The sequence below is a fragment of the Leuresthes tenuis genome, unplaced genomic scaffold, assembly GCF_036924035.1.
Source record: "Leuresthes tenuis unplaced genomic scaffold, fLeuTen1.0.hap1 SCAF_23, whole genome shotgun sequence".
NCBI classification, from domain to species: Eukaryota; Metazoa; Chordata; class Actinopteri; order Atheriniformes; family Atherinopsidae; genus Leuresthes; species Leuresthes tenuis.
The window spans coordinates 30,428,357-30,500,445 of NW_027325377.1; positions in this window are offsets into that span (position 1 = coordinate 30,428,357).

The window sequence follows — 72,089 nt, forward strand, 5'->3', positions numbered from 1 at the left end:
ACCGTGAAACAGAACATTATCATGGACCACAAACGGAACATTACCGTGAAACAGAAACACAACATTATCGTGGACCAGAAACGGAACATTACCGTGAAACTGAAAAAGAACATTATCGTGGACCAGAAACGGAACATTATCATGGACCAGAGACAGAACATTACCGTGGACCAGAGACAGAACATTACCGTGGACCAGAGACAGAACATTACTGTGGACCAGAGACCGAACTTTACCATGAAACCGAACGTTACCGTGGACCAGAGACTGGACATTACTGTGGACCAGAGACCGAACTTTACCATGAAACCGAACGTTACCGTGGACCAGAGACTGGACATTACCATGGACCAGAGACAGAACATTACCATGAAACAGAACATTATCATGGACCAGAAACGGAACATTACCGTGAAACAGAAACACAACATTATCGTGGACCAGAGACGGAACATTACCGTGAAACCGAACATTATCGTGGACCAGAGATCGAACATTATCGTGGACCAGAGACGGAACATTACCGTGAAACCGAACATTATTGTCGACCAGAAATCGAACATTATCGTGGACCAGAGACAGAACATTACCGTGGACCAGAAACGGAACATTACCGTGAAACCGAAACAGAACATTATCATGGATCAGAGACGGAACATTACCGTGAAACCGAACATTATCGTGGACCAGAGATTAAACATTACCGTGGACCAGAGACAGAACATTACCGCGGACCAGAGACAGAACATTACTGTGGACCAGAGACCGAACTTTACCTTGAAACCGAACATTACCGTGGACCAGAGACAAAACATTACCATGGACCAGAGACAGAACATTACCGTGAAACAGAACATTATCATGGACCAGAAACGGAACATTACCGTGAAACAGAAACAGAACATTATCGTGGACCAGAAACGGAACATTACCGTGAAACTGAAACAGAACATTATCGTGGACCAGAAACGGAACATTATCATGGACCAGAGACAGAACATTACCGTGAAACTGAAACAGAACATTATCGTGGACCAGAAACGGAACATTATCGTGGACCAGAGACAGAACATTATCGTGGACCAGAGACGGAACATTATCGTGGACCAGAGACGGAACATTATCGTGGACCAGAGACAGAACATTACCATGAAATCTAAACAGAACATTATCGTGGACCAGAAACGGAACATTATCGTGGACCAGAAACAAAATATTATCGTGGACCAGAAACGGAACATTACCGTGAAACAGAAACACAACATTATCGTGGACCAGAGACGGAACATTACCGTGAAACCGAACATTATCGTGGACCAGAGACGGAACATTACCGTGAAACAGAAACAAAACATTGCCGTGGACCAGAGACAGAACATTACCGTGAAACGGAAACAGAACATTACCGTGAAACCTAGACCGAACATTATCGTGGACCAGAAACAAAACATTATCGTGGACCAGAAACGGAATATTACCGTGAAACAGAAACACAACATTATCGTGGACCAGAGACGGAACATTACCTTGAAACCGAACATTACCGTGGACCAGAGACAGAACATTAACATGGACCAGAAACAGAACATTACCGTGAAACAGAAACACAACATTTTCTTGGACCAGAGACGGAACATTACCGTGGACCAGAGACAGAACATTACCGTGGACCAGAGACAGAACATTACTGTGGACCAGAGACCGAACTTTACCTTGAAACCGAACGTTACCGTGGACCAGAGACTGGACATTACCATGGACCAGAGACAGAACATTACCATGAAACAGAACATTATCGTGGACCAGAAACGGAATATTACCGTGAAACAGAAACACAAAATTATCGTGGACCAGAAACGGAACATGCCCGTGATACAGAAACAGAACATTATCGTGGACCAGAGACGGAACATTACCGTGAAACCGAACATTATCGTGGACCAGAGATCGAACATTACCTTGGACCAGAGACAGAACATTACCGTGGACCAGAGACAGAACATTACCGTGGACCAGAGACAGAACATTACCATGGACCAGAGACAGAACATTACCGTGAAACATAACATTATCATGGACCAGAAACGGAACATTACCGTGAAACAGAAACACAACATTATTGTGGACCAGAGACGGAACATTACCGTGGACCAGAGACGGAACATTACCGTGAAACCAAAACAGAACATTATCGTGGACCAGAAACGGAACATTACCGTGAAACCGAAACAGAACATTATCGTGGACCAGAGACGGAACATTATCGTGGACCAGAAACAAAACATTATCGTGGACCAGAAACGGAACATTACCGTGAAATAGAAACACGACATTATCGTGGACCAGAGACGGAACATTACCGTGAAACCGAACATTATCGTGGACCAGAGACGGAACATTACCGTGAAACAGAAACAAAACATTGCCGTGGACCAGAGACAGAACATTACCGTGAAACGGAAACAGAACATTACCGTGAAACCTAGACCGAACATTATCGTGAACCAGAAACGGAACATTATCGTGGACCAGAAACAAAACATTATCGTGGGTCAGAAACGGAATATTACCGTGAAACAGAAACACAACATTATCGTGGACCAGAGACGGAACATTACCTTGAAACCCAACATTACCGTGGACCAGAGACAGAACATTAACATGGACCAGAAACAGAACATTACCGTGAAACAGAAACACAACATTTTCGTGGACCAGAGACGGAACATTACCGTGGACCAGAGACAGAACATTACCGTGGACCAGAGACAGAACATTACTGTGGACCAGAGACCGAACTTTACCTTGAAACCGAACGTTACCGTGGACCAGAGACTGGACATTACCATGGACCAGAGACAGAACATTACCATGAAACAGAACATTATCATGGACCAGAAACGGAACATTACCGTGAAACAGAAACACAACATTATCGTGGACCAGAGAAGGAACATTACCGTGGACCAGAGACAGAACATTACCGTGAAACCGAAACAGAATATTATCGTGGACCAGAGACGGAACATTATCGTGAAACCGAACATTATCGTGGACCAGAGATCGAACATTATCGTGGACCAGAGACGGAACATTATCGTGGACCAGAGACGGAACATTATCGTGGACCAGAGACGGAACATTATCGTGGACCAGAGACAGAACATTACCGTGAAAGCTAAACAGAACATTATCGTGGACCAGAAACACAACATTATCGTGGACCAGAAACGGAACATTAGCGTGAAACCGAAACAGAACATTATTGTGGACCTGAAACGGAACATTATCGTGGACCAGAGACATAACATTATCGTGGACCAGAGACGGAATATTATCGTGGACCAGAGACGGAACACTATCGTGGACCAGAGACAGAACATTACCGTGAAACCTAAACAGAACATTATCGTGGACCAGAAACGGAACATTATCGTGGACCAGAAACAAAACATTACCGTGAAACCGAACATTATCGTGGACCAGAGATCGAACATTACCGTGGACCAGAGACAGAACATTACCGTGGACCAGAGATAGAACATTACCGTGGACCAGAGACAGAACATTACCGTGGACCAGAGACAGAACATTACCGTGGACCAGAGACAGAACATTACCATGGACCAGAGACAGAACATTACCGTGAAACATAACATTATCATGGACCAGAAACGGAACATTACCGTGAAACAGAAACACAACATTATTGTGGACCAGAGACGGAACATTACCGTGGACCAGAGACGGAACATTACCGTGAAACCGAAACAGAACATTATCGTGGACCAGAAACGGAACATTACCGTGAAACCGAAACAGAACATTATCGTGGACCAGAGACGGAAAATTACTGTGAAACCGAACATTATCGTGGACCAGAGATCGAACATTACCGTGGACCAGAGACAGAACATTACCGCGGACCATAGACAGAACATTACTGTGGACCAGAGACCGAACTTTACCTTGAAACCGAACATTACCGTGGACCGGAGACAGAACATTATCATGGACCAGAGACAGAACATTACCGTGAAACAGAACATTATCATGGACCAGAAACGGAACATTACCGTGAAACAGAAACACAACATTATCGTGGACCAGAAACGGAACATTACCGTGAAACTGAAAAAGAACATTATCGTGGACCAGAAACGGAACATTATCATGGACCAGAGACAGAACATTACCGTGGACCAGAGACAGAACATTACCGTGGACCAGAGACAGAACATTACTGTGGACCAGAGACCGAACTTTACCATGAAACCGAACGTTACCGTGGACCAGAGACTGGACATTACTGTGGACCAGAGACCGAACTTTACCATGAAACCGAACGTTACCGTGGACCAGAGACTGGACATTACCATGGACCAGAGACAGAACATTACCATGGACCAGAAACGGAACATTATCGTGGACCAGAGACAGAACATTATCGTGGACCAGAGACGGAACATTACCGTGAAACCGAAACACAACATTATCGTGGACCAGAGACGGAACATTACCGTGAAACCGAACATTATCGTGGACCAGAGATCGAACATTATCGTGGACCAGAGACGGAACATTACCGTGAAACCGAACATTATTGTCGACCAGAAATCGAACATTATCGTGGACCAGAGACAGAACATTACCGTGGACCAGAAACGGAACATTACCGTGAAACAGAAACAGAACATTATCATGGATCAGAGACGGAACATTACCGTGAAACCGAACATTATCGTGGACCAGAGATTAAACATTACCGTGGACCAGAGACAGAACATTACCGCGGACCAGAGACAGAACATTACTGTGGACCAGAGACCGAACTTTACCTTTAAACCGAACATTACCGTGGACCAGAGACAAAACATTACCATGGACCAGAGACAGAACATTACCGTGAAACAGAACATTATCATGGACCAGAAACGGAACATTACCGTGAAACAGAAACAGAACATTATCGTGGACCAGAAACGGAACATTATCATGGACCAGAGACAGAACATTACCGTGAAACTGAAACAGAACATTATCGTGGACCAGAAACGGAACATTATCGTGGACCAGAGACAGAACATTATCGTGGACCAGAGACGGAACATTATCGTGGACCAGAGAAGGAACATTATCGTGGACCAGAGACAGAACATTACCATGAAATCTAAACAGAACATTATCGTGGACCAGAAACGGAACATTATCGTGGACCAGAAACAAAACATTATCGTGGACCAGAAACGGAACATTACCGTGAAATAGAAACACAACATTATCGTGGACCAGAGACGGAATATTACCGTGAAACCGAACATTATCGTGGACCAGAGACGGAACATTACCGTGAAACAGAAACAAAACATTGCCGTGGACCAGAGACAGAACATTACCGTGATACGGAAACAGAACATTACCGTGAAACCTAGACCGAACATTATCGTGAACCAGAAACAGAACATTATCGTGGACCAGAAACAAAACATTATCGTGGACCAGAAACGGAATATTACCGTGAAACAGAAACACAACATTATCGTGGACCAGAGACGGAACATTACCTTGAAACCGAACATTACCGTGGACCAGAGACAGAACATTAACATGGACCAGAAACAGAAAATTACCGTGAAACAGAAACACAACATTTTCGTGGACCAGAGACGGAACATTACCGTGGACCAGAGACAGAACATTACCGTGGACCAGAGACAGAACATTACTGTGGACCAGAGACCGAACTTTACCTTGAAACCGAACGTTACCGTGGACCAGAGACTGGACATTACCATGGACCAGAGACAGAACATTACCATGAAACAGAACATTATCATGGACCAGAAACGGAACATTACCGTGAAACAGAAACACAACATTATCGTGGACCAGAGAAGGAACATTACCGTGGACCAGAGACAGAACATTACCGTGAAACCGAAACAGAATATTATCGTGGACCAGAAACGGAACATTACCGTGAAACCGAAACAGAATATTATCGTGGACCAGAGACGGAACATTATCGTGAAACCGAACATTATCGTGGACCAGAGATCGAACATTATCGTGGACCAGAGACGGAACATTATCGTGGACCAGAGACGGAACATTATCGTGGACCAGAGACGGAACATTATCGTGGACCAGAGACAGAACATTACCGTGAAAGCTAAACAGAACATTATCGTGGACCAGAAACGGAACATTATCGTGGACCAGAAACACAACATTATCGTGGACCAGAAACGGAACATTAGCGTGAAACCGAAACAGAACATTATTGTGGACCTGAAACGGAACATTATCGTGGACCAGAGACAGAACATTATCGTGGACCAGAGACGGAATATTATCGTGGACCAGAGACGGAACATTATCGTGGACCAGAGACAGAACATTACCGTGAAACCTAAACAGAACATTATCGTGGACCAGAAACGGAACATTATCGTGGACCAGAAACAAAACATTACCGTGAAACCGAACATTATCGTGGACCAGAGATCGAACATTACCGTGGACCAGAGACAGAACATTACCGTGGAGCAGAGATAGAACATTACCGTGGACCAGAGACAGAACATTACCGTGGACCAGAGACAGAACATTACCGTGGACCAGACACAGAACATTACTGTGGACCAGAGACCGAACTTTACCTTGAAACCGAACATTACCGTGGACCAGAGACAGAACATTACCATGGACCAGGGACAGAACATTACCGTGAAACAGAACATTATCATGGACCAGAAACGGAACATTACCGTGAAACAGAAAAAGAACATTATCGTGGACTAGAAACGGAACATTACCGTGTAACCGAAACAGAACATTACCGTGGACCAGAGACAGAACATTACCGTGAAACCGAAACAGAACATTATCGTGGACCAGAAACGGAACATTACCGTGGACCAGAGACAGAACATTACCGTGGACCATAGACAGAAAATTACCGTGGACCAGAGACAGAACATTACCGTGGACCAGAGACAGAACATTACTGTGGACCAGAGACAGAACTTTACCTTGAAACCGAACGTTACCGTGGACCAGAGACTGGACATTACCATGGACCAGAGACAGAACATTACCATGAAACAGAACATAATCATGGACCAGAAACGGAACATTACCGTGAAACAGAAACACAACATTATCGTGGACCAGAGAAGGAACATTACCGTGAACCAGAGACGGAACATTACCGTGAAACCGAAACAGAATATTATCGTGGACCAGAAACGGAACATTACCTTGAAACCGAAACAGAACATTATCGTGGACCAGAGACGGAACATTATCGTGAAACCGAACATTATCGTGGACCAGAGATCGAACATTACCGTGGACCAGAGACAGAACATTACCGTGGACCAGAGACAGAATATTACCGTGGACCAGAGACAGAACATTACCGTGGACCAGAGACAGAATATTACTGTGGATCAGAGACCGAACTTTACCTTGAAACCGAACATTACCGTGGACCAGAGACAGAACATTAACATGGACCAGAGACAGAACATTACCGTGAAAAAGAACATTATCATGGACCAGAAACAGAACATTACCGTGAAACAGAAACACAACATTTTCGTGGACCAGAGACGGAACATTACCGTGGACCAGAGACAGAACATTACCGTGGACCAGAGACAGAACATTACTGTGGACCAGAGACCGAACTTTACCTTGAAACCGAACGTTACCGTGGACCAGAGACTGGACATTACCATGGACCAGAGACAGAACATTACCATGAAACAGAACATTATCATGGACCAGAAACGGAACATTACCGTGAAACAGAAACACAACATTATCGTGGACCAGAGAAGGAACATTACCATGGACCAGAGACGGAACATTACCGTGAAACCGAAACAGAATATTATCGTGGACCAGAAACGGAACATTACCGTGAAACCGAAACAGAATATTATCGTGGACCAGAAACGGAACATTACCGTGAAACCGAAACAGAATATTATCGTGGACCAGAGACGGAACATTATCGTGAAACCGAACATTATCGTGGACCAGAGATCGAACATTACCGTGGACCAGAGACAGAACATTACCGTGGACCATAGACAGAATATTACCGTGGACCAGAGACCGAACATTACCATGGACCAGAGACAGAACATTACCATGAAAAAGAACATTATCATGGACCAGAAACGGAACATTACCGTGAAACAGAAACACAATATTTTCGTGGACCAGAGACGGAACATTACCGTGGACCAGAGACGGAACATTACGTGAAACCGAAACAGAACATTATCGTGGACCAGAGACAGAACTTTACCGTGAAACCGAACATTATCGTGGACCAGAGATCGAACATTACCGTGGACCAAAGACAGAACATTACCGTGGACCAGAGATAGAACATTACCGTGGACCAGAGACAGAACATTACCGTGGACCAGAGACAGAACATTACCGTGGACCAGAGACAGAACATTACTGTGGACCAGAGACCGAACTTTACCTTGAAACCGAACATTATCGTGGACCAGAGATCGAACATTACCGTGGACCAGAGACAGAATATTACCGTGGACTAAAGACGGAACATTATCGTGGACCAGAGACGGAACATTACCGTGAAACCGAACATTATCGTGGACCAGACACAGAACATTACCGTGGACCAGAGACAGAACATTACCATGAAACCGAAACAGAACATTATCGTGGACCAGAAACGGAACATTAACCTGGACCAGACACAGAACATTACCGTGGACCAGAGACAGAACATTACCGTGGACCAGAGACAGAACATTACCGTGGACCAGAGACAGAACATTACTGTGGACCAGAGACCGAACTTTACCATGAAACCGAACGTTACCGTGGACCAGAGACTGGACATTACCATGGACCAGAGAGAGAACATTACCATGAAACAGAACATTATCATGGACCAGAAACGGAACATTACGGTGAAACAGAAACTCAACATTATCGTGGACCAGAGACGGAACATTACCGTGAAACCGAAAATTATCGTGGACCAGAGATCGAACATTATCGTGGACCAGAGACGGAACATTACCGTGAAACCGAACATTATCGTCGACCAGAAATCGAACATTATCGTGGACCAGAGACAGAACATTACCGTGGACCAGAAACGGAACATTACCGTGAAACCGAAACAGAACATTATCGTTGACCAGAGACGGAACATTACCGTGAAACCGAACATTATCGTGGACAAGAGACAGAACATTACCGCGGACCAGAGACAGAACATTACTGTGGACCAGAGACCGAACTTTACCTTGAAACCGAACATTATCGTGGACCAGAGATCGAACATTACCGTGGACCAGAGACAGAATATTACCGTGGACTAAAGACGGAACATTATCGTGGACCAGAGACGGAACATTACCGTGAAACCGAACATTATCGTGGACCAGACACAGAACATTACCGTGGACCAGAGACAGAACATTACCATGAAACCGAAACAGAACATTATCGTGGACCAGAAACGGAACATTAACCTGGACCAGACACAGAACATTACCGTGGACCAGAGACAGAACATTACCGTGGACCAGAGACAGAACATTACCGTGGACCAGAGACAGAACATTACTGTGGACCAGAGACCGAACTTTACCATGAAACCGAACGTTACCGTGGACCAGAGACTGGACATTACCATGGACCAGAGAGAGAACATTACCATGAAACAGAACATTATCATGGACCAGAAACGGAACATTACGGTGAAACAGAAACTCAACATTATCGTGGACCAGAGACGGAACATTACCGTGAAACCGAAAATTATCGTGGACCAGAGATCGAACATTATCGTGGACCAGAGACGGAACATTACCGTGAAACCGAACATTATCGTCGACCAGAAATCGAACATTATCGTGGACCAGAGACAGAACATTACCGTGGACCAGAAACGGAACATTACCGTGAAACCGAAACAGAACATTATCGTTGACCAGAGACGGAACATTACCGTGAAACCGAACATTATCGTGGACAAGAGACAGAACATTACCGCGGACCAGAGACAGAACATTACTGTGGACCAGAGACCGAACTTTACCTTGAAACCGAACATTACCGTGGACCAGACACAAAACATTATCATGGACAAGAAACTGAACATTACCGTAAAACAGAAACAGAACATTATCGTGGACCAGAAACGGAACATTACCGTGAAAATGAAACAGAACATTATCGTGGACCAGAAACGGAACATTATCGTGGACCAGAAACGGAACATTATCGTGGACCAGAGACAGAACATTATCGTGGACCAGAGACGGAACATTATCGTGGACCAGAGACGGAACATTACCGTGAAACAGAAACAAAACATTACCGTGGACCAGAGACAGAACATTACCATGAAACGGAAACAGAACATTACCGTGAAACCTAGACCGAATATTATCGTGAACCAGAAACGGAAGATTATCGTTGACCAGAAACACAACATTATCGTGGACCAGAGACGTAACATTACCTTGAAACCGAACATTATCGTGGACCAGAAACGGAATATTACCGTGAAACAGAAACACAAAATTATCGTGGACCAGAAACGGAACATGCCCGTGATACAGAAACAGAACATTATCGTGGACCAGAGACGGAACATTACCGTGAAACCGAACATTATCGTGGACCAGAGATCAAACATTACCTTGGACCAGAGACAGAACATTACCGTGGACCAGAGACAGAACATTACCGTGGACCAGAGACAGAACATTACCATGGACCAGAGACAGAACATTACCGTGAAACATAACATTATCATGGACCAGAAACGGAACATTACCGTGAAACAGAAACACAACATTATTGTGGACCAGAGACGGAACATTACCGTGGACCAGAGACGGAACATTACCGTGAAACCGAAACAGAACATTATCGTGGACCAGAAACGGAACATTACCGTGAAACCGAAACAGAACATTATCGTGGACCAGAGACGGAAAATTACTGTGAAACCGAACATTATCGTGGACCAGAGATCGAACATTACCGTGGACCAGAGACAGAACATTACCGCGGACCATAGACAGAACATTACTGTGGACCAGAGACCGAACTTTACCTTGAAACCGAACATTACCGTGGACCGGAGACAGAACATTATCATGGACCAGAGACAGAACATTACCGTGAAACAGAACATTATCATGGACCAGAAACGGAACATTACCGTGAAACAGAAACACAACATTATCGTGGACTAGAAACGGAACATTACCGTGAAACTGAAAAAGAACATTATCGTGGACCAGAAACGGAACATTATCATGGACCAGAGACAGAACATTACCGTGGACCAGAGACAGAACATTACCGTGGACCAGAGACAGAACATTACTGTGGACCAGAGACCGAACTTTACCATGAAACCGAACGTTACCGTGGACCAGAGACTGGACATTACTGTGGACCAGAGACCGAACTTTACCATGAAACCGAACGTTACCGTGGACCAGAGACTGGACATTACCATGGACCAGAGACAGAACATTACCATGAAAAAGAACATTATCATGGACCAGAAACGGAACATTACCGTGAAACAGAAACACAACATTATCGTGGACCAGAGACGGAACATTACCGTGAAACCGAACATTATCGTGGACCAGAGATCGAACATTATCGTGGACCAGAGACGGAACATTACCGTGAAACCGAACATTATTGTCGACCAGAAATCGAACATTATCGTGGACCAGAGACAGAACATTACCGTGGACCAGAAACGGAACATTACCGTGAAACCGAAACAGAACATTATCGTGGATCAGAGACGGAACATTACCGTGAAACCGAACATTATCGTGGACCAGAGATTAAACATTACCGTGGACCAGAGACAGAACATTACCGCGGACCAGAGACAGAACATTACTGTGGACCAGAGACCGAACTTTACCTTGACACCGAACATTACCGTGGACCAGAGACAAAACAATACCATGGACCAGAGACAGAACATTACCGTGAAACAGAACATTATCATGGACCAGAAACGGAACATTACCGTGAAACAGAAACAGAACATTATCGTGGACCAGAAACGGAACATTACCGTGAAACTGAAACAGAACATTATCGTGGACCAGAAACGGAACATTATCATGGACCAGAGACAGAACATTACCGTGAAACTGAAACAGAACATTATCGTGGACCAGAAACGGAACATTATCGTGGACCAGAGACAGAACATTATCGTGGACCAGAGACGGAACATTATCGTGGACCAGAGACGGAACATTATCGTGGACCAGAGACAGAACATTACCGTGAAATCTAAACAGAACATTATCGTGGACCAGAAACGGAACATTATCGTGGACCAGAAACAAAACATTATCGTGGACCAGAAACGGAACATTACCGTGAAACAGAAACACAACATTATCGTGGACCAGAGACGGAACATTACCGTGAAACCGAACATTATCGTGGACCAGAGACGGAACATTACCGTGAAACAGAAACAAAACATTGCCGTGGACCAGAGACAGAACATTACCGTGAAACGGAAACAGAACATTACCGTGAAACCTAGACCGAACATTATCGTGAACCAGAAACGGAACATTATCGTGGCCCAGAAACAAAACATTATCATGGACCAGAAACGGAATATTACCGTGAAACAGAAACACAACATTATCGTGGACCAGAGACGGAACATTACCTTGAAACCAAACATTATCGTGGACCAGAAACGGAATATTACCGTGAAACCGAACATTATCGTGGACCAGAAACGGAATATTACCGTGAAACAGAAACACAAAATTATCGTGGACCAGAAACGGAACATGCCCGTGATACAGAAACAGAACATTATCGTGGACCAGAGACGGAACATTACCGTGAAACCGAACATTATCGTGGACCAGAGATCGAACATTACCGTGGACCAGAGACAGAACATTACCGTGGACCAGAGACAGAACATTACCGTGGACCAGAGACAGAACATTACCATGGACCAGAGACAGAACATTACCGTGAAACAGAACATTATCATGGACCACAAACGGAACATTACCGTGAAACAGAAACACAACATTATTGTGGACCAGAGACGGAACATTACCGTGGACCAGAGACGGAACATTACCGTGAAACCGAAACAGAACATTATCGTGGACCAGAAAGGGAACATTATCGTGGACCAGAGATAGAACATTACCGTGAAACCGAAACAGAACATTACCGTGGACCAGAGATAGAACATTACCGTGGACCAGAGACAGAACATTACCGTGGACCAGAGACAGAACATTACCGTGGACCAGAGACAGAACATTACTGTGGACCAGAGACCGAACTGTACCTTGAAACCGAACATTACCGTGGACCAGAGACAGAACATTACCATGGACCAGGGACAGAACATTACCGTGAAACAGAACATTATCATGGACCAGAAACGGAACATTACCGTGAAACAGAAACAGAACATTATCGTGGACTAGAAACGGAACATTACCGTGAAACCGAAACAGAACATTATCGTGGACCAGAAACGGAACATTACCGTGGACCAGAGACAGAACATTACCTTGAAACCAAAAAAGAACATTATCGTGGACCAGAAAGGGAACATTATCGTGGACCAGAGATAGAACATTACCGTGAAACCGAAACAGAACATTATCGTGGACCAGAAACGGAACATTATCGTGGACCAGAGACAGAACATTATCGTGGACCAGAGACGGAAAATTATCGTGGACCAGAGACGGAACATTATCGTGGACCAGAGACAGAACATTACCGTGAAACCTAAACAGAACATTATCGTGGACCAGAAACGGAACATTATCGTGGACCAGAAACAAAACATTATCGTGGACCAGAAACGGAACATTATCGTGGACCAGAAACAAAACATTATCGTGGACCAGAAACGGAACAATACCGTGAAACAGAAACACAACATTATCGTGGACCAGAGACGGAACATTACCGTGAAACAGAAACAAAACATTACCGTGTACCAGAGACAGATCATTACCGTGAAACGGAAACAGAACATTACCGTGAAACCTAAACAGAACATTATCGTGAACCAGAAACGGAACATTATCGTGGACCGGAAACAAAATATTTTCGTGGACCAGAAACGGAACATTACCGTGAAACAGAAACACAACATTATCGTGGACCAGAGACGGAACATTACCGTGAAACCGAACATTATCGTGGACCAGAGACGGAACATTACCGTGAAACGGAAACAGAACATTACCGTGAAACTGAAACAGAACATTATCGTGGACCAGAAACGGAACATTATCATGGACCAGAGACAGAACATTACAGTGAAACCGAAACAGAACATAATCGTGGACTAGAAACAGAACATTACCGTGAAACAGAAACAGAACATTATCGTGTACCAAAGACGGAACATTATCGTGGACCAGAGACGGAACATTACCGTGAAACCGAACATTATCATGGACCAGACACAGAACATTACCGTGGACCAGAAACACAAAATTATCGTGGACCAGAAACGGAACATTACCGTGATACAGAAACAGAACATTATCGTGGACCAGAGACGGAACATTACCGTGAAACCGAACATTATCGTGGACCAGAAACGGAACATTACCGTGAAACAGAAACACAACATTATCGTGGACCAGAGAAGGAACATTACCGTGGACCAGAGATGGAACATTACCGTGAAACCGAAACAGAATATTATCGTGGACCAGAAACGGAACATTACCGTGAAACCGAAACCGAACATTATCGTGGACCAGAGATCGAACATTACCGTGGACCAGAGACAGAACATTACCGTGGACCAGAGACAGAACATTACTGTGGACCAGAGAGAGAACATTACCGTGGACCAGAGACAGAACATTACCGTGGACCAGAGACAGAACATTACCGTGGACCAGAGACAGAACATTACTGTGGACCAGAGACCGAACTTTACCTTGAAACCGAACATTACCGTGGACCAGAGAAAGAACATTACCATGGACCAGGGACAGAACATTACCGTGAAACAGAACATTATCATGGACCAGAAACGGAACATTACCGTGAAACAGAAACACAAAATTACCGTGGACCAGAAACGGAACATTACCGTGATACAGAAACAGAACATTATCGTGGACCAGAGACGGAACATTACCGTGAATCCGAACATTATCGTGGACCAGAGATCGAACATTACCGTGGACCAGAGACAGAACATTACCGTGGACCAGAGACAGAACATTACCGTGGACCAGAGACAGAACATTACCGTGGACCAGAGACAGAACATTACTGTGGACCAGAGACCGAACTTTACCTTGAAACCGAACATTACCGTGGACCAGAGACAGAACATTACCATGGACCAGAGATCGAACATTACCGTGGACCAGAGACAGAACATTACCGTGGACCAGAGATAGAACATTACCGTGGACCAGAGACAGAACATTACCGTGGACCAGAGACAGAACATTACCGTGGACCAGAGACAGAACATTACTGTGGACCAGAGACCGAACTTTACCTTGAAACCGAACATTACCGTGGACCAGAGACAGAACTTTACCATGGACCAGGGACAGAACATTACCGTGAAACAGAACATTATCATGGACCAGAAACGGAACATTACCGTGAAACAGAAACAGAACATTATCGTGGACCAGAAACGGAACATTACCGTGGACCAGAGACAGAACATTACCTTGAAACCAAAAAAGAACATTATCGTGGACCAGAAAGGGAACATTATCGTGGACCAGAGATAGAACATTACCGTGAAACCGAAACAGAACATTATCGTGGACCAGAAACGGAACATTATCGTGGACCAGAGACAGAACATTATCGTGGACCAGAGACGGAACATTATCGTGGACCAGAGACGGAACATTATCGTGGACCAGAGACAGAACATTACCGTGAAACCTAAACAGAACATTATCGTGGACCAGAAACGGAACATTATCGTGGACCAGAAACAAAACATTATCGTGGACCAGAAATGGAAAATTACCGTGAAACAGAAACACAACATTATCGTGGACCAGAGACGGAACATTACCGTGAAACCGAACATTATCGTGGACCAGAAACGGAACATTACCGTGAAACAGAAAAAGAACATTATCGTGGACTAGAAACGGAACATTACCGTGTAACCGAAACAGAACATTACCGTGGACCAGAGACAGAACATGACCGTGAAACCGAAACACAACATTATCGTGGACCAGAAACGGAACATTACCGTGGACCAGAGACAGAACATTACCGTGGACCATAGACAGAAAATTACCGTGGACCAGAGACAGAACATTACCGTGGACCAGAGACAGAACATTACTGTGGACCAGAGACAGAACTTTACCTTGAAACCGAACGTTACCGTGGACCAGAGACTGGACATTACCATGGACCAGAGACAGAACATTACCATGAAACAGAACATAATCATGGACCAGAAACGGAACATTACCGTGAAACAGAAACACAACATTATCGTGGACCAGAGAAGGAACATTACCGTGAACCAGAGACGGAACATTACCGTGAAACCGAAACAGAATATTATCGTGGACCAGAAACGGAACATTACCTTGAAACCGAAACAGAACATTATCGTGGACCAGAGACGGAACATTATCGTGAAACCGAACATTATCGTGGACCAGAGAAGGAACATTACCGTGGACCAGAGATGGAACATTACCGTGAAACCGAAACAGAATATTATCGTGGACCAGAAACGGAACATTACCGTGAAACCGAAACCGAACATTATCGTGGACCAGAGATCGAACATTACCGTGGACCAGAGACAGAACATTACCGTGGACCAGAGACAGAACATTACTGTGGACCAGAGAGAGAACATTACCGTGGACCAGAGACAGAACATTACCGTGGACCAGAGACAGAACATTACCGTGGACCAGAGACAGAACATTACTGTGGACCAGAGACCGAACTTTACCTTGAAACCGAACATTACCGTGGACCAGAGAAAGAACATTACCATGGACCAGGGACAGAACATTACCGTGAAACAGAACATTATCATGGACCAGAAACGGAACATTACCGTGAAACAGAAACACAAAATTACCGTGGACCAGAAACGGAACATTACCGTGATACAGAAACAGAACATTATCGTGGACCAGAGACGGAACATTACCGTGAATCCGAACATTATCGTGGACCAGAGATCGAACATTACCGTGGACCAGAGACAGAACATTACCGTGGACCAGAGACAGAACATTACCGTGGACCAGAGACAGAACATTACCGTGGACCAGAGACAGAACATTACTGTGGACCAGAGACCGAACTTTACCTTGAAACCGAACATTACCGTGGACCAGAGACAGAACATTACCATGGACCAGAGATCGAACATTACCGTGGACCAGAGACAGAACATTACCGTGGACCAGAGATAGAACATTACCGTGGACCAGAGACAGAACATTACCGTGGACCAGAGACAGAACATTACCGTGGACCAGAGACAGAACATTACTGTGGACCAGAGACCGAACTTTACCTTGAAACCGAACATTACCGTGGACCAGAGACAGAACTTTACCATGGACCAGGGACAGAACATTACCGTGAAACAGAACATTATCATGGACCAGAAACGGAACATTACCGTGAAACAGAAACAGAACATTATCGTGGACCAGAAACGGAACATTACCGTGGACCAGAGACAGAACATTACCTTGAAACCAAAAAAGAACATTATCGTGGACCAGAAAGGGAACATTATCGTGGACCAGAGATAGAACATTACCGTGAAACCGAAACAGAACATTATCGTGGACCAGAAACGGAACATTATCGTGGACCAGAGACAGAACATTATCGTGGACCAGAGACGGAACATTATCGTGGACCAGAGACGGAACATTATCGTGGACCAGAGACAGAACATTACCGTGAAACCTAAACAGAACATTATCGTGGACCAGAAACGGAACATTATCGTGGACCAGAAACAAAACATTATCGTGGACCAGAAATGGAAAATTACCGTGAAACAGAAACACAACATTATCGTGGACCAGAGACGGAACATTACCGTGAAACCGAACATTATCGTGGACCAGAAACGGAACATTACCGTGAAACAGAAAAAGAACATTATCGTGGACTAGAAACGGAACATTACCGTGTAACCGAAACAGAACATTACCGTGGACCAGAGACAGAACATGACCGTGAAACCGAAACACAACATTATCGTGGACCAGAAACGGAACATTACCGTGGACCAGAGACAGAACATTACCGTGGACCATAGACAGAAAATTACCGTGGACCAGAGACAGAACATTACCGTGGACCAGAGACAGAACATTACTGTGGACCAGAGACAGAACTTTACCTTGAAACCGAACGTTACCGTGGACCAGAGACTGGACATTACCATGGACCAGAGACAGAACATTACCATGAAACAGAACATAATCATGGACCAGAAACGGAACATTACCGTGAAACAGAAACACAACATTATCGTGGACCAGAGAAGGAACATTACCGTGAACCAGAGACGGAACATTACCGTGAAACCGAAACAGAATATTATCGTGGACCAGAAACGGAACATTACCTTGAAACCGAAACAGAACATTATCGTGGACCAGAGACGGAACATTATCGTGAAACCGAACATTATCGTGGACCAGAGATCGAACATTACCGTGGACCAGAGACAGAACATTACCGTGGACCAGAGACAGAATATTACCGTGGACCAGAGACAGAACATTACCGTGGACCAGAGACAGAATATTACTGTGGATCAGAGACCGAACTTTACCTTGAAACCGAACATTACCGTGGACCAGAGACAGAACATTAACATGGACCAGAGACAGAACATTACCGTGAAAAAGAACATTATCATGGACCAGAAACAGAACATTACCGTGAAACAGAAACACAACATTATCGTGGACCAGAGAAGGAACATTACCGTGGACCAGAGACGGAACATTACCGTGAAACCGAAACAGAATATTATCGTGGACCAGAAACGGAACATTACCGTGAAACCGAAACAGAATATTATCGTGGACCAGAGACGGAACATTATCGTGAAACCGAACATTATCGTGGACCAGAGATCGAACATTACCGTGGACCAGAGACAGAACATTACCGTGGACCAGAGACAGAATATTACCGTGGACCAGAGACCGAACATTACCATGGACCAGAGACAGAACATTACCATGAAAAAGAACATTATCATGGACCAGAAACGGAACATTACCGTGAAACAGAAACACAACATTTTCGTGGACCAGAGACGGAACATTACCGTGGACCAGAGACGGAACATTACGTGAAACCGAAACAGAACATTATCGTGGACCAGAGACAGAACATTACCGTGAAACCGAACATTATCGTGGACCAGAGATCGAACATTACCGTGGACCAGAGACAAAACATTACCGTGGACCAGAGATAGAACATTACCGTGGACCAGAGACAGAACATTACCGTGGACCAGAGACAGAACATTACCGTGGACCAGAGACAGAACATTACTGTGGACCAGAGACCGAACTTTACCTTGAAACCGAACATTATCGTGGACCAGAGATCGAACATTACCGTGGACCAGAGACAGAATATTACCGTGGACTAAAGACGGAAAATTATCGTGGACCAGAGACGGAACATTACCGTGAAACCGAACATTATCGTGGACCAGACACAGAACATTACCGTGGACCAGAGACAGAACATTACCATGAAACCGAAACAGAACATTATCGTGGACCAGAAACGGAACATTAACCTGGACCAGACACAGAACATTACCGTGGACCAGAGACAGAACATTACCGTGGACCAGAGACAGAACATTACCGTGGACCAGAGACAGAACATTACTGTGGACCAGAGACCGAACTTTACCATGAAACCGAACGTTACCGTGGACCAGAGACTGGACATTACCATGGACCAGAGAGAGAACATTACCATGAAACAGAACATTATCATGGACCAGAAACGGAACATTACCGTGAAACAGAAACACAACATTATCGTGGACCAGAGACGGAACATTACCGTGAAACCGAAAATTATCGTGGACCAGAGATCGAACATTATCGTGGACCAGAGACGGAACATTACCGTGAAACCGAACATTATCGTCGACCAGAAATCGAACATTATCGTGGACCAGAGACAGAACATTACCGTGGACCAGAAACGGAACATTACCGTGAAACCGAAACAGAACATTATCGTTGACCAGAGACGGAACATTACCGTGAAACCGAACATTATCGTGGACCAGAGATCGAACATTACCGTGGACAAGAGACAGAACATTACCGCGGACCAGAGACAGAACATTACTGTGGACCAGAGACCGAACGTTACCTTGAAACCGAACATTACCGTGGACCAGAGACAAAACATTATCATGGACCAGAAACGGAACATTACCGTGAAACAGAAACAGAACATTATCGTGGACCAGAAACGGAACATTACCGTGAAAATGAAACAGAACATTATCGTGGACCAGAAACGGAACATTATCGTGGACCAGAAACGGAACATTATCGTGGACCAGAGACAGAACATTATCGTGGACCAGAGACGGAACATTATCGTGGACCAGAGACGGAACATTACCGTGAAACAGAAACAAAACATTATCGTGGACCAGAGACAGAACATTACCATGAAACGGAAACAGAACATTACCGTGAAACCTAGACCGAATATTATCGTGAACCAGAAACGGAAGATTATCGTTTACCAGAAACACAACATTATCGTGGACCAGAGACGTAACATTACCTTGAAACCGAACATTATCGTGGACCAGAAACGGAATATTACCGTGAAACAGAAACACAAAATTATCGTGGACCAGAAACGGAACATGCCCGTGATACAGAAACAGAACATTATCGTGGACCAGAGACGGAACATTACCGTGAAACCGAACATTATCGTGGACCAGAGATCGAACATTACCTTGGACCAGAGACAGAACATTACCGTGGACCAGAGACAGAACATTACCGTGGACCAGAGACAGAACATTACCATGGACCAGAGACAGAACATTACCGTGAAACATAACATTATCATGGACCAGAAACGGAACATTACCGTGAAACAGAAACACAACATTATTGTGGACCAGAGACGGAACATTACCGTGGACCAGAGACGGAACATTACCGTGAAACCGAAACAGAACATTATCGTGGACCAGAAACGGAACATTACCGTGAAACCGAAACAGAACATTATCGTGGACCAGAGACGGAAAATTACTGTGAAACCGAACATTATCGTGGACCAGAGATCGAACATTACCGTGGACCAGAGACAGAACATTACCGCGGACCATAGACAGAACATTACTGTGGACCAGAGACCGAACTTTACCTTGAAACCGAACATTACCATGGACCGGAGACAGAACATTATCATGGACCAGAGACAGAACATTACCGTGAAACAGAACATTATCATGGACCAGAAACGGAACATTACCGTGAAACAGAAACACAACATTATCGTGGACCAGAAACGGAACATTACCGTGAAACTGAAAAAGAACATTATCGTGGACCAGAAACGGAACATTATCATGGACCAGAGACAGAACATTACCGTGGACCAGAGACAGAACATTACCGTGGACCAGAGACAGAACATTACTGTGGACCAGAGACCGAACTTTACCATGAAACCGAACGTTACCGTGGACCAGAGACTGGACATTACTGTGGACCAGAGACCGAACTTTACCATGAAACCGAACGTTACCGTGGACCAGAGACTGGACATTACCATGGACCAGAGACAGAACATTACCATGAAACAGAACATTATCATGGACCAGAAACGGAACATTACCGTGAAACAGAAACACAACATTATCGTGGACCAGAGACGGAACATTACCGTGAAACCGAACATTATCGTGGACCAGAGATCGAACATTATCGTGGACCAGAGACGGAACATTACCGTGAAACCGAACATTATTGTCGACCAGAAATCGAACATTATCGTGGACCAGAGACAGAACATTACCGTGGACCAGAAACGGAACATTACCGTGAAACCGAAACCGAACATTATCGTGGACCAGAGATCGAACATTACCGTGGACCAGAGACAGAACATTACCGTGGACCAGAGACAGAACATTACTGTGGACCAGAGACCGAACTTTACCTTGAAACCGAACATTACCGTGGACCAGAGACAGAACATTACCATGGACCAGGGACAGAACATTACCGTGAAACAGAACATTATCATGGACCAGAAACGGAACATTACCGTGAAACAGAAACAGAACATTATCGTGGACTAGAAACGGAACATTACCGTGAAACCGAAACAGAACATTATCGTGGACCAGAAACGGAACATTACCGTGGACCAGAGACAGAACATTACCTTGAAACCAAAAAAGAACATTATCGTGGACCAGAAAGGGAACATTATCGTGGACCAGAGATAGAACATTACCGTGAAACCGAAACAGAACATTATCGTGGACCAGAAACGGAACATTATCGTGGACCAGAGACAGAACATTATCGTGGACCAGAGACGGAACATTATCGTGGACCAGAGACGGAACATTATCGTGGACCAGAGACAGAACATTACCGTGAAACCTAAACAGAACATTATCGTGGACCAGAAACGGAACATTATCGTGGACCAGAAACAAAACATTATCGTGGACCAGAAACGGAACATTATCGTGGACCAGAAACAAAACATTATCGTGGACCAGAAACGGAACAATACCGTGAAACAGAAACACAACATTATCGTGGACCAGAGACGGAACATTACCGTGAAACAGAAACAAAACATTACCGTGTACCAGAGACAGATCATTACCGTGAAACGGAAACAGAACATTACCGTGAAACCTAAACAGAACATTATCGTGAACCAGAAACGGAACATTATCGTGGACCGGAAACAAAATATTTTCGTGGACCAGAAACGGAACATTACCGTGAAACAGAAACACAACATTATCGTGGACCAGAGACGGAACATTACCGTGAAACCGAACATTATCGTGGACCAGAGACGGAACATTACCGTGAAACGGAAACAGAACATTACCGTGAAACTGAAACAGAACATTATCGTGGACCAAAAACGGAACATTATCATGGACCAGAGACAGAACATTACAGTGAAACCGAAACAGAACATAATCGTGGACTAGAAACAGAACATTACCGTGAAACAGAAACAGAACATTATCGTGTACCAAAGACGGAACATTACCGTGAAACCGAACATTATCATGGACCAGACACAGAACATTACCGTGGACCAGAGACAGAACATTACCGTGAAACCGAACATTATCGTTGACCAGAAACGGAACATTACCGTGAAACAGAAACACAAAATTATCGTGGACCAGAAACGGAACATTACCGTGATACAGAAACAGAACATTATCGTGGACCAGAGACGGAATATTACCGTGAAACCGAACATTATCGTGGACCAGAAACGGAACATTACCGTGAAACAGAAACACAACATTATCGTGGACCAGAGAAGGAACATTACCGTGGACCAGAGACGGAACATTACCGTGAAACCGAAACAGAATATTATCGTGGACCAGAAACGGAACATTACCGTGAAACCGAAACCGAACATTATCTTGGACCAGAGATCGAACATTACCGTGGACCAGAGACAGAACATTACCGTGGACCAGAGACAGAACATTACCGTGGACCAGAGAGAGAACATTACCGTGGACCAGAGACAGAACATTACCGTGGACCAGAGACAGAACATTACCGTGGACCAGAGACAGAACATTACTGTGGACCAGAGACCGAACTTTACCTTGAAACCGAACATTACCGTGGACCAGAGAAAGAACATTACCATGGACCAGGGACAGAACATTACCGTGAAACAGAACATTATCATGGACCAGAAACGGAACATTACCGTGAAACAGAAACACAAAATTACCGTGGACCAGAAACGGAACATTACCGTGATACAGAAACAGAACATTATCGTGGACCAGAGACGGAACATTACCGTGAATCCGAACATTATCGTGGACCAGAGATCGAACATTACCGTGGACCAGAGACAGAACATTACCGTGGACCAGAGATAGAACATTACCGTGGACCAGAGACAGAACATTACCGTGGACCAGAGACAGAACATTACCGTGGACCAGAGACAGAACATTACTGTGGACCAGAGACCGAACTTTACCTTGAAACCGAACATTACCGTGGACCAGAGACAGAACATTACCATGGACCAGAGATCGAACATTACCGTGGACCAGAGACAGAACATTACCGTGGACCAGAGATAGAACATTACCGTGGACCAGAGACAGAACATTACCGTGGACCAGAGACAGAACATTACCGTGGACCAGAGACAGAACATTACTGTGGACCAGAGACCGAACTTTACCTTGAAACCGAACATTACCGTGGACCAGAGACAGAACATTACCATGGACCAGGGACAGAACATTACCGTGAAACAGAACATTATCATGGACCAGAAACGGAACATTACCGTGAAACAGAAACAGAACATTATCGTGGACTAGAAACGGAACATTACCGTGAAACCGAAACAGAACATTATCGTGGACCAGAAACGGAACATTACCGTGGACCAGAGACAGAACATTACCTTGAAACCAAAAAAGAACATTATCGTGGACCAGAAAGGGAACATTATCGTGGACCAGAGATAGAACATTACCGTGAAACCGAAACAGAACATTATCGTGGACCAGAAACGGAACATTATCGTGGACCAGAGACAGAACATTATCGTGGACCAGAGACGGAACATTATCGTGGACCAGAGACGGAACATTATCGTGGACCAGAGACAGAACATTACCGTGAAACCTAAACAGAACATTATCGTGGACCAGAAACGGAACATTATCGTGGACCAGAAACAAAACATTATCGTGGACCAGAAATGGAAAATTACCGTGAAACAGAAACACAACATTATCGTGGACCAGAGACGGAACATTACCGTGAAACCGAACATTATCGTGGACCAGAAACGGAACATTACCGTGAAACAGAAAAAGAACATTATCGTGGACTAGAAACGGAACATTACCGTGTAACCGAAACAGAACATTACCGTGGACCAGAGACAGAACATGACCGTGAAACCGAAACAGAACATTATCGTGGACCAGAAACGGAACATTACCGTGGACCAGAGACAGAACATTACCGTGGACCATAGACAGAAAATTACCGTGGACCAGAGACAGAACATTACCGTGGACCAGAGACAGAACATTACTGTGGACCAGAGACAGAACTTTACCTTGAAACCGAACGTTACCGTGGACCAGAGACTGGACATTACCATGGACCAGAGACAGAACATTACCATGAAACAGAACATAATCATGGACCAGAAACGGAACATTACCGTGAAACAGAAACACAACAGTATCGTGGACCAGAGAAGGAACATTACCGTGAACCAGAGACGGAACATTACCGTGGACCAGAGACGGAACATTACCGTGAATCCGAACATTATCGTGGACCAGAGATCGAACATTACCGTGGACCAGAGACAGAACATTACCGTGGACCAGAGATAGAACATTACCGTGGACCAGAGACAGAACATTACCGTGGACCAGAGACAGAACATTACCGTGGACCAGAGACAGAACATTACTGTGGACCAGAGACCGAACTTTACCTTGAAACCGAACATTACCGTGGACCAGAGACAGAACATTACCATGGACCAGAGATCGAACATTACCGTGGACCAGAGACAGAACATTACCGTGGACCAGAGACAGAACATTACCGTGGACCAGAGACAGAACATTACCGTGGACCAGAGACAGAACATTACCGTGGACCAGAGACAGAACATTACTGTGGACCAGAGACCGAACTTTACCTTGAAACCGAACATTACCGTGGACCAGAGACAGAACATTACCATGGACCAGGGACAGAACATTACCGTGAAACAGAACATTATCATGGACCAGAAACGGAACATTACCGTGAAACAGAAACAGAACATTATCGTGGACTAGAAACGGAACATTACCGTGAAACCGAAACAGAACATTATCGTGGACCAGAAACGGAACATTACCGTGGACCAGAGACAGAACATTACCTTGAAACAAAAAAAGAACATTATCGTGGACCAGAAAGGGAACCTTATCGTGGACCAGAGATAGAACATTACCGTGAAACCGAAACAGAACATTATCGTGGACCAGAAACGGAACATTATCGTGGACCAGAGACAGAACATTATCGTGGACCAGAGACAGAACATTATCGTGGACCAGAGACGGAACATTATCGTGGACCAGAGACAGAACATTACCGTGAAACCTAAACAGAACATTATCGTGGACCAGAAACGGAACATTATCGTGGACCAGAGACAGAACATTATCGTGGACCAGAGACGGAACATTATCGTGGACCAGAGACGGAACATTATCGTGGACCAGAGACAGAACATTACCGTGAAACCTAAACAGAACATTATCGTGGACCAGAAACGGAACATTATCGTGGACCAGAAACAAAACATTATCGTGGACCAGAAATGGAAAATTACCGTGAAACAGAAACACAACATTATCGTGGACCAGAGACGGAACATTACCGTGAAACCGAACATTATCGTGGACCAGAAACGGAACATTACCGTGAAACAGAAAAAGAACATTATCGTGGACTAGAAACGGAACATTACCGTGTAACCGAAACAGAACATTACCGTGGACCAGAGACAGAACATGACCGTGAAACCGAAACAGAACATTATCGTGGACCAGAAACGGAACATTACCGTGGACCAGAGACAGAACATTACCGTGGACCATAGACAGAAAATTACCGTGGACCAGAGACAGAACATTACCGTGGACCAGAGACAGAACATTACTGTGGACCAGAGACAGAACTTTACCTTGAAACCGAACGTTACCGTGGACCAGAGACTGGACATTACCATGGACCAGAGACAGAACATTACCATGAAACAGAACATAATCATGGACCAGAAACGGAACATTACCGTGAAACAGAAACACAACATTATCGTGGACCAGAGAAGGAACATTACCGTGAACCAGAGACGGAACATTACCGTGAAACCGAAACAGAATATTATCGTGGACCAGAAACGGAACATTACCTTGAAACCGAAACAGAACATTATCGTGGACCAGAGACGGAACATTATCGTGAAACCGAACATTATCGTGGACCAGAGATCGAACATTACCGTGGACCAGAGACAGAACATTACCGTGGACCAGAGACAGAATATTACCGTGGACCAGAGACAGAACATTACCGTGGACCAGAGACAGAATATTACTGTGGATCAGAGACCGAACTTTACCTTGAAACCGAACATTACCGTGGACCAGAGACAGAACATTAACATGGACCAGAGACAGAACATTACCGTGAAAAAGAACATTATCATGGACCAGAAACAGAACATTACCGTGAAACAGAAACACAACATTTTCGTGGACCAGAGACGGAACATTACCGTGGACCAGAGACAGAACATTACCGTGGACCAGAGACAGAACATTACTGTGGACCAGAGACCGAACTTTACCTTGAAACCGAACGTTACCGTGGACCAGAGACTGGACATTACCATGGACCAGAGACAGAACATTACCATGAAACAGAACATTATCATGGACCAGATACGGAACATTACCGTGAAACAGAAACACAACATTATCGTGGACCAGAGAAGGAACATTACCGTGGACCAGAGACGGAAAATTACGTGAAACCGAAACAGAACATTATCGTGGACCAGAGACAGAACTTTACCGTGAAACCGAACATTATCGTGGACCAGAGATCGAACATTACCGTGGACCAGAGACAAAACATTACCGTGGACCAGAGATAGAACATTACCGTGGACCAGAGACAGAACATTACCGTGGACCAGAGACAGAACATTACCGTGGACCAGAGACAGAACATTACTGTGGACCAGAGACCGAACTTTACCTTGAAACCGAACATTATCGTGGACCAGAGATCGAACATTACCGTGGACCAGAGACAGAATATTACCGTGGACTAAAGACGGAACATTATCGTGGACCAGAGACGGAACATTACCGTGAAACCGAACATTATCGTGGACCAGACACAGAACATTACCGTGGACCAGAGACAGAACATTACCGTGGACCAGAGACAGAACATTACCGTGGACCAGAGACAGAACATTACCGTGGACCAGAGACAGAACATTACTGTGGACCAGAGACCGAACTTTACCATGAAACCGAACGTTACCGTGGACCAGAGACTGGACATTACCATGGACCAGAGAGAGAACATTACCATGAAACAGAACATTATCATGGACCAGAAACGGAACATTACCGTGAAACAGAAACACAACATTATCGTGGACCAGAGACGGAACATTACCTTGAAACCGAAAATCATCGTGGACCAGAGATCGAACATTATCGTGGACCAGAGACGGAACATTACCGTGAAACCGAACATTATCGTCGACCAGAAATCGAACATTATCGTGGACCAGAGACAGAACATTAACGTGGACCAGAAACGGAACATTACCGTGAAACCGAAACAGAACATTATCGTTGACTAGAGACGGAACATTACCGTGAAACCGAACATTATCATGGACCAGAGATCGAACATTACCGTGGACAAGAGACAGAACATTACCGCGGACCAGAGACAGAACATTACTGTGGACCAGAGACCGAACTTTACCTTGAAACCGAACATTACCGTGGACCAGAGACAAAACATTATCATGGACCAGAAACGGAACATTACCGTGAAACAGAAACAGAACATTATCGTGGACCAGAAACGGAACATTACCGTGAAAATGAAACAGAACATTATCGTGGACCAGAAACGGAACATTATCGTGGACCAGAAACGGAACATTATCGTGGACCAGAGACAGAACATTATCGTGGACCAGAAACGGAACATTATCGTGGACCAGAGACAGAACATTATCGTGGACCAGAGACGGAACATTATCGTGGACCAGAGACGGAACATTACCGTGAAACAGAAACAAAACATTACCGTGGACCAGAGACAGAACATTACCATGAAACGGAAACAGAACATTACCGTGAAACCTAGACCGAATATTATCGTGAACCAGAAACGGAAGATTATCGTTTACCAGAAACACAACATTATCGTGGACCAGAGACGTAACATTACCTTGAAACCGAACATTATCGTGGACCAGAAACGGAACATGCCCGTGATACAGAAACAGAACATTATCGTGGACCAGAGACGGAACATTACCGTGAAACCGAACATTATCGTGGACCAGAGATCGAACATTACCTTGGACCAGAGACAGAACATTACCGTGGACCAGAGACAGAACATTACCATGGACCAGAGACAGAACATTACCGTGAAACATAACATTATCATGGACCAGAAACGGAACATTACCGTGAAACAGAAACACAACATTATTGTGGACCAGAGACGGAACATTACCGTGGAACAGAGACGGAACATTACCGTGAAACCGAAACAGAACATTATCGTGGACCAGAAACGGAACATTACCGTGAAACCGAAACAGAACATTATCGTGGACCAGAGACGGAAAATTACTGTGAAACCGAACATTATCGTGGACCAGAGATCGAACATTACCGTGGACCAGAGACAGAACATTACCGCGGACCATAGACAGAACATTACTGTGGACCAGAGACCGAACTTTACCTTGAAACCGAACATTACCGTGGACCGGAGACAGAACATTATCATGGACCAGAGACAGAACATTACCGTGAAACAGAACATTATCATTGACCAGAAACGGAACATTACCGTGAAACAGAAACAGAACATTATCGTGGACCAGAAACGGAACATTATCATGGACCAGAGACAGAACATTACCGTGGACCAGAGACAGAACATTACCGTGGACCAGAGACAGAACATTACTGTGGACCAGAGACCGAACTTTACCATGAAACCGAACGTTACCGTGGACCAGAGACTGGACATTACTGTGGACCAGAGACCGAACTTTACCATGAAACCGAACGTTACCGTGGACCAGAGACTGGACATTACCATGGACCAGAGACAGAACATTACCATGAAACAGAACATTATCGTGGACCAGAGACGGAACATTACCGTGAAACCGAACATTATCGTGGACCAGAGATCGAACATTATCATGGACCAGAGACGGAACATTACCGTGAAACCGAACATTATTGTCGACTAGAAATCGAACATTATCGTGGACCAGAGACAGAACATTACCGTGGACCAGAAACGGAACATTACCGTGAAACCGAAACAGAACATTATCGTGGATCAGAGACGGAACATTACCGTGAAACCGAACATTATCGTGGACCAGAGATTAAACATTACCGTGGACCAGAGACAGAACATTACCGCGGACCAGAGACAGAACATTACTGTGGACCAGAGACCGAACTTTACCTTGAAACCGAACATTACCGTGGACCAGAGACAAAACATTACCATGGACCAGAGACAGAACATTACCGTGAAACAGAACATTATCATGGACCAGAAACGGAACATTACCGTGAAACAGAAACAGAACATTATCGTGGACCAGAAACGGAACATTACCGTGAAACTGAAACAGAACATTATCGTGGACCAGAAACGGAACATTATCATGGACCAGAGACAGAACATTACCGTGAAACTGAAACAGAACATTATCGTGGACCAGAAACGGAACATTATCGTGGACCAGAGACAGCACATTACAGTGAAACCGAAACAGAACATTATTGTGGACCAGAAACGGAACATTACCGTGAAACAGAAACAGAACATTATCGTGGACCAAAGACGGAACATTATCGTGGACCAGAGACGGAACATTACAGTGAAACCGAACATTATCGTGGACCAGACACAGAACATTACCGTGGACCAGAGACAGAACATTACCGTGGACCAGAGACAGAACATTACCGTGAAACAGAAACAGAATATTTTCTTGGACCAGAAACGGAACATTACCGTGAAACCGAAACCGAACATTATCGTGGACCAGAGATCGAACATTACCGTGGACCAAAGACAGAACATTACCGTGGACCAGAGACAGAACATTACCGTGGACCAGAGACAGAACATTACCGTGGACCAGAGACAGAACATTACCGTGGACCAGAGACAGAACATTACCGTGGACCAGAGACAGAACATTACCATGGACCAGAGACAGAACATTACCGTGAAAAAGAACATTATCATGGACCAGAAACGGAACATTACCGTGGACCAGAGACGGAACATTACCGTGAAACCGAAACAGAACAATATCGTGGACCAGAGACGGAACATTACCGTGAAACCGAACATTATCGTGAACCAGAGATCGAACATTACCGTGAAACGGAAACAGAACATTACCGTGAAACTGAAACAGAACATTATCGTGGACCAGAAACGGAACATTATCATGGACCAGAGACAGAACATTACAGTGAAACCGAAACAGATCATTATCGTGGACCAGAAACGGAACATTACCGTGAAACAGAAACAGAACATTATCGTGGACCAGAAACGGAACATTACCTTGAAACAGAAACACAACATTATCGTTGACCAGAGACGGAACATTACCGTGAAACGGAACATTATTGTGGACCAGAGACCGAACATTATCGTGGACCAGAGACGGAACATTACCGTGAAACCGAACATTATCGTCGACCAGAAATCGAACATTATCGTGGACCAGAGACAGAACATTATCGTGGACCAGAAACGGAACATTACCGTGAAACAGAAACAGAACATTATAGTGGACCAAAGACGGAACATTATCGTGGACCAGAGATGGAACATTACCGTGAAATCGAACATTATCGTGGACCAGACACAGAACATTACCGTGGACCAGAGACAGAACATTACCGTGAAACCGAATATTATCGTGGACCAGAAACGGAACATTACCGTGAAACAGAAACACAAAATTATCGTGGACCAGAAACGGAACATTACCGTGATACAGAAACAGAACATTATCGTGGACCAGAGACGGAACATTACCGTGAAACCGAACATTATCGTGGACCAGAGATCGAACATTACTGTGGACCAGAGACAAAACATTACCGTGGACCAGAGACAGAACATTACCGTGGACCAGAGACAGAACATTACCGTGGACCAGAGACAGAACATTACTGTGGACCAGAGACCGAACTTTACCTTGAAACCGAACGTTACCGTGGACCAGAGACAGAACATTACCATGAAACAGAACATTATCATGAACCAGAAACGGAACATTACCGTGAAACAGAAACACAACATTATCGTGGACCAGAGAAGGAACATTACCGTGGACCAGAGACGGAACATTACCGTGAAACCGAAACAGAATATTATCGTGGACCAGAAACGGAACATTACCGTGAAACCGAAACAGAACATTATCGTGGACCAGAGATCGAACATTACCGTGGACCAGAGACAGAACTTTACCGTGGACCAGAGACAGAACATTACCGTGGACCAGAGACAGAACATTACCGTGGACCAGAGACACAACATTACCGTGGACCAGAGACAGAACATTACCGTGGACCAGAGACAGAACATTACTGTGGACCAGAGACCGAACTTTACCTTGAAACCGAACATTACCGTGGACCAGAGACAGAACATTACCATGGACCAGAGACAGAACATTACCGTGAAAAAGAACATTACCATGAAACCGAAACAGAACATTATCGTGGACCAGAGACGGAACATTACCGTGAAACCGAACATTATTATGGACCAGAAACGGAACATTACCGTGGACCAGAGACAGAACATTACCTTGAAACCAAAACTGAACATTATCGTGGACCAGAAAGGGAACATTATCGTGGACCAGAGATAGAACATTACCGTGAAACCGAAACAGAACATTATCGTGGACCAGAAACGGAACATTTTCGTGGACCAGAGACGGAACATTATCGTGGACCAGAGACGGAACATTATCGTGGACCAGAGACAGAACATTACCGTGAAACCTAAACAGAACATTATCGTGGACCAGAAACGGAACATTATCGTGGACCAGAAACAAAACATTATCGTGGACCAGAAATGGAACATTACCGTGAAACAGAAACACAAAATTATCGTGGACCAGAAACGGAACATTACCGTGATACAGAAACAGAACATTATCGTGGACCAGAGACGGAACATTACCGTGAAACAGAAACAAAACATTACCGTGGACCGAAGATAGAACATTACCGTGAAACGGAAACAGAACATTACCGTGAAACGGAAACAGAACATTACCGTGAAACTGAAACAGAACATTATCGTGGACCAGAAACGGAACATTATCATGGACCAGAGACAGAACATTACAGTGAAACCGAAACAGAACATTATCGTAGACAAGAAACGGAACATTACCGTGAAACAGAAACAGAACATTATCGTGGACCAAAGACGGAACATTATCGTGGACCAGACACAGAACATTACCGTGGACCAGAGACAGAACATTACCGTGGACCAGAGACAGAACATTACCGTGGACCAGAGACTGAACATTACCGTGGACCAGAGACCGAACTTTACCTTGAAACCGCACATTATCGTGGACCAGAAACGGAACATTACCATGAAACAGAAACACAAAATTATCGTGGACCAGAAACGGAACATTACCGTGATACAGAAACAGAACATTATCGTGGACCAGAGACGGAACATTACCGTCAAACCAAACATTATCGTGGACCAGAGATCGAACATTACCGTGGACCAGAGACAGAACATTACCGTGGACCAGAGACAGAACATTACCGTGGACCAGAGACAGAACATTACCGTGGACCAGAGACAGAACATTACCATGGACCAGAGACAGAACATTACCGTGAAACAGAACATTATCATGGACCAGAAACGGAACATTACCGTGAAACAGAAACAGAACATTATCGTGGACCAGAAACGGAACATTACCGTGAAACTGAAACAGAACATTATCGTGGACCAGAAACGGAACATTATCATGGACCAGAGACAGAACATTACCCTGAAACCGAAACAGAACATTATCGTGGACCAGAAACGGAACATTACCGTGAAACAGAAACACAACATTATCGTGGACCAGAGACGGAACATTACCGTGAAACCGAACATTATCGTGGACCAGAGATCGAACATTATCGTGGACCAGAGACAGAACATTACCGTGGACCAGAAATGGAACTTTACCGTGAAACCGAACATTATCATGGACCAGAGACGGAACATTACCGTGAAACCGAACATTATCGTCGCCCAGAAATCGAACATTATCGTGGACCAGAGACAGAACATTACCGTGGACCAGAAATGGAACATTACCGTTAAACCGAACATTACCATGGACCAGATACGGAACATTACTGTGGACCAGAGACGGAACATTACCGTGGACCAGAACATTACCGTGGACCAGAACATTATCGTGAAACCGAACATTATCGTGAAACCGAACATTATCGTGGACCAGAGACCAAACATTACCGTGAAACCGAACATTACCGTGGACCAGAGACCGAACATTACCTTGAAACCGAACATTACCGTGAACCAGAGACCAAACTTTACCTTGAAACTGAACATTACCGTTTACCAGAGACAGAACATTACCGTGGACCAGAGACAGAATATTACCATGGACCAGAGACAGAACATTACCGTGAAAAAGAACATTATCATGGACCAGAAACGGAACATTACCGTGAAACAGAAACAGAACATTATCGTGGACCAGACACAGAACATTACCATGGACCAGAGACAGGACATTACCGGGAAACCGAAACAGAACATTATCGTGGACCAGAAACGGAAAATTACCGTGAAACCGAACATTATCGTGGACCAGAGATCGAACATTACCGTGGACCAGAGACAGAAAATTACCTTGAAACAGAAACGGAACATTACCGTGGACCAGAGACAGAACATTACCGTGAAACCGAAACAGAACATTATCGTGGACCAGAAACGGAACATTACCGTGAAACAGAAACACAACATTATCGTTGACCAGAGACGGAACATTACCGTGAAACCGAACATTATTGTGGACCAGAGACCGAACATTATCGTGGACCAGAGACGGAACATTACCGTGAAACCGAACATTATCGTCGACCAGAAATCGAACATTATCGTGGACCAGAGACAGAACATTATCGTGGACCAGAAACAGAACATTACCGTGAAACAGAAACAGAACATTATCGTGGACCAAAGACGGAACATTATCGTGGACCAGAGACGGAACATTACCGTGAAATCGAACATTATCGTGGACCAGACACAGAACATTACCGTTGACCAGAGACAGAACATTACCGTGAAACCGAATATTATCGTGGACCAGAAACGGAACATTACCGTGAAACAGAAACACAAAATTATCGTGGACCAGAAACGGAACATTACCGTGATACAGAAACAGAACATTATCGTGGACCAGAGACGGAACATTACCGTGAAACCGAACATTATCGTGGACCAGAGATCGAACATTACCGTGGACCAGAGACAGAACATTACCGTGGACCAGGGACAGAACATTACCGTGGACCAGAGACAGAACATTACCGTGGACCAGAGACAGAATATTACCGTGGACCAGAGACAGAACATTACTGTGGACCAGAGACCGAACTTTACCTTGAAACCGAACGTTACCGTGGACCAGAGACAGAACATTACCATGAAACAGAAAATTATCATGAAACAGAAACGGAACATTACCGTGAAACAGAAACACAACATTATCGTGGACCAGAGAAGGAAAATTACCGTGGACCAGAGACGGAACATTACCGTGAAACCGAAACAGAATATTATCGTGGACCAGAAACGGAACATTACCGTGAAACCGAAACCGAACATTATCGTGGACCAGAGACAGAACATTATCGTGGACCAGAAACAGAACATTACCGTGAAACAGAAACAGAACATTATCGTGGACCAAAGACGGAACATTATCGTGGACCAGAGACGGAACATTACCGTGAAATCGAACATTATCGTGGACCAGACACAGAACATTACCGTTGACCAGAGACAGAACATTACCGTGAAACCGAATATTATCGTGGACCAGAAACGGAACATTACCGTGAAACAGAAACACAAAATTATCGTGGACCAGAAACGGAACATTACCGTGATACAGAAACAGAACATTATCGTGGACCAGAGACGGAACATTACCGTGAAACCGAACATTATCGTGGACCAGAGATCGAACATTACCGTGGACCAGAGACAGAACATTACCGTGGACCAGGGACAGAACATTACCGTGGACCAGAGACAGAACATTACCGTGGACCAGAGACAGAATATTACCGTGGACCAGAGACAGAACATTACTGTGGACCAGAGACCGAACTTTACCTTGAAACCGAACGTTACCGTGGACCAGAGACAGAACATTACCATGAAACAGAACATTATCATGAAACAGAAACGGAACATTACCGTGAAACAGAAACACAACATTATCGTGGACCAGAGAAGGAACATTACCGTGGACCAGAGACGGAACATTACCGTGAAACCGAAACAGAATATTATCGTGGACCAGAAACGGAACATTACCGTGAAACCGAAACCGAACATTATCGTGGACCAGAGATCGAACATTACCGTGGACCAGAGACAGAACATTACCGTGGACCAGAGACAGAACATTACCGTGGACCAGAGACAGAACATTACCGTGGACCAGAGACACAACATTACTGTGGACCAGAGACAGAACATTACCGTGGACCAGAGACAGAACATTACCGTGGACCAGAGACAGAACATTACCATGGACCAGAGACATAACATTACCGTGAAAAAGAACATTATCATGGACCAGAAACGGAACATTACCGTGGACCAGAGACGGAACATTACCATGAAACCGAAACAGAACATTATCGTGGACCAGAGACGGAACATTACCGTGAAACCGAACATTATCGTGGACCAGAGATCGAACATTACCGTGGACCAGAGACAGAACATTACCGTGGACCAGAGATAGAACATTACCGTGGACCAGAGACAGAACATTACCGTGGACCAGAGACAGAACATTACTGTGGACCAGAGACCGAACTTTACCTTGAAACCGAACATTACCGTGGACCAGAGACAGAACATTACCATGGACCAGGGAGAGAACATTACCGTGAAACAGAACATTATCATGGACGAGAAACGGAACATTACCTTGAAACAGAAACAGAAAATTATCGTGGACTAGAAACGGAACATTACCGTGAAACCGAAACAGAACATTATCGTGGACCAGAAACGGAACATTACCGTGGACCAGAGACAGAACATTACCTTGAAACCAAAACAGAACATTATCGTGGACCAGAAAGGGAACATTATCGTGGACCAGAGATAGAACATTACCGTGAAACCGAAACAGAACATTTCCGTGAAACCTAAACAGAACATTATCGTGGACCAGAAACGGAACATTATCGTGGACCAGAAACAAAACATTATCGTGTACCAGAAATGGAACATTACCGTGAAACAGAAACACAACATTATCGTGGACCAGAGACGGAACATTACCGTGAAACCGAACATTATCGTGGACCAGAGACGGAACATTACCGTGAAACAGAAACAAAACATTACCGTGGACCAGAGACAGAACATTAGCGTGAAACGGAAACAGAACATTACCGTGAAACTGAAACAGAACATTATCGTGGACCAGAAACGGAACATTATCATGGACCAGAGACAGAACATTACAGTGAAACCGAAACAGAACATTATCGTGGACCAGAAACGGAACATTATCGTGGACCAAAGACGGAACATTATCGTGGACCAGAGACGGAACATTACAGTGAAACTGAACATTATCGTGGACCAGACACAGAACATTACCGTGGACCAGAGACAGAACATTACCGTGAAACCGAACATTATCGTGGACCAGAAACGGAACATTACCATGGACCAGAGACAGAACATTACCGTGGACCAGAGACAGAACATTACCGTGGACCAGAGACAGAACATTACCGTGGACCAGAGACAGAACATTACCGTGGACCAGAGACAGAACATTACCGTGGACCAGAGACAGAACATTACCGTGGACCAGAGACAGAACATTACTGTGGACCAGAGACCGAACCTTACCTTGAAACCGAACATTACCGTGGACCAGAGACAGAACATTACCATGGACCAGAGACAGAACATTACCGTGAAAAAGAACATTATCATGTACCAGAAACGGAACATTACCGTGGACCAGAGACGGAACATTACCGTAAAACCGAAACAGAACATTATCGTGGACCAGAGACGGAATATTACCGTGAAACCGAACATTATCGTGGACCAGAGATCGAACATTACCATGGACCAGGGACAGAACATTACCGTGAAACAGAACATTATCATGGACCAGAAACGGAACATTACCGTGAAACACAAACAGAACATTATCGTGGACTAGAAACGGAACATTACCGTGAAACCGAAACAGAACATTATCGTGGACCAAAAACGGAACATTACCGTGGACCAGAGACAGAACATTACCTTGAAACCAAAACAGAACATTATCGTGGACCAGAAAGGGAACATTATCGTGGACCAGAGATAGAACATTACCGTGAAACCGAAACAGAACATTATCGTGGACCAGAAACGGAACATTATCGTGGACCAGAGACAGAACATTATCGTGGACCAGAGACGGAACATTATCGTGGACCAGAGACGGAACATTATCGTGGACCAGAGACAGAACATTACCCTGAAACCTAAACAGAACATTATCGTGGACCAGAAACAAAACATTATCGTGGACCAGAAACTGAACATTACCGTGAAACCGAACATTATCGTGGACCAGAGACAGAACATTACCGTGAAACCGAACATTATCGTGGACCAGAGATCGAACATTACCGTGGACCAGAGACAGAACATTACCGTGGACCAGAGACAGAACATTACCGTGGACCAGAGACAGAACATTACCGTGAAACCGAACATTATCGTGGACCAGAAACAGAACATTATCGTGGACCAGAGACGGAACATTACCGTGAAACCGAACATTATCGTGGAACAGAAATCGAACATTATCGTGGACCAGAGACAGAACATTATCGTGGACCAGAAACAGAACATTACCGTGAAAAAGAAAAACAGAACATTATCGTGGACCAAAGACGGAACATTATCGTGGACCAGAGACGGAACATTACCGTGAAATCGAACATTATCGTGGACCAGACACAGAACATTACCGTTGACCAGAGACAGAACATTACCGTGAAACCGAATATTATCGTGGACCAGAAACGGAACATTACCGTGAAACAGAAACACAAAATTATCGTGGACCAGAAACGGAACATTACCGTGATACAGAAACAGAACATTATCGTGGACCAGAGACGGAACATTACCGTGAAACCGAACATTATCGTGGACCAGAGATCGAACATTACCGTGGACCAGAGACAGAACATTACCGTGGACCAGGGACAGAACATTACCGTGGACCAGAGACAGAACATTACCGTGGACCAGAGACAGAATATTACCGTGGACCAGAGACAGAACATTACTGTGGACCAGAGACCGAACTTTACCTTGAAACCGAACGTTACCGTGGACCAGAGACAGAACATTACCATGAAACAGAACATTATCATGAAACAGAAACGGAACATTACCGTGAAACAGAAACACAACATTATCGTGGACCAGAGAAGGAACATTACCGTGGACCAGAGACGGAACATTACCGTGAAACCGAAACAGAATATTATCGTGGACCAGAAACGGAACATTACTGTGAAACCGAAACCGAACATTATCGTGGACCAGAGACAGAACATTATCGTGGACCAGAAACAGAACATTACCGTGAAACAGAAACAGAACATTATCGTGGACCAAAGACGGAACATTATCGTGGACCAGAGACGGAACATTACCGTGAAATCGAACATTATCGTGGACCAGACACAGAACATTACCGTTGACCAGAGACAGAACATTACCGTGAAACCGAATATTATCGTGGACCAGAAACGGAACATTACCGTGAAACAGAAACACAAAATTATCGTGGACCAGAAACGGAACATTACCGTGATACAGAAACAGAACATTATCGTGGACCAGAGACGGAACATTACCGTGAAACCGAACATTATCGTGGACCAGAGATCGAACATTACCGTGGACCAGAGACAGAACATTACCGTGGACCAGGGACAGAACATTACCGTGGACCAGAGACAGAACATTACCGTGGACCAGAGACAGAATATTACCGTGGACCAGAGACAGAACATTACTGTGGACCAGAGACCGAACTTTACCTTGAAACCGAACGTTACCGTGGACCAGAGACAGAACATTACCATGAAACAGAACATTATCATGAAACAGAAACGGAACATTACCGTGAAACAGAAACACAACATTATCGTGGACCAGAGAAGGAACATTACCGTGGACCAGAGACGGAACATTACCGTGAAACCGAAACAGAATATTATCGTGGACCAGAAACGGAACATTACCGTGAAACCGAAACCGAACATTATCGTGGACCAGAGATCGAACATTACCGTGGACCAGAGACAGAACATTACCGTGGACCAGAGACAGAACATTACCGTGGACCAGAGACAGAACATTACCGTGGACCAGAGACACAACATTACCGTGGACCAGAGACAGAACATTACCGTGGACCAGAGACAGAACATTACTGTGGACCAGAGACCGAACTTTACCTTTAAACCGAACATTACCGTGGACCAGAGACAGAACATTACCATGGACCAGAGACAGAACATTACCGTGAAAAAGAACATTATCATGGACCAGAAACGGAACATTACCGTGGACCAGAGACGGAACATTACCATGAAACCGAAACAGAACATTATCGTGGACCAGAGACGGAACATTACCGTGAAACCGAACATTATCGTGGACCAGAGATCGAACATTACCGTGGACCAGAGACAGAACATTACCGTGGACCAGAGATAGAACATTACCGTGGACCAGATACAGAACATTACCGTGGACCAGAGACAGAACATTACCGTGGACCAGAGACAGAACATTACTGTGGACCAGAGACCGAACTTTACCTTGAAACCGAACATTACCGTGGACCAGAGACAGAACATTACCATGGACCAGGGACAGAACATTACCGTGAAACAGAACATTATCATGGACCAGAAACGGAACATTACCGTGAAACAGAAACAGAAAATTATCGTGGACTAGAAACGGAACATTACCGTGAAACCGAAACAGAACATTATCGTGGACCAGAAACGGAACATTACCGTGGACCAGAGACAGAACATTACCTTGAAACCAAAACAGAACATTATCGTGGACCAGAAAGGGAACATTATCGTGGACCAGAGATAGAACATTACCGTGAAACCGAAACAGAACAATATCGTGGACCAGAAACGGAACATTATCGTGGACCAGAAACAAAACATTATCGTGTACCAGAAATGGAACATTACCGTGAAACAGAAACACAACATTATCGTGGACCAGAGACGGAACATTACCGTGAAACCGAACATTATCGTGGACCAGAGACGGAACATTACCGTGAAACAGAAACAAAACATTACCGTGGACCAGAGACAGAACATTACCGTGAAACGGAAACAGAACATTACCGTGAAACTGAAACAGAACATTATCGTGGACCAGAAACGGAACATTATCATGGACCAGAGACAGAACATTACAGTGAAACCGAAACAGAACATTATCGTGGACCAGAAACGGAACATTATCGTGGACCAAAGACGGAACATTATCGTGGACCAGAGACGGAACATTACAGTGAAACTGAACATTATCGTGGACCAGACACAGAACATTACCGTGGACCAGAGACAGAACATTACCGTGAAACCGAACATTATCGTGGACCAGAAACGGAACATTACCGTGAAACAGAAACACAAAATTATCGTGGACCAGAAACGGAACATTACCGTGATACAGAAACAGAACATTATCGTGGACCAGAGACGGAACATTACCGTGAAACCGAACATTATCGTGGACCAGAGATCGAACATTACCGTGGACCAGAGACAGAACATTACCGTGGACCAGAGACAGAACATTACCGTGGACCAGAGACAGAACATTACCGTGGACCAGAGACAGAACATTACCGTGGACCAGAGACGGAACATTACCGTGAAACAGAAACAGAATATTATCTTGGACCAGAAACGGAACATTACCGTGAAACCGAAACCGAACATTATCGTGGACCAGAGACCGAACATTACCGTGGACTAGAAACGGAACATTACCGTGAAACCGAAACAGAACATTATCGTGGACCAGAAACGGAACATTACCGTGGACCAGAGACAGAACATTACCTTGAAACCAAAACAGAACATTATCGTGGACCAGAAAGGGAACATTATCGTGGACCAGAGATAGAACATTACCGTGAAACCGAAACAGAACATTTCCGTGAAACCTAAACAGAACAATATCGTGGACCAGAAACAGAACATTATCGTGGACCAGAAACAAAACATTATCGTGTACCAGAAATGGAACATTACCGTGAAACAGAAACACAACTTTATCGTGGACCAGAGACGGAACATTACCGTGAAACCGAACATTATCGTGGACCAGAGACGGAACATTACCGTGAAACAGAAACAAAACATTACCGTGGACCAGAGACAGAACATTACCGTGAAACGGAAACAGAACATTACCGTGAAACTGAAACAGAACATTATCGTGGACCAGAAACGGAACATTATCATGGACCAGAGACAGAACATTACAGTGAAACCGAAACAGAACATTATCGTGGACCAGAAACGGAACATTATCGTGGACCAAAGACGGAACATTATCGTGGACCAGAGACGGAACATTACAGTGAAACTGAACATTATCGTGGACCAGACACAGAACATTACCGTGGACCAGAGACAGAACATTACCGTGAAACCGAACATTATCATGGACCAGAAACGGAACATTACCGTGAAACAGAAACACAAAATTATCGTGGACCAGAAACGGAACATTACCGTGATACAGAAACAGAACATTATCGTGGACCAGAGACGGAACATTACCGTGAAACCGAACATTATCGTGGACCAGAGATCGAACATTACCGTGGACCAGAGACAGAACATTACCGTGGACCAGAGACACAACATTACCGTGGACCAGAGACAGAACATTACCGTGGACCAGAGACAGAACATTACCGTGGACCAGAGACAGAACATTACTGTGGACCAGAGACAGAACATTACCGTGGACCAGAGACAGAACATTACCGTGGACCAGAGACAGAACATTATCGTGGACCAGAGACGGAACATTACCGTGAAACCGAACATTATCGTGGACCAGAGATCGAACATTACCGTGGACCAGAGACAGAACATTACCGTGGACCAGAGACAGAACATTACCGTGGACCAGAGACAGAATATTACCGTGGACCAGAGACAGAACATTACTGTGGACCAGAGACCGAACTTTACCTTGAAACCGAACGTTACCGTGGACCAGAGACAGAACATTACCATGAAACAGAACATTATCATGAAACAGAAACGGAACATTACCGTGAAACAGAAACACAACATTATCGTGGACCAGAGAAGGAACATTACCGTGGACCAGAGACGGAACATTACCGTGAAACCGAAACAGAATATTATCGTGGACCAGAAACGGAACATTACCGTGAAACCGAAACCGAACATTATCGTGGACCAGAGATCGAACATTACCGTGGACCAGAAACAGAATATTATCTTGGACCAGAAACGGAACATTACCGTGAAACCGAAACCGAACATTATCGTGGACCAGAGACCGAACATTACCGTGGACCAGAGACAGAACATTACTGTGGACCAGAGACAGAACATTACCGTGGACCAGAGACAGAACATTACCGTGGACCAGAGACAGAACATTATCGTGGACCAGAGACGGAACATTACCGTGAAACCGAACATTATCGTGGACCAGAGATCGAACATTACCGTGGACCAGAGACAGAACATTACCGTGGACCAGAGACAGAACATTACCGTGGACCAGAGACAGAATATTACCGTGGACCAGAGACAGAACATTACTGTGGACCAGAGACCGAACTTTACCTTGAAACCGAACGTTACCGTGGACCAGAGACAGAACATTACCATGAAACAGAACATTATCATGAAACAGAAACGGAACATTACCGTGAAACAGAAACACAACATTATCGTGGACCAGAGAAGGAACATTACCGTGGACCAGAGACGGAACATTACCGTGAAACCGAAACAGAATATTATCGTGGACCAGAAACGGAACATTACCGTGAAACCGAAACCGAACATTATCGTGGACCAGAGATCGAACATTACCGTGGACCAGAGACAGAACATTACCGTGGACCAGAGACAGAACATTACCGTGGACCAGAGACAGAACATTACCGTGGACCAGAGACACAACATTACCGTGGACCAGAGACAGAACATTACCGTGGACCAGAGACAGAACATTACTGTGGACCAGAGACCGAACTTTACCTTTAAACCGAACATTACCGTGGACCAGAGACAGAACATTACCATGGACCAGAGACAGAACATTACCGTGAAAAAGAACATTATCATGGACCAGAAACGGAACATTACCGTGGACCAGAGACGGAACATTACCATGAAACCGAAACAGAACATTATCGTGGACCAGAGACGGAACATTACCGTGAAACCGAACATTATCGTGGACCAGAGATCGAACATTACCGTGGACCAGAGACAGAACATTACCGTGGACCAGAGATAGAACATTACCGTGGACCAGATACAGAACATTACCGTGGACCAGAGACAGAACATTACCGTGGACCAGAGACAGAACATTACTGTGGACCAGAGACCGAACTTTACCTTGAAACCGAACATTACCGTGGACCAGAGACAGAACATTACCATGGACCAGGGACAGAACATTACCGTGAAACAGAACATTATCATGGACCAGAAACGGAACATTACCGTGAAACAGAAACAGAAAATTATCGTGGACTAGAAACGGAACATTACCGTGAAACCGAAACAGAACATTATCGTGGACCAGAAACGGAACATTACCGTGGACCAGAGACAGAACATTACCTTGAAACCAAAACAGAACATTATCGTGGACCAGAAAGGGAACATTATCGTGGACCAGAGATAGAACATTACCGTGAAACCGAAACAGAACAATATCGTGGACCAGAAACGGAACATTATCGTGGACCAGAAACAAAACATTATCGTGTACCAGAAATGGAACATTACCGTGAAACAGAAACACAACATTATCGTGGACCAGAGACGGAACATTACCGTGAAACCGAACATTATCGTGGACCAGAGACGGAACATTACCGTGAAACAGAAACAAAACATTACCGTGGACCAGAGACAGAACATTACCGTGAAACGGAAACAGAACATTACCGTGAAACTGAAACAGAACATTATCGTGGACCAGAAACGGAACATTATCATGGACCAGAGACAGAACATTACAGTGAAACCGAAACAGAACATTATCGTGGACCAGAAACGGAACATTATCGTGGACCAAAGACGGAACATTATCGTGGACCAGAGACGGAACATTACAGTGAAACTGAACATTATCGTGGACCAGACACAGAACATTACCGTGGACCAGAGACAGAACATTACCGTGAAACCGAACATTATCGTGGACCAGAAACGGAACATTACCGTGAAACAGAAACACAAAATTATCGTGGACCAGAAACGGAACATTACCGTGATACAGAAACAGAACATTATCGTGGACCAGAGACGGAACATTACCGTGAAACCGAACATTATCGTGGACCAGAGATCGAACATTACCGTGGACCAGAGACAGAACATTACCGTGGACCAGAGACAGAACATTACCGTGGACCAGAGACAGAACATTACCGTGGACCAGAGACAGAACATTACCGTGGACCAGAGACGGAACATTACCGTGAAACAGAAACAGAATATTATCTTGGACCAGAAACGGAACATTACCATGAAACCGAAACCGAACATTATCGTGGACCAGAGACCGAACATTACCGTGGACTAGAAACGGAACATTACCGTGAAACCGAAACAGAACATTATCGTGGACCAGAAACGGAACATTACCGTGGACCAGAGACAGAACATTACCTTGAAACCAAAACAGAACATTATCGTGGACCAGAAAGGGAACATTATCGTGGACCAGAGATAGAACATTACCGTGAAACCGAAACAGAACATTTCCGTGAAACCTAAACAGAACAATATCGTGGACCAGAAACAGAACATTATCGTGGACCAGAAACAAAACATTATCGTGTACCAGAAATGGAACATTACCGTGAAACAGAAACACAACTTTATCGTGGACCAGAGACGGAACATTACCGTGAAACCGAACATTATCGTGGACCAGAGACGGAACATTACCGTGAAACAGAAACAAAACATTACCGTGGACCAGAGACAGAACATTACCGTGAAACGGAAACAGAACATTACCGTGAAACTGAAACAGAACATTATCGTGGACCAGAAACGGAACATTATCATGGACCAGAGACAGAACATTACAGTGAAACCGAAACAGAACATTATCGTGGACCAGAAACGGAACATTATCGTGGACCAAAGACGGAACATTATCGTGGACCAGAGACGGAACATTACAGTGAAACTGAACATTATCGTGGACCAGACACAGAACATTACCGTGGACCAGAGACAGAACATTACCGTGAAACCGAACATTATCATGGACCAGAAACGGAACATTACCGTGAAACAGAAACACAAAATTATCGTGGACCAGAAACGGAACATTACCGTGATACAGAAACAGAACATTATCGTGGACCAGAGACGGAACATTACCGTAAAACCGAACATTATCGTGGACCAGAGATCGAACATTACCGTGGACCAGAGACAGAACATTACCGTGGACCAGAGACAGAACATTACCGTGGACCAGAGACAGAACATTACCGTGGACCAGAGACAGAACATTACCGTGGACCAGAGACGGAACATTACCGTGAAACAGAAACAGAATATTATCTTGGACCAGAAACGGAACATTACCGTGAAACCGAAACCGAACATTATCGTGGACCAGAGACCGAACATTACCGTGGACCAGAGACAGAACATTACCGTGGACCAGAGACAGAACATTACTGTGGACCAGAGACAGAACATTACCGTGGACCAGAGACAGAACATTACCGTGGACCAGAGACAGAACATTACCGTGGACCAGAGACAGAACATTACTGTGGACCAGAGATCGAACATTATCGTGGACCAGAGACGGAACATTACCGTGAAACCGAACATTATTGTCGACCAGAAATCGAACATTATCGTGGACCAGAGACAGAACATTACCGTGGACCAGAAACGGAACATTACCGTGAAACCGAAACAGAACATTATCGTGGATCAGAGACGGAACATTACCGTGAAACCGAACATTATCGTGGACCAGAGATTAAACATTACCGTGGACCAGAGACAGAACATTACCGCGGACCAGAGACAGAACATTACTGTGGACCAGAGACCGAACTTTACCTTGAAACCGAACATTACCGTGGACCAGAGACAAAACATTACCATGGACCAGAGACAGAACATTACCGTGAAACAGAACATTATCATGGACCAGAAACGGAACATTACCGTGAAACAGAAACGGAACATTATCGTGGACCAGAAACGGAACATTACCGTGAAACTGAAACAGAACATTATCGTGGACCAGAAACGGAACATTATCATGGACCAGAGACAGAACATTACCGTGAAACTGAAACAGAACATTATCGTGATACAGAAACAGAACATTATCGTGGACCAGAGACGGAACATTACCGTGAAACCGAACATTATCGTGGACCAGAGACGGAACATTACCGTGAAACAGAAACAAAACATTGCCGTGGACCAGAGACAGAACATTACCGTGAAACGGAAACAGAACATTACCGTGAAACCTAGACTGAACATTATCGTGAACCAGAAACGGAACATTATCGTGGACCAGAAACAAAACATTATCGTGGACCAGAAACGGAATATTACCGTGAAACAGAAACACAACATTATCGTGGACCAGAGACGGAACATTACCTTGAAACCGAACATTATCGTGGACCAGAAACGGAATATTACCGTGAAACCGAACATTATCGTGGACCAGAAACGGAATATTACCGTGAAACAGAAACACAAAATTATCGTGGACCAGAAACGGAACATGCCCGTGATACAGAAACAGAACATTATCGTGGACCAGAGACGGAACATTACCGTGAAACCGAACATTATCGTGGACCAGAGATCGAACATTACCGTGGACCAGAGACAGAACATTACCGTGGACCAGAGACAGAACATTACCGTGGACCAGAGACAGAACATTACCGTGAAACAGAACATTATCATGGACCACAAACGGAACATTACCGTGAAACAGAAACACAACATTATTGTGGACCAGAGACGGAACATTACCGTGGACCAGAGACGGAACATTACCGTGAAACCGAAACAGAACATTATCGTGGACCAGAAAGGGAACATTATCGTGGACCAGAGATAGAACATTACCGTGAAACCGAAACAGAACATTACCGTGGACCAGAGATAGAACATTACCGTGGACCAGAGACAGAACATTACCGTGGACCAGAGACAGAACATTACCGTGGACCAGAGACAGAACATTACTGTGGACCAGAGACCGAACTTTACCTTGAAACCGAACATTACCGTGGACCAGAGACAGAACATTACCGTGAAACGGAACATTATCATGGACCAGAAACGGAACATTACCGTGAAACAGAAACAGAACATTATCGTGGACTAGAAACGGAACATTACCGTGAAACCGAAACAGAACATTATCGTGGACCAGAAACGGAACATTACCGTGGACCAGAGACAGAACTGTACCTTGAAACCAAAAAAGAACATTATCGTGGACCAGAAAGGGAACATTATCGTGGACCAGAGATAGAACATTACCGTGAAACCGAAACAGAACATTATCGTGGACCAGAAACGGAACATTATCGTGGACCAGAGACAGAACATTATCGTGGACCAGAGACGGAACATTATCGTGGACCAGAGACGGAACATTATCGTGGACCAGAGACAGAACATTACCGTGAAACCTAAACAGAACATTATCGTGGACCAGAAACGGAACATTATCGTGGACCAGAAACAAAACATTATCGTGGACCAGAAACGGAACATTATCGTGGACCAGAAACAAAACATTATCGTGGACCAGAAACGGAACAATACCGTGAAACAGAAACACAAAATTATCGTGGACCAGAGACGGAACATTACCGTGAAACAGAAACAAAACATTACCGTGTACCAGAGACAGATCATTACCGTGAAACGGAAACAGAACATTACCGTGAAACCTAAACAGAACATTATCGTGAACCAGAAACGGAACATTATCGTGGACCGGAAACAAAATATTTTCGTGGACCAGAAACGGAACATTACCGTGAAACAGAAACACAACATTATCGTGGACCAGAGACGGAACATTACCGTGAAACCGAACATTATCGTGGACCAGAGACGGAACATTACCGTGAAACGGAAACAGAACATTACCGTGAAACTGAAACAGAACATTATCGTGGACCAGAAACGGAACATTATCATGGACCAGAGACAGAACATTACAGTGAAACCGAAACAGAACATAATCGTGGACTAGAAACAGAACATTACCGTGAAACAGAAACAGAACATTATCGTGTACCAAAGACGGAACATTATCGTGGACCAGAGACGGAACATTACCGTGAAACCGAACATTATCATGGACCAGACACAGAACATTACCGTGGACCAGAGACAGAACATTACCGTGAAACCGAACATTATCGTTGACCAGAAACGGAACATTACCGTGAAACAGAAACACAAAATTATCGTGGACCAGAAACGGAACATTACCGTGATACAGAAACAGAACATTATCGTGGACCAGAGACGGAACATTACCGTGAAACCGAACATTATCGTGGACCAGAAACGGAACATTACCGTGAAACAGAAACACAACATTATCGTGGACCAGAGAAGGAACATTACCGTGGACCAGAGACGGAACATTACCGTGAAACCGAAACAGAATATTATCGTGGACCAGAAACGGAACATTACCGTGAAACCGAAACCGAACATTATCGTGGACCAGAGATCGAACATTACCGTGGACCAGAGACAGAACATTACCGTGGACCAGAGACAGAACATTACCGTGGACCAGAGAGAGAACATTACCGTGGACCAGAGACAGAACATTACCGTGGACCAGAGACAGAACATTACCGTGGACCAGAGACAGAACATTACTGTGGACCAGAGACCGAACTTTACCTTGAAACCGAACATTACCGTGGACCAGAGAAAGAACATTACCATGGACCAGGGACAGAACATTACCGTGAAACAGAACATTATCATGGACCAGAAACGGAACATTACCGTGAAACAGAAACACAAAATTACCGTGGACCAGAAACGGAACATTACCGTGATACAGAAACAGAACATTATCGTGGACCAGAGACGGAACATTACCGTGAATCCGAACATTATCGTGGACCAGAGATCGAACATTACCGTGGACCAGAGACAGAACATTACCGTGGACCAGAGATAGAACATTACCGTGGACCAGAGACAGAACATTACCGTGGACCAGAGACAGAACATTACCGTGGACCAGAGACAGAACATTACTGTGGACCAGAGACCGAACTTTACCTTGAAACCGAACATTACCGTGGACCAGAGACAGAACATTACCAGGGACAGAACATTACCGTGAAACAGAACATTATCATGGACCAGAAACGGAACATTACCGTGAAACAGAAACAGAACATTATCGTGGACTAGAAACGGAACATTACCGTGAAACCGAAACAGAACATTATCGTGGACCAGAAACGGAACATTACCGTGGACCAGAGACAGAACATTACCTTGAAACCAAAAAAGAACATTATCGTGGACCAGAAAGGGAACATTATGGTGGACCAGAGATAGAACATTACCGTGAAACCGAAACAGAACATTATCGTGGACCAGAAACGGAACATTATCGTGGACCAGAGACAGAACATTATCGTGGACCAGAGACGGAACATTATCGTGGACCAGAGACGGAACATTATCGTGGACCAGAGACAGAACATTACCGTGAAACCTAAACAGAACATTATCGTGGACCAGAAACGGAACATTATCGTGGACCAGAAACAAAACATTATCGTGGACCAGAAATGGAAAATTACCGTGAAACAGAAACACAACATTATCGTGGACCAGAGACGGAACATTACCGTGAAACCGAACATTATCGTGGACCAGAGACGGAACATTACCGTGAAACAGAAACAAAACATTACCGTGGACCAGAGACAGAACATTACCGTGAAACTGAAACAGAACATTATCGTGGACCAGAAACGGAACATTATCATGGACCAGAGACAGCACATTACAGTGAAACCGAAACAGAACATTATTGTGGACCAGAAACGGAACATTACCGTGAAACAGAAACAGAACATTATCGTGGACCAAAGACGGAACATTATCGTGGACCAGAGACGGAACATTACAGTGAAACCGAACATTATCGTGGACCAGACACAGAACATTACCGTGGACCAGAGACAGAACATTACCGTGGACCAGAGACAGAACATTACCGTGAAACAGAAACAGAATATTTTCTTGGACCAGAAACGGAACATTACCGTGAAACCGAAACCGAACATTATCGTGGACCAGAGATCGAACATTACCGTGGACCAAAGACAGAACATTACCGTGGACCAGAGACAGAACATTACCGTGGACCAGAGACAGAACATTACCGTGGACAAGAGACAGAACATTACCGTGGACCAGAGACAGAACATTACCGTGGACCAGAGACAGAACATTACCATGGACCAGAGACAGAACATTACCGTGAAAAAGAACATTATCATGGACCAGAAACGGAACATTACCGTGGACCAGAGACGGAACATTACCGTGAAACCGAAACAGAACAATATCGTGGACCAGAGACGGAACATTACCGTGAAACCGAACATTATCGTGGACCAGAGATCGAACATTACCGTGAAACGGAAACAGAACATTACCGTGAAACTGAAACAGAACATTATCGTGGACCAGAAACGGAACATTATCATGGACCAGAGACAGAACATTACAGTGAAACCGAAACAGATCATTATCGTGGACCAGAAACGGAACATTACCGTGAAACAGAAACAGAACATTATCGTGGACCAGAAACGGAACATTACCGTGAAACAGAAACACAACATTATCGTTGACCAGAGACGGAACATTACCGTGAAACGGAACATTATTGTGGACCAGAGACCGAACATTATCGTGGACCAGAGACGGAACATTACCGTGAAACCGAACATTATCGTCGACCAGAAATCGAACATTATCGTGGACCAGAGACAGAACATTATCGTGGACCAGAAACGGAACATTACCGTGAAACAGAAACAGAACATTATAGTGGACCAAAGACGGAACATTATCGTGGACCAGAGATGGAACATTAACGTGAAATCGAACATTATCGTGGACCAGACACAGAACATTACCGTGGACCAGAGACAGAACATTACCGTGAAACCGAATATTATCGTGGACCAGAAACGGAACATTACCGTGAAACAGAAACACAAAATTATCATGGACCAGAAACGGAACATTACCGTGATACAGAAACAGAACATTATCGTGGACCAGAGACGGAACATTACCGTGAAACCGAACATTATCGTGGACCAGAGATCGAACATTACTGTGGACCAGAGACAAAACATTACCGTGGACCAGAGACAGAACATTACCGTGGACCAGAGACAGAACATTACCGTGGACCAGAGACAGAACATTACTGTGGACCAGAGACCGAACTTTACCTTGAAACCGAACGTTACCGTGGACCAGAGACAGAACATTACCATGAAACAGAACATTATCATGAACCAGAAACGGAACATTACCGTGAAACAGAAACACAACATTATCGTGGACCAGAGAAGGAACATTACCGTGGACCAGAGACGGAACATTACCGTGAAACCGAAACAGAATATTATCGTGGACCAGAAACGGAACATTACCGTGAAACCGAAACAGAATATTATCGTGGACCAGAAACGGAACATTACCGTGAAACCGAAACCGAACGTTATCGTGGACCAGAGATCGAACATTACCGTGGACCAGAGACAGAACATTACCGTGGACCAGAGACAGAACATTACCGTGGACCAGAGAGAGAACATTACCGTGGACCAGAGACAGAACATTACCGTGGACCAGAGACAGAACATTACCGTGGACCAGAGACAGAACATTACTGTGGACCAGAGACCGAACTTTACCTTGAAACCGAACATTACCGTGGACCAGAGAAAGAACATTACCATGGACCAGGGACAGAACATTACCGTGAAACAGAACATTATCATGGACCAGAAACGGAACATTACCGTGAAACAGAAACACAAAATTACCGTGGACCAGAAACGGAACATTACCGTGATACAGAAACAGAACATTATCGTGGACCAGAGACGGAACATTACCGTGAATCCGAACATTATCGTGGACCAGAGATCGAACATTACCGTGGACCAGAGACAGAACATTACCGTGGACCAGAGATAGAACATTACCGTGGACCAGAGACAGAACATTACCGTGGACCAGAGACAGAACATTACCGTGGACCAGAGACAGAACATTACTGTGGACCAGAGACCGAACTTTACCTTGAAACCGAACATTACCGTGGACCAGAGACAGAACATTACCAGGGACAGAACATTACCGTGAAACAGAACATTATCATGGACCAGAAACGGAACATTACCGTGAAACAGAAACAGAACATTATCGTGGACTAGAAACGGAACATTACCGTGAAACCGAAACAGAACATTATCGTGGACCAGAAACGGAACATTACCGTGGACCAGAGACAGAACATTACCTTGAAACCAAAAAAGAACATTATCGTGGACCAGAAAGGGAACATTATGGTGGACCAGAGATAGAACATTACCGTGAAACCGAAACAGAACATTATCGTGGACCAGAAACGGAACATTATCGTGGACCAGAGACAGAACATTATCGTGGACCAGAGACGGAACATTATCGTGGACCAGAGACGGAACATTATCGTGGACCAGAGACAGAACATTACCGTGAAACCTAAACAGAACATTATCGTGGACCAGAAACGGAACATTATCGTGGACCAGAAACAAAACATTATCGTGGACCAGAAATGGAAAATTACCGTGAAACAGAAACACAACATTATCGTGGACCAGAGACGGAACATTACCGTGAAACCGAACATTATCGTGGACCAGAGACGGAACATTACCGTGAAACAGAAACAAAACATTACCGTGGACCAGAGACAGAACATTACCGTGAAACTGAAACAGAACATTATCGTGGACCAGAAACGGAACATTATCATGGACCAGAGACAGCACATTACAGTGAAACCGAAACAGAACATTATTGTGGACCAGAAACGGAACATTACCGTGAAACAGAAACAGAACATTATCGTGGACCAAAGACGGAACATTATCGTGGACCAGAGACGGAACATTACAGTGAAACCGAACATTATCGTGGACCAGACACAGAACATTACCGTGGACCAGAGACAGAACATTACCGTGGACCAGAGACAGAACATTACCGTGAAACAGAAACAGAATATTTTCTTGGACCAGAAACGGAACATTACCGTGAAACCGAAACCGAACATTATCGTGGACCAGAGATCGAACATTACCGTGGACCAAAGACAGAACATTACCGTGGACCAGAGACAGAACATTACCGTGGACCAGAGACAGAACATTACCGTGGACAAGAGACAGAACATTACCGTGGACCAGAGACAGAACATTACCGTGGACCAGAGACAGAACATTACCATGGACCAGAGACAGAACATTACCGTGAAAAAGAACATTATCATGGACCAGAAACGGAACATTACCGTGGACCAGAGACGGAACATTACCGTGAAACCGAAACAGAACAATATCGTGGACCAGAGACGGAACATTACCGTGAAACCGAACATTATCGTGGACCAGAGATCGAACATTACCGTGAAACGGAAACAGAACATTACCGTGAAACTGAAACAGAACATTATCGTGGACCAGAAACGGAACATTATCATGGACCAGAGACAGAACATTACAGTGAAACCGAAACAGATCATTATCGTGGACCAGAAACGGAACATTACCGTGAAACAGAAACAGAACATTATCGTGGACCAGAAACGGAACATTACCGTGAAACAGAAACACAACATTATCGTTGACCAGAGACGGAACATTACCGTGAAACGGAACATTATTGTGGACCAGAGACCGAACATTATCGTGGACCAGAGACGGAACATTACCGTGAAACCGAACATTATCGTCGACCAGAAATCGAACATTATCGTGGACCAGAGACAGAACATTATCGTGGACCAGAAACGGAACATTACCGTGAAACAGAAACAGAACATTATAGTGGACCAAAGACGGAACATTATCGTGGACCAGAGATGGAACATTAACGTGAAATCGAACATTATCGTGGACCAGACACAGAACATTACCGTGGACCAGAGACAGAACATTACCGTGAAACCGAATATTATCGTGGACCAGAAACGGAACATTACCGTGAAACAGAAACACAAAATTATCATGGACCAGAAACGGAACATTACCGTGATACAGAAACAGAACATTATCGTGGACCAGAGACGGAACATTACCGTGAAACCGAACATTATCGTGGACCAGAGATCGAACATTACTGTGGACCAGAGACAAAACATTACCGTGGACCAGAGACAGAACATTACCGTGGACCAGAGACAGAACATTACCGTGGACCAGAGACAGAACATTACTGTGGACCAGAGACCGAACTTTACCTTGAAACCGAACGTTACCGTGGACCAGAGACAGAACATTACCATGAAACAGAACATTATCATGAACCAGAAACGGAACATTACCGTGAAACAGAAACACAACATTATCGTGGACCAGAGAAGGAACATTACCGTGGACCAGAGACGGAACATTACCGTGAAACCGAAACAGAATATTATCGTGGACCAGAAACGGAACATTACCGTGAAACCGAAACAGAACATTATCGTGGACCAGAGATCGAACATTACCGTGGACCAGAGACAGAACTTTACCGTGGACCAGAGACAGAACATTACCGTGGACCAGAGACAGAACATTACCGTGGACCAGAGACACAACATTACCGTGGACCAGAGACAGAACATTACCGTGGACCAGAGACAGAACATTACTGTGGACCAGAGACCGAACTTTACCTTGAAACCGAACATTACCGTGGACCAGAGACAGAACATTACCATGGACCAGAGACAGAACATTACCGTGAAAAAGAACATTACCATGAAACCGAAACAGAACATTATCGTGGACCAGAGACGGAACATTACCGTGGACCAGAGACAGAACATTACCGTGGACCAGAGATCGAACATTACCGTGGACCAGAGACAGAACTTTACCGTGGACCAGAGACAGAACATTACCGTGGACCAGAGACAGAACATTACCGTGGACCAGAGACACAACATTACCGTGGACCAGAGACAGAACATTACCGTGGACCAGAGACAGAACATTACTGTGGACCAGAGACCGAACTTTACCTTGAAACCGAACATTACCGTGGACCAGAGACAGAACATTACCATGGACCAGAGACAGAACATTACCGTGAAAAAGAACATTACCATGAAACCGAAACAGAACATTATCGTGGACCAGAGACGGAACATTACCGTGAAACCGAACATTATTATGGACCAGAAACGGAACATTACCGTGGACCAGAGACAGAACATTACCTTGAAACCAAAACTGAACATTATCGTGGACCAGAAAGGGAACATTATCGTGGACCAGAGATAGAACATTACCGTGAAACCGAAACAGAACATTATCGTGGACCAGAAACGGAACATTTTCGTGGACCAGAGACGGAACATTATCGTGGACCAGAGACGGAACATTATCGTGGACCAGAGACAGAACATTACCGTGAAACCTAAACAGAACATTATCGTGGACCAGAAACGGAACATTATCGTGGACCAGAAACAAAACATTATCGTGGACCAGAAATGGAACATTACCGTGAAACAGAAACACAAAATTATCGTGGACCAGAAACGGAACATTACCGTGATACAGAAACAGAACATTATCGTGGACCAGAGACGGAACATTACCGTGAAACAGAAACAAAACATTACCGTGGACCGAAGACAGAACATTACCGTGAAACGGAAACAGAACATTACCGTGAAACGGAAACAGAACATTACCGTGAAACTGAAACAGAACATTATCGTGGACCAGAAACGGAACATTATCATGGACCAGAGACAGAACATTACAGTGAAACCGAAACAGAACATTATCGTAGACAAGAAACGGAACATTACCGTGAAACAGAAACAGAACATTATCGTGGACCAAAGACGGAACATTATCGTGGACCAGACACAGAACATTACCGTGGACCAGAGACAGAACATTACCGTGGACCAGAGACAGAACATTACCGTGGACCAGAGACTGAACATTACCGTGGACCAGAGACCGAACTTTACCTTGAAACCGCACATTATCGTGGACCAGAAACGGAACATTACCATGAAACAGAAACACAAAATTATCGTGGAACCGAAACCGAACATTACCGTGATACAGAAACAGAACATTATCGTGGACCAGAGACCGAACTTTACCTTGAAACCGAACGTTACCGTGGACCAGAGACAGAACATTACCATGGACCAGAGACAGAACATTACCATGAAACAGAACATTATCATGGACCAGAAACGGAACATTACCGTGAAACAGAAACACAAAATTACCGTGGACCAGAAACGGAACATTACCGTGATACAGAAACAGAACATTATCGTGGACCAGAGACGGAACATTACCGTGAATCCGAACATTATCGTGGACCAGAGATCGAACATTACCGTGGACCAGAGACAGAACATTACCGTGGACCAGAGATAGAACATTACCGTGGACCAGAGACAGAACATTACCGTGGACCAGAGACAGAACATTACCGTGGACCAGAGACAGAACATTACTGTGGACCAGAGACCGAACTTTACCTTGAAACCGAACATTACCGTGGACCAGAGACAGAACATTACCAGGGACAGAACATTACCGTGAAACAGAACATTATCATGGACCAGAAACGGAACATTACCGTGAAACAGAAACAGAACATTATCGTGGACTAGAAACGGAACATTACCGTGAAACCGAAACAGAACATTATCGTGGACCAGAAACGGAACATTACCGTGGACCAGAGACAGAACATTACCTTGAAACCAAAAAAGAACATTATCGTGGACCAGAAAGGGAACATTATGGTGGACCAGAGATAGAACATTACCGTGAAACCGAAACAGAACATTATCGTGGACCAGAAACGGAACATTATCGTGGACCAGAGACAGAACATTATCGTGGACCAGAGACGGAACATTATCGTGGACCAGAGACGGAACATTATCGTGGACCAGAGACAGAACATTACCGTGAAACCTAAACAGAACATTATCGTGGACCAGAAACGGAACATTATCGTGGACCAGAAACAAAACATTATCGTGGACCAGAAATGGAAAATTACCGTGAAACAGAAACACAACATTATCGTGGACCAGAGACGGAACATTACCGTGAAACCGAACATTATCGTGGACCAGAGACGGAACATTACCGTGAAACAGAAACAAAACATTACCGTGGACCAGAGACAGAACATTACCGTGAAACTGAAACAGAACATTATCGTGGACCAGAAACGGAACATTATCATGGACCAGAGACAGCACATTACAGTGAAACCGAAACAGAACATTATTGTGGACCAGAAACGGAACATTACCGTGAAACAGAAACAGAACATTATCGTGGACCAAAGACGGAACATTATCGTGGACCAGAGACGGAACATTACAGTGAAACCGAACATTATCGTGGACCAGACACAGAACATTACCGTGGACCAGAGACAGAACATTACCGTGGACCAGAGACAGAACATTACCGTGAAACAGAAACAGAATATTTTCTTGGACCAGAAACGGAACATTACCGTGAAACCGAAACCGAACATTATCGTGGACCAGAGATCGAACATTACCGTGGACCAAAGACAGAACATTACCGTGGACCAGAGACAGAACATTACCGTGGACCAGAGACAGAACATTACCGTGGACAAGAGACAGAACATTACCGTGGACCAGAGACAGAACATTACCGTGGACCAGAGACAGAACATTACCATGGACCAGAGACAGAACATTACCGTGAAAAAGAACATTATCATGGACCAGAAACGGAACATTACCGTGGACCAGAGACGGAACATTACCGTGAAACCGAAACAGAACAATATCGTGGACCAGAGACGGAACATTACCGTGAAACCGAACATTATCGTGGACCAGAGATCGAACATTACCGTGAAACGGAAACAGAACATTACCGTGAAACTGAAACAGAACATTATCGTGGACCAGAAACGGAACATTATCATGGACCAGAGACAGAACATTACAGTGAAACCGAAACAGATCATTATCGTGGACCAGAAACGGAACATTACCGTGAAACAGAAACAGAACATTATCGTGGACCAGAAACGGAACATTACCGTGAAACAGAAACACAACATTATCGTTGACCAGAGACGGAACATTACCGTGAAACGGAACATTATTGTGGACCAGAGACCGAACATTATCGTGGACCAGAGACGGAACATTACCGTGAAACCGAACATTATCGTCGACCAGAAATCGAACATTATCGTGGACCAGAGACAGAACATTATCGTGGACCAGAAACGGAACATTACCGTGAAACAGAAACAGAACATTATAGTGGACCAAAGACGGAACATTATCGTGGACCAGAGATGGAACATTAACGTGAAATCGAACATTATCGTGGACCAGACACAGAACATTACCGTGGACCAGAGACAGAACATTACCGTGAAACCGAATATTATCGTGGACCAGAAACGGAACATTACCGTGAAACAGAAACACAAAATTATCATGGACCAGAAACGGAACATTACCGTGATACAGAAACAGAACATTATCGTGGACCAGAGACGGAACATTACCGTGAAACCGAACATTATCGTGGACCAGAGATCGAACATTACTGTGGACCAGAGACAAAACATTACCGTGGACCAGAGACAGAACATTACCGTGGACCAGAGACAGAACATTACCGTGGACCAGAGACAGAACATTACTGTGGACCAGAGACCGAACTTTACCTTGAAACCGAACGTTACCGTGGACCAGAGACAGAACATTACCATGAAACAGAACATTATCATGAACCAGAAACGGAACATTACCGTGAAACAGAAACACAACATTATCGTGGACCAGAGAAGGAACATTACCGTGGACCAGAGACGGAACATTACCGTGAAACCGAAACAGAATATTATCGTGGACCAGAAACGGAACATTACCGTGAAACCGAAACAGAACATTATCGTGGACCAGAGATCGAACATTACCGTGGACCAGAGACAGAACTTTACCGTGGACCAGAGACAGAACATTACCGTGGACCAGAGACAGAACATTACCGTGGACCAGAGACACAACATTACCGTGGACCAGAGACAGAACATTACCGTGGACCAGAGACAGAACATTACTGTGGACCAGAGACCGAACTTTACCTTGAAACCGAACATTACCGTGGACCAGAGACAGAACATTACCATGGACCAGAGACAGAACATTACCGTGAAAAAGAACATTACCATGAAACCGAAACAGAACATTATCGTGGACCAGAGACGGAACATTACCGTGGACCAGAGACAGAACATTACCGTGGACCAGAGATCGAACATTACCGTGGACCAGAGACAGAACTTTACCGTGGACCAGAGACAGAACATTACCGTGGACCAGAGACAGAACATTACCGTGGACCAGAGACACAACATTACCGTGGACCAGAGACAGAACATTACCGTGGACCAGAGACAGAACATTACTGTGGACCAGAGACCGAACTTTACCTTGAAACCGAACATTACCGTGGACCAGAGACAGAACATTACCATGGACCAGAGACAGAACATTACCGTGAAAAAGAACATTACCATGAAACCGAAACAGAACATTATCGTGGACCAGAGACGGAACATTACCGTGAAACCGAACATTATTATGGACCAGAAACGGAACATTACCGTGGACCAGAGACAGAACATTACCTTGAAACCAAAACTGAACATTATCGTGGACCAGAAAGGGAACATTATCGTGGACCAGAGATAGAACATTACCGTGAAACCGAAACAGAACATTATCGTGGACCAGAAACGGAACATTTTCGTGGACCAGAGACGGAACATTATCGTGGACCAGAGACGGAACATTATCGTGGACCAGAGACAGAACATTACCGTGAAACCTAAACAGAACATTATCGTGGACCAGAAACGGAACATTATCGTGGACCAGAAACAAAACATTATCGTGGACCAGAAATGGAACATTACCGTGAAACAGAAACACAAAATTATCGTGGACCAGAAACGGAACATTACCGTGATACAGAAACAGAACATTATCGTGGACCAGAGACGGAACATTACCGTGAAACAGAAACAAAACATTACCGTGGACCGAAGACAGAACATTACCGTGAAACGGAAACAGAACATTACCGTGAAACGGAAACAGAACATTACCGTGAAACTGAAACAGAACATTATCGTGGACCAGAAACGGAACATTATCATGGACCAGAGACAGAACATTACAGTGAAACCGAAACAGAACATTATCGTAGACAAGAAACGGAACATTACCGTGAAACAGAAACAGAACATTATCGTGGACCAAAGACGGAACATTATCGTGGACCAGACACAGAACATTACCGTGGACCAGAGACAGAACATTACCGTGGACCAGAGACAGAACATTACCGTGGACCAGAGACTGAACATTACCGTGGACCAGAGACCGAACTTTACCTTGAAACCGCACATTATCGTGGACCAGAAACGGAACATTACCATGAAACAGAAACACAAAATTATCGTGGAACCGAAACCGAACATTACCGTGATACAGAAACAGAACATTATCGTGGACCAGAGACGGAACATTACCGTCAAACCAAACATTATCGTGGACCAGAGATCGAACATTACCGTGGACCAGAGACAGAACATTACCGTGGACCAGAGACAGAACATTACCGTGGACCAGAGACAGAACATTACCGTGGACCAGAGACAGAACATTACCATGGACCAGAGACAGAACATTACCGTGAAACAGAACATTATCATGGACCAGAAACGGAACATTACCGTGAAACAGAAACAGAACATTATCGTGGACCAGAAACGGAACATTACCGTGAAACTGAAACAGAACATTATCGTGGACCAGAAACGGAACATTATCATGGACCAGAGACAGAACATTACCCTGAAACCGAAACAGAACATTATCGTGGACCAGAAACGGAACATTACCGTGAAACAGAAACACAACATTATCGTGGACCAGAGACGGAACATTACCGTGAAACCGAACATTATCGTGGACCAGAGATCGAACATTATCGTGGACCAGAGACAGAACATTACCGTGGACCAGAAATGGAACTTTACCGTGAAACCGAACATTATCATGGACCAGAGACGGAACATTACCGTGAAACCGAACATTATCGTCGCCCAGAAATCGAACATTATCGTGGACCAGAGACAGAACATTACCGTGGACCAGAAATGGAACATTACCGTTAAACCGAACATTACCATGGACCAGATACGGAACATTACTGTGGACCAGAGACGGAACATTACCGTGGACCAGAACATTACCGTGGACCAGAACATTATCGTGAAACCGAACATTATCGTGAAACCGAACATTATCGTGGACCAGAGACCAAACATTACCGTGAAACCGAACATTACCGTGGACCAGAGACCGAACATTACCTTGAAACCGAACATTACCGTGGACCAGAGACCAAACTTTACCTTGAAACTGAACATTACCGTTTACCAGAGACAGAACATTACCGTGGACCAGAGACAGAATATTACCATGGACCAGAGACAGAACATTACCGTGAAAAAGAACATTATCATGGACCAGAAACGGAACATTACCGTGAAACAGAAACAGAACATTATCGTGGACCAGACACAGAACATTACCATGGACCAGAGACAGGACATTACCGGGAAACCGAAACAGAACATTATCGTGGACCAGAAACGGAAAATTACCGTGAAACCGAACATTATCGTGGACCAGAGATCGAACATTACCGTGGACCAGAGACAGAAAATTACCTTGAAACAGAAACGGAACATTACCGTGGACCAGAGACAGAACATTACCGTGAAACCGAAACAGAACATTATCGTGGACCAGAAACGGAACATTACCGTGAAACAGAAACACAACATTATCGTTGACCAGAGACGGAACATTACCGTGAAACCGAACATTATTGTGGACCAGAGACCGAACATTATCGTGGACCAGAGACGGAACATTACCGTGAAACCGAACATTATCGTCGACCAGAAATCGAACATTATCGTGGACCAGAGACAGAACATTATCGTGGACCAGAAACAGAACATTACCGTGAAACAGAAACAGAACATTATCGTGGACCAAAGACGGAACATTATCGTGGACCAGAGACGGAACATTACCGTGAAATCGAACATTATCGTGGACCAGACACAGAACATTACCGTTGACCAGAGACAGAACATTACCGTGAAACCGAATATTATCGTGGACCAGAAACGGAACATTACCGTGAAACAGAAACACAAAATTATCGTGGACCAGAAACGGAACATTACCGTGATACAGAAACAGAACATTATCGTGGACCAGAGACGGAACATTACCGTGAAACCGAACATTATCGTGGACCAGAGATCGAACATTACCGTGGACCAGAGACAGAACATTACCGTGGACCAGGGACAGAACATTACCGTGGACCAGAGACAGAACATTACCGTGGACCAGAGACAGAATATTACCGTGGACCAGAGACAGAACATTACTGTGGACCAGAGACCGAACTTTACCTTGAAACCGAACGTTACCGTGGACCAGAGACAGAACATTACCATGAAACAGAACATTATCATGAAACAGAAACGGAACATTACCGTGAAACAGAAACACAACATTATCGTGGACCAGAGAAGGAACATTACCGTGGACCAGAGACGGAACATTACCGTGAAACCGAAACAGAATATTATCGTGGACCAGAAACGGAACATTACCGTGAAACCGAAACCGAACATTATCGTGGACCAGAGACAGAACATTATCGTGGACCAGAAACAGAACATTACCGTGAAACAGAAACAGAACATTATCGTGGACCAAAGACGGAACATTATCGTGGACCAGAGACGGAACATTACCGTGAAATCGAACATTATCGTGGACCAGACACAGAACATTACCGTTGACCAGAGACAGAACATTACCGTGAAACCGAATATTATCGTGGACCAGAAACGGAACATTACCGTGAAACAGAAACACAAAATTATCGTGGACCAGAAACGGAACATTACCGTGATACAGAAACAGAACATTATCGTGGACCAGAGACGGAACATTACCGTGAAACCGAACATTATCGTGGACCAGAGATCGAACATTACCGTGGACCAGAGACAGAACATTACCGTGGACCAGGGACAGAACATTACCGTGGACCAGAGACAGAACATTACCGTGGACCAGAGACAGAATATTACCGTGGACCAGAGACAGAACATTACTGTGGACCAGAGACCGAACTTTACCTTGAAACCGAACGTTACCGTGGACCAGAGACAGAACATTACCATGAAACAGAACATTATCATGAAACAGAAACGGAACATTACCGTGAAACAGAAACACAACATTATCGTGGACCAGAGAAGGAACATTACCGTGGACCAGAGACGGAACATTACCGTGAAACCGAAACAGAATATTATCGTGGACCAGAAACGGAACATTACCGTGAAACCGAAACCGAACATTATCGTGGACCAGAGATCGAACATTACCGTGGACCAGAGACAGAACATTACCGTGGACCAGAGACAGAACATTACCGTGGACCAGAGACAGAACATTACCGTGGACCAGAGACACAACATTACCGTGGACCAGAGACAGAACATTACCGTGGACCAGAGACAGAACATTACTGTGGACCAGAGACCGAACTTTACCTTTAAACCGAACATTACCGTGGACCAGAGACAGAACATTACCATGGACCAGAGACAGAACATTACCGTGAAAAAGAACATTATCATGGACCAGAAACGGAACATTACCGTGGACCAGAGACGGAACATTACCATGAAACCGAAACAGAACATTATCGTGGACCAGAGACGGAACATTACCGTGAAACCGAACATTATCGTGGACCAGAGATCGAACATTACCGTGGACCAGAGACAGAACATTACCGTGGACCAGAGATAGAACATTACCGTGGACCAGAGACAGAACATTACCGTGGACCAGAGACAGAACATTACCGTGGACCAGAGACAGAACATTACTGTGGACCAGAGACCGAACTTTACCTTGAAACCGAACATTACCGTGGACCAGAGACAGAACATTACCATGGACCAGGGATAGAACATTACCGTGAAACAGAACATTATCATGGACCAGAAACGGAACATTACCGTGAAACAGAAACAGAAAATTATCGTGGACTAGAAACGGAACATTACCGTGAAACCGAAACAGAACATTATCGTGGACCAGAAACGGAACATTACCGTGGACCAGAGACAGAACATTACCTTGAAACCAAAACAGAACATTATCGTGGACCAGAAAGGGAACATTATCGTGGACCAGAGATAGAACATTACCGTGAAACCGAAACAGAACATTTCCGTGAAACCTAAACAGAACATTATCGTGGACCAGAAACGGAACATTATCGTGGACCAGAAACAAAACATTATCGTGTACCAGAAATGGAACATTACCGTGAAACAGAAACACAACATTATCGTGGACCAGAGACGGAACATTACCGTGAAACCGAACATTATCGTGGACCAGAGACGGAACATTACCGTGAAACAGAAACAAAACATTACCGTGGACCAGAGACAGAACATTACCGTGAAACGGAAACAGAACATTACCGTGAACCTGAAACAGAACATTTTCGTGGACCAGAAACGGAACATTATCATGGACCAGAGACAGAACATTACAGTGAAACCGAAACAGAACATTATCGTGGACCAGAAACGGAACATTATCGTGGACCAAAGACGGAACATTATCGTGGACCAGAGACGGAACATTACAGTGAAACTGAACATTATCGTGGACCAGACACAGAACATTACCGTGGACCAGAGACAGAACATTACCGTGAAACGGAACATTATCGTGGACCAGAAACGGAACATTACCGTGAAACAGAAACACAAAATTATCGTGGACCAGAAACGGAACATTACCGTGATACAGAAACAGAACATTATCGTGGACCAGAGACGGAACATTACCGTGAAACCGAACATTATCGTGGACCAGAGATCGAACATTACCGTGGACCAGAGACAGAACATTACCGTGGACCAGAGACAGAACATTACCGTGGACCAGAGACAGAACATTACCGTGGACCAGAGACAGAACATTACCGTGGACCAGAGACGGAACATTACCGTGAAACAGAAACAGAATATTATCTTGGACCAGAAACGGAACATTACCGTGAAACCGAAACCGAACATTATCGTGGACCAGAGATCGAACATTACCGTGGACCAGAGACAGAACATTACCGTGGACCAGAGACAGAACATTACCGTGGACCAGAGACAGAACATTACTGTGGACCAGAGACAGAACATTACCGTGGACCAGAGACAGAACATTACCGTGGACCAGAGACAGAACATTACCGTGGACCAGAGACAGAACATTACTGTGGACCAGAGACCGAACCTTACCTTGAAACCGAACATTACCGTGGACCAGAGACAGAACATTACCATGGACCAGAGACAGAACATTACCGTGAAAAAGAACATTATCATGGACCAGAAACGGAACATTACCGTGGACCAGAGACGGAACAGTACCGTAAAACCGAAACAGAACATTATCGTGGACCAGAGACGGAACATTACCGTGAAACCGAACATTATTGTCGACCAGAAATCGAACATTATCGTGGACCAGAGACAGAACATTATCGTGGACCAGAAACGGAACATTACCGTGAAACAGAAACAGAACATTATCTTGGACCAAAGACGGAACATTATCGTGGACCAGAGACGGAACATTACCGTGAAATCGAACATTATCGTGGACCAGACACAGAACATTACCGTTGACCAGAGACAGAACATTACCGTGAAACCGAATATTATCGTGGACCAGAAACGGAACATTACCGTGAAACAGAAACACAAAATTATCTTGGACCAGAAACGGAACATTACCGTGATACAGAAACAGAACATTATCGTGGACCAGAGACGGAACATTACCGTGAAACCGAACATTATCGTGGACCAGAGATCGAACATTACCGTGGACCAGAGACAGAACATTACCGTGGACCAGGGACAGAACATTACCGTGGACCAGAGACAGAACATTACCGTGGACCAGAGACAGAATATTACCGTGGACCAGAGACAGAACATTACTGTGGACCAGAGACAGAACTTTACCTTGAAACCGAACGTTACCGTGGACCAGAGACAGAACATTACCATGAAACAGAACATTATCATGAACCAGAAACGGAACATTACCGTGAAACAGAAACACAACATTATCGTGGACCAGAGAAGGAACATTACCGTGGACCAGAGACGGAACATTACCGTGAAACCGAAACAGAATATTATCGTGGACCAGAAACGGAACATTACCGTGAAACCGAAACCGAACATTATCGTGGACCAGAGATCGAACATTACCGTGGACCAGAGACAGAACATTACCGTGGACCAGAGAAAGAACATTACCGTGGACCAGAGACACAACATTACCGTGGACCAGAGACAGAACATTACCGTGGACCAGAGACAGAACATTACTGTGGACCAGAGACCGAACTTTACCTTTAAACCGAACATTACCGTGGACCAGAGACAGAACATTACCATGGACCAGAGACAGAACATTACCGTGAAAAAGAACATTATCATGGACCAGAAACGGAACATTACCGTGGACTAGAGACGGAACATTACCAAGAAACCGAAACAGAACATTATCGTGGACCAGAGACGGAACATTACCGTGAAACCGAACATTATCGTGGACCAGAGATCGAACATTACCGTGGACCAGAGACAGAACATTACCGTGGACCAGAGATAGAACATTACCGTGGACCAGAGACAGAACATTACCGTGGACCAGAGACAGAACATTACCGTGGACCAGAGACAGAACATTACTGTGGACCAGAGACCGAACTTTACCTTGAAACCGAACATTACCGTGGACCAGAGACAGAACATTACCATGGACCAGGGACAGAACATTACCGTGAAACAGAACATTATCATGGACCAGAAATGGAACATTACCGTGAAACAGAAACAGAAAATTATCGTGGACTAGAAACGGAACATTACCGTGAAACCGAAACAGAACATTATCGTGGACCAGAAACGGAACATTACCGTGGACCAGAGACAGAACATTACCTTGAAACCAAAACAGAACATTATCGTGGACCAGAAAGGGAACATTATCGTGGACCAGAGATAGAACATTACCGTGAAACCGAAACAGAACATTTCCGTGAAACCTAAACAGAACATTATCGTGGACCAGAAACGGAACATTATCGTGGACCAGAAACAAAACATTATCGTGTACCAGAAATGGAACATTACCGTGAAACAGAAACACAACATTATCGTGGACCAGAGACGGAACATTACCGTGAAACCGAACATTATCGTGGACCAGAGACGGAACATTACCGTGAAACAGAAACAAAACATTACCGTGGACCAGAGACAGAACATTACCGTGAAACGGAAACAGAACATTACCGTGAAACTGAAACAGAACATTATCGTGGACCAGAAACGGAACATTATCATGGACCAGAGACAGAACATTACAGTGAAACCGAAACAGAACATTATCGTGGACCAGAAACGGAACATTATCGTGGACCAAAGACGGAACATTATCGTGGACCAGAGACGGAACATTACAGTGAAACTGAACATTATCGTGGACCAGACACAGAACATTACCGTGGACCAGAGACAGAACATTACCGTGAAACCGAACATTATCGTGGACCAGAAACGGAACATTACCGTGAAACAGAAACACAAAATTATCGTGGACCAGAAACGGAACATTACCGTGATACAGAAACAGAACATTATCGTGGACCAGAGACGGAACATTACCGTGAAACCGAACATTATCGTGGACCAGAGATCGAACATTACCGTGGACCAGAGACAGAACATTACCGTGGACCAGAGACAGAACATTACCGTGGACCAGAGACAGAACATTACCGTGGACCAGAGACAGAACATTACCGTGGACCAGAGACGGAACATTACCGTGAAACAGAAACAGAATATTATCTTGGACCAGAAACGGAACATTACCGTGAAACAGAAACCGAACATTATCGTGGACCAGAGATCGAACATTACCGTGGACCAGAGACAGAACATTACCGTGGACCAGAGACAGAACATTACCGTGGACCAGAGACAGAACATTACTGTGGACCAGAGACAGAACATTACCGTGGACCAGAGACAGAACATTACCGTGGACCAGAGACAGAACATTACCGTGGACCAGAGACAGAACATTACTGTGGACCAGAGACCGAACCTTACGTTGAAACCGAACATTACCGTGGACTAGAGACAGAACATTACCATGGACCAGAGACAGAACATTACCGTGAAAAAGAACATTATCATGGACCAGAAACGGAACATTACCGTGGACCAGAGACGGAACATTACCGTAAAACCGAAACAGAACATTATCGTGGACCAGAGACGGAACATTACCGTGAAACCGAACATTATCGTGGACCAGAGATCGAACATTACCGTGGACCAGAGACAGAACATTACCGTGGACCAGAGACAGAACATTACCGTGGACCAGAGACAGAACATTACCGTGGACCAGAGACAGAACATTACTGTGGACCAGAGACCGAACTTTACCTTGAAACCGAACATTACCGTGGACCAGAGACAGAACATTACCATGGACCAGGGACAGAACATTACCGTGAAACAGAACATTATCATGGACCAGAAACGGAACATTACCGTGAAACACAAACAGAACATTATCGTGGACTAGAAACGGAACATTACCGTGAAACCGAAACAGAACATTATCGTGGACCAAAAACGGAACATTACCGTGGACCAGAGACAGAACATTACCTTGAAACCAAAACAGAACATTATCGTGGACCAGAAAGGGAACATTATCGTGGACCAGAGATAGAACATTACCGTGAAACCGAAACAGAACATTATCGTGGACCAGAAACGGAACATTATCGTGGACCAGAGACAGAACATTATCGTGGACCAGAGACGGAACATTATCGTGGACCAGAGACGGAACATTATCGTGGACCAGAGACAGAACATTACCCTGAAACCTAAACAGAACATTATCGTGGACCAGAAACGGAACATTATCGTGGACCAGAAACAAAACAGTATCGTGGACAAGAAACTGAACATTACCGTGAAACCGAACATTATCGTGGACCAGAGACGGAACATTACCGTGGACCAGAGACAGAACATTACCGTGAAACCGAACATTATCGTGGACCAGAAATCGAACATTACCGTGGACCAGAGACAGAACATTACCGTGGACCAGAGACAGAACATTACCGTGGACCAGAGACAGAACATTACCGTGAAACCGAACATTATCGTGGACCAGAAACAGAACATTATCGTGGACCAGAGACGGAACATTACCGTGAAACCGAACATTATCGTGGACCAGAAATCGAACATTATCGTGGACCAGAGACAGAACATTATCGTGGACCAGAAACAGAACATTACCGTGAAACAGAAACAGAACATTATCGTGGACCAAAGACGGAACATTATCGTGGACCAGAGACGGAACATTACCGTGAAATCGAACATTATCGTGGACCAGACACAGAACATTACCGTTGACCAGAGACAGAACATTACCGTGAAACCGAATATTATCGTGGACCAGAAACGGAACATTACCGTGAAACAGAAACACAAAATTATCGTGGACCAGAAG